This window comes from Phyllopteryx taeniolatus, chromosome 9, assembly GCF_024500385.1.
Source record: "Phyllopteryx taeniolatus isolate TA_2022b chromosome 9, UOR_Ptae_1.2, whole genome shotgun sequence".
Taxonomy (NCBI): domain Eukaryota; kingdom Metazoa; phylum Chordata; class Actinopteri; order Syngnathiformes; family Syngnathidae; genus Phyllopteryx; species Phyllopteryx taeniolatus.
In genome coordinates, this window is record NC_084510.1 from 27,100,749 (window position 1) to 27,172,837 (window position 72,089).

The window sequence follows — 72,089 nt, forward strand, 5'->3', positions numbered from 1 at the left end:
AGGCTTTCACGATGCGTAGCGTCTGACGTTCTCCGAGCCTCAGCCTACACCGCACGGAGCTTCAGTGAAGTCAACTCTCAGTCAACTGGGTGAGTGAAACAATAAAATAAGTCTATGCCAACATTGAGACAGCTAACAAGTTAAACGGTTGCTTGAACTTTTGCACGGATGGATTTTAGCTTTTATTTTAGTCTTCAAGCCACCGTAAGCAGCGATGACAAAAAAAAAAAAAAAAAAAAGCTTAATTTAACATTAGGCTAAAACTTCACCGTAGCAACTTTTGTTTTTGTATCACATCACGATGATGTGATGTCACCTCACTCAAGCAAAGAGCATAGCGTACAGTGTCCTGAATCGTTGGCTTGACATCGGGAGACTCATGGGTGAATGAGCCTTCGCTTCTCTAGTGTCCATTTGCAATAGTATAAACTATAGTCACTTAGATATCCGGTAAATTGGCACATCTGAGGCTTAACAGTAGCAGGCGGGGCGATTATATGATCGAGATCGTGATAAATTTCCCGTCGATCTCGATTCTCAGCTGTGTGCGTATTCCCTCAATCCAACATGGCGGGAATGTGCGCGACAACAGCCAATCAGAGTTGTCCTTTTCCTGCTCCACATCCGTTTGCCCGTTGGGGTTATGCCACGCTCGGGGTGGGCGATATGGGCAAAAAAAAAAAAAAGTTTTATTTTATTTTACAATTATGATGTTTTGATGATATGCTAAAAAAAGTGTTATATCTTGACTTACTTCCAAGTACATTTAATGATAAACAGCGTTTCAAAGCAACAGCTCTTATTTTGTAAAGTGCATTGTACATCAAATGCCAAACATTGCACAAGACTTGTATGGTAATTTTACCGTAATTTCTCGTATAATCGCACCCCCAAAGTTGACCTCAAAATTCTGGATAACCCTTCTACCCATGTTCAATGGATTTTTACAAAGCATGATTTTGCTTCGGCAAACAATTAACTTTATGTCCAGGCTGTGTACAGGAGAATATGCCAAATCAGGTCTGCGCAATAGTATTTTAGTTAACCTTTTGTAACAAAAAAAAAAAGATGACGTAAAAATGTAAACCTAACCTCATAAAATGTGAAACCAAATAGATTTTTTGTTTGTCACTGCAGCACACACTTTCATACAAATTTGAATAGAACACTGCAGAAAGAAATATAGTTGATGTCGTTCTTTATGTCTTGCCAACATTGACTTGCTTCGGCATATGGTACGTGTTTGCTTTCTGAGTGTGTTGTGCAGATTTATTTTCTTTAGCGGTAGTTGTGCTTGTGGAAGCGCAAAGTTTTCCAGTTTTGGGAGGGTTACTTTAGAGATGTATTCCGATACAGTTACTAGTTACCTATGACGATTGTAATGTCATGACCGGAATCTTTCTTTCTATTTATTTACGTTTTTGTATTCCCGGTGACAAGTTTAGCAGCTGTTTAAATCAGAAAAAGAGTGGGTGATCGGTGAGATACTTGCGGTGCAGCCGTAGGGTATATGCTAGCTAGCTCCTCCATTAGCCTCACTGGCCGTCGGGATGAATTTGACAATGCGGTTTTCTTTGTAAATGTTATTCAAAATGAATAAATTCTCAAGTGAATATATAATCAAAACGGCACCGTCCATTCTCCATACTCTGTTTCTCTTTTAAACTGGCTGCCTTTGGGAAGCCAGCACTTGCATCGAGTGGCATGTAATTTTCCTGTTGTGCTTCCAAAGGTGCTATTGACATGAAATTTCACCAGATGTTGGGGACAACCAAAGTAATCCATACATACAAAGAAAGTAGAACAAATAAGCTCAGAAATTAAGTTGTGTAATAATATGAAATGACACAGGGGAAACGTATTGAACACATGAAGAAAGGGAGGCGCAAAAAGGCATGGAAAGCCAAGACAACACCGAAAATCTATCAATAATCTAACGGCAATCCAGCCCCTTGTCAGTGCAAATGAATATCAGCTGGTTCGGTCCTAATTGATGGTCTACAAAAAAGTCTCCAAGGTGCCAAGGTGTGAGTCAAGACACATCACATGATGGGTAAGAGCAAAGAGCTGTCTCAAGACCATCGCAAACTAATTGTTGCAAAACATAACGATGGCATTGGTTCCGGGCGCATATCTAAGCTTCTGAACGTTCCAGTGAGCACGGTTGGGGCCATAATACATAACTGGAAAGACAATAATACCACTATAAATTTGCCCTAGAACAGGCGCTACTCGTGAGATTTGTGACAGAGGAGTGCAAAGAATAATCAGAAGAGTTGTCCAAGAGCCAAGGACCACCTGTGGAGAGCTTCAAAAAGACCTGGAATTAGCAGGTACTGTTGTCACAAGGAAACAGTGAGTAATGTACTCCGCCGCCATGGCCTGTATGCACGCTCACAACGCAAGACCCCATTGCTGGGAAAAAAAAGCATATCAAACAAAGCTCGTTTAAAGTTTGCTGAACAACATTTGGACAAGCCAGTTAAATACTGGGAGAATATAGTCTGGTCTGATAAGAGCAAAAGAGAACTGTTTGGATGCCATAATGCACACCACGTTTGGAGGAGAAATGGCACTGCACATCACCCTTAAAACACCATACCAACAGTGAAGTTCGGAAGTGGGAACATGATAGTGTGGGGCTGCTTTTTCAGCAAATGGAACTGGTAAACTTCACATTATTGAAGGAAGCATGAATGGCCAAATCTACCTAGACATTTTTGACAAAGATCTGCTGTCATGTACTAGGCTGATGAAAATGAAATGAGGGTGGACGTTTCATCAGGATAATGATCCAAAACATACTGCCAAGGAAACTCTCAATTGGGTTCAAAGAAAAAAAATAAAGCTGCTAGAATGGCCCAACCAATCACCTGACTTGAATCCAATCGAAAATCTATGGAAAGAACTGAAACTCAAGGTCCATAAAAGAAGCCCAAGGAACCTTGAAGATTTAAAGACTGCTTGTGTGGAGGAATGGGCCAAAATCACACCAGAGCAATTCATGCGACTAGTTTTTCCATATAGGAGGCGTCTTGAAGCTGTATTTGCAAACAGGCGTTTGTACAAAGTATTAAAAAAAATACCAGTTGGCGTGTTCAATACTTTTCCCCTGTGTCATTTACCATTATTATATATTTATTAGCTTATTTGTTCTACTTTCTTTGTATGGATTACTTGGGTTGTTCCCAAGATCTGGTGAGAAAAATGGTGACGTTTTAAATACTTATAGCTGCTGTGTCTGTGACCCGGAAATGCATCAGTCCTATTCTCTCTGTGTGGACATTTTGTTCAGTCCCAGTGGTCCGTTTTATCCGATATCAGTTATATCAGGGTCCCTTTTTATTGGGGTTCCACTGTGTATATGTACAGTGGGTACGGAAAGTATTCAGACCTCCTTAAATTTTTCCCCGTTTGTTATATTGCAGCCATTTGCTAAAATCATTTAAGTTCATTTTTTCCCTCAATGTACACACAGCACCCCATATCGACAGAAAAAAACAGAATTGTTGAAATTTTTGCAGATTTATTAAAGAAAAACTGAAATATCACACAGCCTTAAGTATTCAGACCCTTTGCTGTGACACTCGTATATTTAACTCGACTCGGGTGCTGTCCATTTCTTCTGATCATCCTTGAGATGGTTCTACACCTTCAGCTGTGTTTGATTATACTGATTGGACTTGATTAGGAAAGCCACACACACTTGTCTATATAAGACCTTACAGCTCACAGTGCATGTCTGAGCAAATGAGTCATTAGGTCAAAGGAACTGCCTGAAGAGCTCAGAGACAGAATTGTGGCAAGGCACAGATCTGGCCAAGGTTACAAAAAAAATTCTGCTGCACTTAAGGTTCCTAAGAGCACAGTGGCCTCCATAATCCTTAAATGGAAGACGTTTGGGACGACCAGAACTCGAGCCGTCTGGCCAAACTGAGCAATCGGGGAAGAAGAGCCTTGGTGAGAGAGGTAAAGAAGAAAATCACTGTGGCTGAGCTCCAGAAATGCAGTCGGTAGATGGGAGAAAGTTCTAGAAAGTCAACAATCACTGCAGCCCTCCACCAGTCGGGGCTTTATGGCAGAGTGGCCCGATGGAAGCCTCTCCTCAGTGCAAGACACATGAAAGCCCACATGGAGTTTGCTAAAAAACACCTGAAGGACTCCAAGATGGTGAGAAATATGATTCTATGGTCTGATGAGACCAAGATAGAAATTGTTGGCCTTAATTCTAAGCTGCAGGGCCGACTGGTTGCAATCGAAGGAAAGGTCAATGCGGCCAAATACAGCGATATCCTGGACGAAAGCCTTCTCCAGATTGCTCAAACAATGACCCTAAGCACACAGCTAAAATAACGGAGTGGCTTCATAACAACTCCGTGACAGTTCTTGAATGGCCCAGCCAGAGCCCAGACTTAAACCCAATTGAGCATCTCTGGAGAGACCTGAAAATGGCTGTCCACCAACGTTCACCGTCCCACCTGACAGAACTGTAGAGGATCTGCAAGGAGCAATGGCAGAGGATAGCCAAATCCAGGTGTGGAATAATCTGTTGCATCATTCCCAAAAAGTCTCATGGCTGGATTAGCTCAAAAGGGTGCTTCTACTAAATACTGAGCAAAGTGTCTGAATACGTATGGCTGTGTTATATTTCAGTTTTTGTTTTTAATAAATCTTCAAGAATTTCAACAATTCCTTTTTTTCTGTCAATATGGGGTGCTGTGTGTACATTAATGAACTTAATAAATATAAGAACCAAAATAAATTTGGAAATACCAAGAGTTGTTTGCATCCTTGGAAGAGGAGAGGCTGCCTACAGCAGCTTGCAGGGTGGTCTTCTGATTAACAGGATGGCTGTCAGGGCACTTAAACCTAAAATGAGGAGTCTCATGATCATAATGTTTGCAATGGCTGATAGGCTCCTTCACCAAGTCAAAACCAAAATACATAATCTGATCACATCATCTGCTCTGGTAAAATTTCATTGCAATAAAATCACTGTGCTTGAACAAATGCCCTTTGTGTGTTGCAGGTGAGAGAGTGCTGACGCCTCCAGAAGAGCCCTGTTACTTGTGGTTTGTCATGGAGTTCTGTGAAGGAGGTGACCTCAACCAGTTCATCCTGTCTCGGCGGCCTGACTCGCAAACCAACAACAGCTTTATGCTACAGCTTACCAGTGCTGTGGCTTTCTTGCACGAGAACAAGATTGTACACAGAGACCTGAAACCGGACAATATCCTCATCTCTGAGCGATCAGGGACTCCTGTCCTCAAGGTTGCAGATTTTGGCCTGAGCAAAGTTTGTGCAGGTTTTGGAAATGTTATCGAGGGCAAAGAAGGTGAGGACAAAAACAAAAACGTCAACGTCAACAAGTTTTGGTTGTCATCAGCATGTGGCTCAGACTTCTACATGGCTCCCGAAGTCTGGGAAGGTCATTATACAGCCAAGGCTGACATATTTGCCCTAGGCATCATCATTTGGGCCATGTTGGAGAGAATTACTTTTATTGATGCCGAGTCCAAGCGCGAGCTCCTTGGAACGTATGTGAGACAGGGAGCAGACATTGTACCAGTGGGTGAGGCGCTGCTAGAGAATCCAAAGATGGTACTGAACATCCCCCAGAAACGCAGGTCATGCATGTCCGATGGAGTGAGGAAGCTGCTGCTGGACATGCTTGCTGTCAACCCTCAGGACCGACCAGATGCTTTCGAGCTCCAGACAAGAATGGACAAGGTTATGTGTCCTGCATGACTCTCATTCTGATCATTTCTCAGGTGAAGAGTCCCATTACTTCTTTGTCCTTTTTTTTTTTTGCATAACTGGTCTGAATATAGTAGTACTACGAACGAATTGGTGGTAATTTGAGTTCATTCAGGAGTGGGGCAAAAAAAAAAACATACTATTATTACACGATGCTGACCCTTTACTTGTTTTACGGCCGGCATAAAGCTATGCAAGATTCATTCAACACATCGTGGCAGATGATTGACGAGAGCAAGCCAGCTTCCGCTAACTAGCAGCTAAGCTACCTAGCTGGCTTAGTAGACGCTAATGTTACCAGCCAGCGTGGATTTACACCCGCGCAAAACAGACCACGGCCTCCATGCAGCGAGGGATCCTGGTTAAAGTAAGCCATTTAAAACTAAAAAAGTCTTTTGGCATCCCCCTTTTCTGGAGGGAAAGCAGTTTTTGTTATCATAGTATATATTAAACTGGTCCTATAATGGAATACCTTTTTATTGGCAGTATACACAAATAGTGAGATTGAGATAAATGTACTTGCAATCTGCTCATATATTCAAATAATACACGTTCAAATATTCACGTTTTTTTACTTTTAAACAATATAAGAACGGGCTGTCGTTTATTTGATTTAAAGCAGTGATTCCCAACCAGTGTGCCGGGTTTATTGTCAGTATACACAAATACAGTGAGATTGAGATAAGATGCCATTTATAAATGTACCTGCAATCTGCTCATATAATCAAATAATACACATGTTCAAATATTCATGTTTTTAAACTTTTAAACGATATATGAACGGGCTGTCGTTAATTTGATTTAAAGCACTGATTCCCAACCAGTGTGCTGTGAGCGCTTTTCAGATGTGCCGTGGGAAATTGTCAAATTTGACCCCCAAAAAATGTATTTACAAGAAATAATGTATCTTTGTTCATCTATCTATATTCATGATATAATACGTTGTTTTAGTGATAATTTCGTATTTAGCGTCTTGTGCTGTATTGTTTAAGCCTCTTCAATAAATTATTAGGACAATTGCATTCATGGCATTGACCTCACTAAAATCAAGAATAAATCAATGACAAAATGTTAACATTTACTTAGCACTGACATTCCAACAGTGATTCCCCGATCACCTTAGGTCCCAGACCAAACCTCTACGTGGGGAAGAGATCCTCAGACAATTACAAATAATAATTCTACATTTCAGGTACTTCAATTTTCAATTAATCTTTGTTATGCCTCGTCTTTTGTTGTCATGACCACAAAACAAAACAAAAAAACAGAAGAACATAAACAACAGTGCCGAGACCCCCAAATGCAATGGTAATTCTGTCCATTTGGACTGGTTTTGGAGAGGGGGAGGACATCTTTCTCATTCAAAGGGATCTATCAATGATACTTCATAGTTGCATACATGAACTCCATAGGTGTGTAAATGAATGTCTGACGGTGACTGTAAATTAAATAACTAGCCTAAGCAAAGCAGCGTTATCAGTGCCAGGTGCGTCTTTCTCAGAAATGCCGGAAAAGACAAGGTTATTCCGCGTGCTTCTTTGACTGTAAGTCCAGCATTGCGTCTTTTGATTTTGTTGGTTTTCTGTCTTGAGAACTTCTCCCTGCGTTGTTATCGCTTCCATGGCGGACTGAAGTTCGGCATTGTCTTCTTTTAGCTGTCTCGACATGTTGGCGCGTGAACTCCAAGATGGTTTTGAGCTCCTTAATCTAATGGTGTAATAGATCGATCGAAAAGTGATAGCTTCTTGTCAATGGAGGAGAGGACTTGAATATGGGCTTCGGGTGAGCTGGGTAGTAGCGCTCCGGTGCTTGTGGACGAGTTAGCCTTCTGTCTTTTAAGCGGGTTGCTGCAGTCGTCACGGCGGTATCCGCGAGCTTGCATGACGAAGCGATCGAAAGATCAGTCGCTTCAATCTTCGAGTGGCTCCATGATCGTATCTTGGCGTCAGCAGGGATTGGAAAAAAGTAAATCAATAATAATCAGCCCCGCAATAAGAGGGGAAAAAGGTGAATGAGGAGGAAATTAAGTCTCGGGTTGCTAATCTGATTTTGCAGCTGCCAAAATTTCATCTGGGAAATCTCGCTGTCTCGCGAAGTGTGAATGAATGAATTTGTACGTTAAGCATAATTAGTATTAACGCTCATCCCCCGCACACAGTCGAAAGATGGCCCTTTGACGCATTTGCTGATTTATCTTGATAAATACTTGTGACGAATTCTCACGATTTCTCAATTGTTTTTTGTTGTCGATTTTAACACCCGCCTGCCCTTGATCTGCCTCGCTTTCAAGTGGACAAGACCCGCCCACCTCTTCAAGCAGTCTCGGCCCGCTTCTTTGTTTATGGGCATCAGAGTACAGACGTTGGCATCCACACTTGAACCCAACCAAATCTGAAAAGTGTGAATGTAGCCTTCTTAATCAACAGGACAATATGTCCCTATGCCAACATTTACAAAATGTAGAGCTATGATTAGGGGGTAACAATTAATTCATATGGTTGTGATTTGTTCCAACAAACATATTTTGCTCATGTGGAGAGAGAGTGAATACAATTTGGTTCAAGGACTATATTTTTGCACAGATTGTAATAAAACGCTGTGTGACTGTGAAATGAATACCGACGAGAGTCCAAGTAACGTCAGAGAAGAGGAAGGTTCAGGGAAACCGGGATCCGTTATTTAGGAGTCTAAACACCACGATGATTCATGGCACATACAATTCAGAACCAGCTGAATTTGTCAAAAGAAATTAAGTGCTACCGACTAATATAAAGTAGTGGCATCTACGTGATGTGACTTGATTGTTTGTTGTTGTACATACAGTATGTATTAGAGCTACGAACGAGTAGGTGGTCAGTCCAAACCTCAAATTCAATCCCAAAAAAATGAACACTGAATCAGAGTGGTCACATTTGAATCGCAACGAACCCCGCTTTATTTATTCTGACGAGCCGCAACTGTTGCCACGCCTGCGATTTGCACGCGTCCTGGCACATGCAAATTAGCCATGTGGCTCGCGGCGCCAGTCCCTTACTTCCGATGTCCATTAAATCGGGGTCCATTATAACAAGGTTCCACTGTACGCACATTGTACCACACACGCACACGCTTTTTACATTCAGCCGCAAGAGGCTCGACATTGCCATCTTGTGGTTAAAAGCTGAACAATACAAAGTTTTCTGGTAGAGAATTATTTTTCTACCGTATATTAACGTTTCGTAGTTTTTGTAATATATATATACGGATTTAAAACTGAATATCAAGTTTATTGATAGTTTTCAAATAAGCACATTCGATTTTTCCTTCATTGCACTATGACATCATACATGGCTTTATTATTATTATTTTTGAGTACAAGGCATCACAATTCAAATGTGATTCGCGAGTCATTAGTTCATGTCCTCACGAAGGGGGACCTGGGTCATAGCCCTTCTACTGTATGTACTGTATGTGCTTACCACTTGTCAATTTCTCATTACCTTTTAACATAGTATCCCGGATGGATGGTATGCCATGGCACCGGCACCCGTGACTAAATGATGGAATTGTCCCAAAAAGCACCAGATATTTTTTCATGGTGTTTCATGCGTAGACTACACAATGCCAAAACTAATCACTTCGGGCACGTCCTCAGTCATTGTCATTGTCATTGTCAAGAAGACATGTTATTGTCTGACATTGACAAACAATCATAATTGATTATATGCGGTTAAGTCCCGGTGGAGGTTTTTGGGGGTGTCGCAAGACTAGAAAAGGCACATTTTGGTTGCTGTGAGCAAACACTTTCCCTCTGGAAAATGATGCTGCCGAAACGCTTTTTTACTTTAAAATGCTCGCTTTAACCAGGATCCCTCGCTGCGTCGTGGCCGCGGTCTGTTTTAAGCTGCTCTCGGCGCGTTAAATAAATTTTTTGTCTTGCTTTTGCATACCTTGCATTTTCCTTCGTAAAGGTCAGCACATCACTCATTTGTAATTGTGTGCAAGTGTTACTGTTCTCCTGCAGATGTTTCACAGATCAAACAATGAAATGCCTATCACCATCCAATTCTTTTGAAACTTTTATTATCTTTTTTATGATGGTATATTTCTTTCGAGGTCTTGTGCTTGTTGTAATAAAAACAAATGTACTTGTGTGTGTCTGCAGACTTGCATCTTGACCTGGAGCTGCCACTTGACGCAAGTGTTCCTGTTGTATGTGATGACTGTGAAGATCGAGGAAAGCATTTGTACCTGCAGTTGAACGCTTACATTTGTTGACCTTAAGCTCCAAGAGCTAATCCTGATGGAGAATATTTGTATTGCCTTGATTGTTCTGAATAAAAGAAAAAACCTCACATCTCCTGCTTTTTGTGGGTACGTGTAAAAAAAAAAAAAAAAAAAAAAAAAAAAAAAAATGTATGGCCTCTCCGCTCTCAAAGATCTTCACATAAGTCATGGTCATGGCATAAGATGGCAAGCACATTGTTCCATGTCTGAATTTGGAATCTGCCATCTTCCCTGCCCTCTATTCTCTCTCTCTCTCTCTCTCCCTCCTCTCCTCTTTCTTGAACACTCTGGCACACTTAAAACGCAAACATACCTGCAAGTTCATGTTACTTGGTCCCAACCGTACCTCTCTGTCAATAATAACTCCAGATCGTTCTGTCTTAACAGATTGTCTTTGAGAATTGAATTGAGAAATTACGTACATTTTATCAATACAAATGAATATCCAGCAGTGTTACAGATGCATATTAAACAAAGCCAAATTGGGTCATTTCCTGTGTTTTCAGTCGTCTGGAGTGTAGGGCCAACAAGTTGAACTTCCGGCGACGTTCTTCACACCTATGGTGCCTTCTAAGCCTCGGGAAGTTAAGATTTAGCTTAATGCTCGCCAAACTGGGGGGCCTTTTTATTGAAGAAATCATTCAGGGAACATGAATGGTCTTAATTTAGCATTGAAAGTGTAAAAGTGGCATGAGATGCTGGCCCCACCCACTTTTTGCTGTTAATAGTATTTAATCATTGTATGTTCCAGGAGCAGTGATGTTGATGTATTTAATTCTTGTGAAAGTTGCTTACATTTATTTGGGAACTTAGTCAAGGATCAAAAGTATATATATATATTTTTTCTCTACCAAAGATTGTGCGACTGGTCAATCACTCCAAATGCACTACCTCGTGTTTCTGCACACCTTTTTTTTGCTGAGCCTTTTCATTCCCCCCCCCCCCCCCCCCCCCCAAACAAATGCATTCCGCAGCCGCAAGATGAAGCGATTTCCAACCAATCAGTGTTTGCTGGTTTTCACCCTTTGCAGGACCGTGTGCAATACAGGACAACCGTAACTGCAAGGGAGTTTGGAATAAGAAACACCTCTTTTGGAGTTTTCTTTTTTTTTTTTTTTTTTTTTTTTTACACACCCTTAGGTCCCGGTTGTACTGTATCCCCCCCCCCACGCCAATGTGAATGCCTCATTTTGTGATGTTCTTCCGCTCACAGGGTACAATTGATCATCTTAATCTGCTTTTTATTATTTCAAGGTTTTGGAAGGCAACCCATTGTCATGGCCTTTGTACTGCTAAAGATCTGTGCACAAACACATTTGGTTGACTACGCGAGGAATGTTTTTGGACGCAAATGAGTAATACTTGATGCAATTGTCACTTTGGCAGAAACTGTATGAGTCGGCTCAAACTGCTTGTGCTGATGGATGTATCGAGCCTTTTTTCAAATGTATTTTCAGTCCCTCAGACCTTCCAGTGCAGCTAATTGCTGACGTATTTTATACTGCTTCCTTTTTGTTTCAATAAAGGTTTGAAATATAGTACCACTCAGTTATTTTTTTTTTTTTTGAAACAGCATGCACGAGCGAGAACCTGCTGCAAAGTTTATATTCGGGCACGTAACAGGTAGTGCAACAGCTCTAATATTGGTGAACGGGCAACCGAGGAGACGACAAACATGAGCAAGGGTTTCATTTCGATCCATGTTACCATTATTGCCGTGTTTATTTGTTCTCTGAATTGTGTCCTTTGACAAAACACGTTTGCTGAAGCCTTTGGTGTTTCATACAGCACCGCGGAAAAAGTATCCCCTTCTTGATTTCTTCGTTATTTGCATACCGCCTTCGCAAAACCACGCATTTGCAAGAAGACAAAAGACGGCCGGGCAAGAATTCACCACAGAGGGCCGAGAATAGCCGAAAAACCAAATCACGGACAATGTTTGTAGGAAACGGTGAGATAAAGATCAAGCTTTACCGAAGGGATGGAATGGCTTGTTTGGATCTGCTTAAACATACAAGCTCATGTGTGAAACTCATGATGGAATGTCATTTATTGTGAGTTACAGAATTATGACTGGCACTTTTGCTTTTCCCTTTTGCCACCAAATCCAGAACTACCAGTCTCCGTTTCGTGCGAAACAGCTGCAAATGTGAAGAATCATGTTGTTACTCTGGCATGGCGTAATGGATGCTGTACAATACGGACAGATTGGAGTACAATTGAAATGTTTCAGAGCAAACAGCTGCCCAGGTTCAGGATAGATCATAGTATTTCTGCTTTGAAAGTGAACGTGCTAGGAATAAGATTAAGGACGGAGACCCTGCCTCAAGCCTGGTTGAATTCTTAGATCATTGAGACCAATACGGACGGGCACCATTGCGGATACCCGTGCGGCCGTCCTCTCTCATTTTGAGGAAGTTTCCCTTGACAGACTCCCAAAACTCACGAGTGCGGCAAAACAATGTGCTTGCTCGATCCTCCTCCTGGGAAACTCGTTAAAGAGCTCTTTTCGAACTTAGGACCTTCAATCTTAAATATTATACATTTATCACTCTTGTCCGCCTCAGCTTTCAAGACCTCTATTCTCTCTCTCTCTCTCTCCTCTTTCTTGAACACTCTGGCACACTTAAACGCAAACATACCTGCAAGTCCATGTTACTTGGTCCCAACCGTACCTCTCGGTCAATAATGACTCCCGAGCGTTCTGTCTTAACAGATTGTCTTTTGTGTACGTGGGTGCATGTGCCACTTGTGTGTGGCAGATGTGTCGTTAAAGAGCTGTTTTTGAACTTAGGACCAGTACAAAAGTGGTAGCAAAACGAGCAGCAAGACTTTTGATGAGGACGAGGAAGTTCAATCGTATTACTCCAATTCTTGCCAACTTGCCCGATTGCGAGGTTTAGATTAGAGGGTGTCGTCAGTCGTTGCCAACTGATTAAGGCCTACACAAAGAAATGACTTGAAATATATACAAGCCCCTTTCCCAAAAATTTGGAATATCCATAATTCCATCCAAAAAATTAAACTTTCATAGATTATAGATTCAAGGCCCACAATTTAATCAATTTCAAGTATTTATTTATTGACATAATTTGGATTTCCAACTCATAAAACCCACCAAATCAAGAATTCAAAAAACGTGAATACCTTGAAGAAATCAGACCAAAGTTTGCAGGCCGTAAATGTTTTAAACTGAGTGTCTCACATTAATCATCTACTAAACTCAAAGCACCTGCACAGGCTTGCCATCACAGTGCTTAACTGGCCAGCCAAAATTAAGAAGTAAATGGTGATTTCTTCACAGTATTTTTGAATTCCTGATTTTGTGGGTTTTATGAGCTGGAAGCCCAAATTATGCAAAAATAACTACTTGAAATTGTAGGCCCTGAATCTATAATATATGAAAGTTTAACTTTTTGAATGGAATTATGGAAATAAATCAACTTTCCCAGGATATTCAAAATTTTTGGAAAGGGTCTGCACATCCGTTTACATTCTGTACAGGACTAAAACGTTTCCAACACTGGCCCCATGTGGCGACCGACAGTATTACAGTGGAATGAGTGAAGGGTTCCAATTTAAAACGGTTCGTAGGAGTATAAAATAAATCAAAGGGCATTGACATGATTCTACTGAGGTCCTAAAGTTTCTCATTAGGATGAGAAAGTTTTCCGTTCTAAAATTTGGATTAAAAAAACAAAAACAAAGCATAACAGTAATGCACCAGTGTATGAATGGTACAGTATAACGTATAAAGTATAAAGATTACTTTGGAAACGTGTTGGTTACAAATACAGGTTACCCTGTTGAAAATGTTAGTAGTAGTAGTGTAACTATTTCAATGATTTTCTCAAAGTAATATATTTGATTACATTTCTTAGTTTTGGATCAATGCGTCAATAGGATCCTTGGATGTTTCCTATAAAAAAAAAAGTGGATTAAAACCATAGATCATTATTGAAATTAACCAAATTTGTTCTTTACACAAATACGAAAACTGATTTTTAAAAACAATGTAAATACATTTGGAAAATTATTGCATTATGGGTACGGCGGCGGCACGGTGAGTGACTGGTTAGCTCATCTGCCTCACAGTTCTGAGGATCCAGGTTCAAATCCGCCCTCGCCTGTGTGGGTTTTCGCCACGTACTCCGGTTTCCTCCCACATCCCAAAAACATGCACGGTAGCTTGATTGAAGACTCTAAATTGTCTGTCTGCCCTGCGATTGGCTGGCGACCAGTTCAGGGCATAGCCCGCCTCTTGCCCAGAGTCAGCTGGGATAGGGTCCAGCATGCCCGAGACCCTCGTGAGGATAAGGTACAGAAAATGGATGGATGGATGTGTACAGCGTCTGGAAAAATTATACAGGTAAGTGAAAGTTCCATAAAAAAGTTCCATAAAGTGAAAGTTCCATAAAAAAAGTCCGAAAATAAAGACGAAACTGTTCAAAAGTCAATGTTCTTTTCCAGTATGTGTTCAAAAGTGTAACTGAGTCTAACCGTTTATTCTCAGACATATTTGGGAAACATGTCATGTTTGAGACTACAGCAGACTGGCACATGACCAGAGAGAGCCAATCACAAGGAAGAAGTGATAGGAAAGAGATTTTGAAGCAATTTTTCAATTCTAACCAAAATTGCAATAATGCAACTATTCAAAATTAAATGTAATTTAACAACACATTTTCTACCAGTAATATAATTGATTACATTTTGTAATTACTCACCAACATTGAGGACAACTAATATTCATCTTACATGACAGAAGATTTTTTATTTTCATGACACCAGACAAACTGCATGGTGTTTGTTTTATTCATGTTCACACTTAACTCCAACTGCCAAAGCAAAGGCAAATACAATGTGCAGGGCAACAAAATGAAATAAGTGTTCCACATCCAAACAAACATGTGCTCAGTGGTTTTGTGCAACTATTTTCCTCCTGACAGAGTGGGGCAGAAAAAAATGTGGGAGACGTGATAACAAGACTGCTGAGAGATCTTTACATTTGAACATGTTTATACAATTCGACATAATTACCCATTTTAAAACGTTGCAGGTATTCATTCCTCAAGTTGAAGCAAAATACAAAAACATCGCAATTACCCCTTTTTCATTTTATTTATTTTTTTAAATTAACATGTCGCTGGCTTGTCGTTGGGTAAATCTCCAAATCTCACTTTTCAGGAAACAAACAAACAAAAAAACGTTTTTTTTTTTTTATTTTTTTTTACGTTGCATCGTCAAAGAGAGCAAGCCATCTTCAGCTCTCGTTCAGTCTGTTGAGACAGTGGCTCATTCTGATATGACAATAGGCAGTTAGGAATGTTTACAAGAAGAAGCAGCAGCAGCAGCTTACAAAAGCGATCAAATGTGGGCAAAGACAGTCCATACAACAGTTTAGAATCCTTGTACCAGTCAGAGATACTCTGTCCTTAATTCCTAAACCAGAAAATAATCAAGCTGCTCAAAGTCACAGCAGACACACGAGGGGAGAGTTTTCAGCTCCAAGATTTGTTAGGAATGTCCTTGATGATAAAGTCCAAGATCCGAGTAAAGAGACGAGATGGCCTTCTATGTGATGTCCTTCTGCCTGGGCGGCCGGTGAATGTTCCTGATCACACACTTCACCATCCACTCGATGCCTTCATTCACTCCATCCCTGCATCATAAATACACACAAGAAATGAGCTGTGAGATCATTTCAGAAGGAAGTAACATTGCTGAAGTTGCCAACTCACCCCGTGAGAGCAGTACACGGCTGGACTAAACAATCTCGTTTGCCAATCTTTGGTGCACAGTCACTGAAGGCTGTTTTAATATCTGGCACGGACAAACAGTTCTGATGAAGGAGCAAGACACGAGACATGTTGAGGCTGCAACCAAACTGTTACACAACTTAGGGATATTTCAGGCAACATCCACGCTATATCACAACTGATGCAGTTATTTATATAGAAAAGAATGAGTATGAATCAAAGAAAAAATAGGTTGTGCGTTTCACTGAACAGAAGAACTCGACCCTACCAATATGTCCTGTTTGTTGGCCAGCACCAGGAGCGGGACGCCTTCTAACACATCACTGCTGATCATTTTCTCTGGAATGAGGTGAGAAAGGACTATATTAGAAGAGGCAGACTTTCAAATTCAATTATACTCCTTTTTCAGAATTCAATTTTTTTCATAAAAAAAACCAAAACAAAACAAAAAAAACTGAACTATCACACAGTATGAAGTATTCAGACCCTCCCTTTGCTGTGACACCAATTTAACTTGGGTGCTGTCCATTTCTTCTGATCATCCTTGAGATGGTTCTACACCTTCAGTGGAGTCCAGCTGTGTTTGATTATACTGATTGGACTTGATTCGGAAAGCCACACACCTGTCGATATAAGACCTTACAGCTCACAGTGCATGTCAGAGCAAATGAGAATCATGAGGTCAAAGGAACTGCCGGAAGAGCTCAGAGACAGAATTGTGGCAAGGCACTGAACTGAACAAGGTTACAAAAACAAATTCTGCTGCACTTAAGGTTTCTCAGAACATAGTGGCCACCATCATTCTTAAATGGAAGACGTTTGGGACGACCAGAACCCTTCTTAGAGGTGGCCGTCCGGCCAAACTGAGCAATCGGGGGAGAAGAGCCTTGGTGAGAGAGGTAAAGAAGAACCCAAAGATCACTGTGGTTTAGCTCCAGAGATGCAGTCGGGAGATGGGAGAAAGTCCTAGAAAGTCAATCATCACTGCAGCCCTCCACCTGAAGGACTCCAAGATGGTGAGAAATAAGCTTCTCCGGTCTGATGAGACTTTTTGGCCTTAATTCTAAGCGGTATGTGTGGAGAAAACCAGGCATTGCTCATCACCTCTCCAATGCAGTCCCAACAGTGAAGCATGGTGGTTGCAGAATCATGCTGTGGGGGTGTTTTTCAGCTGCGGGGGCAGGAGGACTGGTAGCAATCGAAGGAAAGGTCAATGCGGCCAAGTACAGGGGTATCCTGGACGAAATCCTTCTCCAGAGTGCTCAGGAACTCAGACTGGGCAGAAGGTTCACCTTCTAACAAGAGAATGACCCTAAGCGCACAGTTAAAATAACGAAGGAGTGGCTTCAGGACAACTCCGTGACTGTTCTTGAATGGCCCAGCCAGAGCCCTGACTTAAACCCAATTGAGCATCTCTGGAGAGACCTGAAAATGGCTGTCCACCAACGTTCACTGTCCCACCTGACAGAACTGGAGAGGATCTGCAAGGAGGCCTGGCAGAGGACTCCCAAATCCAGGTGTGAAAAAATGAACTTAAATTCTTCTTTTCCTTTGGGGTCGCCACAGCGCGTCATTCTTTTCCACGTAAGCCTATCTCCTGCTTCCTTCTCTCGGACATCAACTGCCCTCATGTCTTCCCTCACAACATCCATCAACCTTCTCTTTGGTCTTCCTCTAGCTCTCTTGCCTGGCAGCTCCATCCTCATCATCCTTCAACCAATATACTCACTATTTCTTCTCTGGATGTGTCCAAACCATCTAAGTCTGCTCTTTCTAACTTTGTCTCCAAAACAGAGAACCTCGGCCGTCCCTCTCATGAGCTCATTTCTAATTTTATCCAACCTGGTCACTCAGAGAGCGAACCTCAACATCTTCATTTCCGCCACCTCCAGCTCTGCTTCCTGTTGTCTCTTCAGTGCCACCGTCTCTAATCCGTACATCAGGGCTGACCTCACCACTGTTTTGTAAACCTTGCCCTTCAGCCGAGCAGAGACTCTTCTGTCACATAACACACCTGACACCTTCCTCCACCCGTTCCAACCTGCTTGGACCCGTTTCTTCACTTCCTGACCACACTCACCATTGCTCTGGACGGTTGACCCAAAGTATTTAAAGTCCTCCACCCTTGCTATCTCTTCTCCCTCTAGCCTCACTCTTCCCCCACCACCCCTCTCATTCATGCCCGTCCGTATATTCTGTCTTACTTCGGCTAATCTTCATTCCTCTGCTTTCCAGTGCATGCCTCCATCTTTCTAACTGTTCCTCCACCTCCTCCCTGCTTTCACTGCAGACCACAATGTCATCTGCAAACATCATGGTCCACGGGGACTCCAGTCTAATCTCATCTGTCAGCCTATCCATCACCACCTGCAAACAGGAAGGGGCTCAGGGCTGATCCCTGATGCAATCACACCTCCACCTTAAATTCCTCTGTCAAACCTACAGCACACCTGCTGCCCTCGAACTTGTCCTGTATTATTCTAACATACTTCTCTGCCACTTCAGACCTCCGCATGCAGTACCACAGTTCCTCTCTGGGTACTCTGTCATAGGCTTTCTCTCGATCCACAAAGACACAATCTAGCTCCTTCTGACCTTAGCTGTAGTTTTCCATCAACATCCTCAAGGCAAATAATGCATCTGCTGTACTCTTTTTAGACATGAAACCATACTGTTGCTCGCAAATACTCACTTCTGTCCTGAGTCTAGCCTCCACTACTCTTTCCCATAACTTCATTGTGTGGCTAATCAATTTTTTTCCTCTATAGTTCCCACAGCTTTGCACATCACCCTTGTTTTTAAAAATGGGCACCAGCACACTTTTCTTCCATTCCTCAGGCATCATCTCACACGCTATAATTCTATTGAACAAGCTGGTCAAAAACTCCACAGCCACCACTCCTAGATGCTTCCATACCTCCACAGGAATGTCGTCAGGACCAACTGCCTTTCCATTTTTCATCCTCTTTAATGCATTTCTAACTTCCCCCTTACTAATCATTGCCACTTCCTGGTCCACCACACTTGCCTCTTCTACTCTCCCTTCTCTCTCATTTTCCTCATTCATCAACTCCTCAAAGTATTCTTTCCATCTAGCTAGCACACGGCTGGCACCAGTCAACATATTTCCATCTCTATCAATCACCCTAACCTGCTGCACATCCTTCCCATCTTTATCCCTCTGTCTGGCCAACCTGTATAGATCCTTTTCTCCTTCTTTAGTGCCCAACCTGCCATACATGTCATCATATGCCTCTTGTTTGGCCTTTGCCACCTCTACCTTTGCCCTGTGTCGCATCTCAATGTATTCCTTTCGCCTCTCCTCGGTCCTCTCAGTGTCCCACTTCTTCTTAGCTAACCTTTTTCCTTGTATGAGTTCCTGTACTGTGAGGTTCCACCACCAAGTCTCCTTCTCTCCTTTCCTGCCAGAAGATACACAAAGTACTCTCCTGCCTGCATCTCTGATCACCTTGGCTGCAGTGGACCAGTCTTCTGGAAGCTCCTCCTGTCCACCGAGAGCCTGTCTCACCGCTTTCTCTCACCTCTTCCCGAAAAGCTGGAAGCTGAAACAGGACGAGTGTTCGTCCTGTCTCAGCTTCCACCACATGGTTTTCTGCTCTGCCTTTGTCTTCCTAATCTTCTTCCCCACCACCAGTCATCTTGCACACCAACATCCTATGCTGTCTAGCCACACTCTCCCCTACCACTACCTTACAGTCGGTAACCTCCTTCAGATTACATTGTCTGCACAAGATGTAATCCAGCTGCGTGCTTCTACCTCCACTCTTGTAGGTCACCCTATGTTCCTGCCTCTTCCGGAAAAAAAGTGTTCACTACAGCCATTTGCATCCTTTTTGCAAAGTCTACCACCATCTGTCCCTCCAAGTTCCTTTCCTGGATGCCGTACTTACCCATCACTTCTTCATCACCCCTATTTTCTTCACCAACATGTTCATTACAATCTGCACCAATCACGACTCTCTCTGTCTGGGATGCTCAGAACTAATTCGTCTAGCTCTTTCCAGAATTTTTCACCTCTAGGTCACATCCTACCTGTGGGGCATAGCCACTAATGACATTACACATAACACCCTCAATTTCAAGTTTCAGCCTCATCACTCGATCTGATATTCTTTTCACCTCCAAGACATTCTTAGCCAACTCTTCTTTTAAAATACCCTGACTCCATTTCTCTTCCCGTCTACACCATGGTAAAATAATTTCAACCCTGCCCCTAGACTTCTAGCCTTACTGCCTTTCCACCTGGTCTCCTGGACACACAATACATCAACCTTTCTCCTAATCATCATGACAACCAACTCCCGAGATTTTCCTGTCATAGTCCCAACATTCAGAGTCCACACATTCAGTTCTAGGCTCTGTGCTTTCCTCTTTTCTTTCTGCCGAAGAACCCGCTTTCCACTTCTTCTTCTTCTTCGACTTTGACCTACAGTAGCTGAATTTCCACCGGCACCCTGCAGGTTGACGGCGCCGGTGGCGGACATTGTTAGCCCGGACCAGGACTGATCTGGTATGGAATTCTTTGGATGAGGGCGCATATTTGTTTGGCAAAGTTTTAAGCCGGCTGCCCTTCCTGACGCAAACCTCTGCATTTATCCAGGCTTGAGACCGGCCTACAGTTTGCACTGGCGTGTGCCCCCCATAGGGCTGCATTAAAAAAATAAATAAATAAAATAAAAAATAAACAAATGATTTTAGCAAATTGCTGCAATATAAAGAGTGAAGAATTTCAGGGGGTCTGAAAACTTTCCATACCCACTGTATCCTGTCGTGTTTGAAAATAGGTCAGTGAAATGCATTTTCTAAAACTGTTTACCAAATTGAAATAAAAGACTTCTATGACGAAAAATATAAGTGGATCGAGGCTTCCCTTGCCCGGACGCGGGTCACCGGGGCCCCCCTCTGGAGCCAGGCCTGGAGGTGGGGCTCTTAAGGCGAGCGCCTCGTGGCCGGGCCTGCATTCATTAGGCCCGGCCGGGCACAGCCCAAAAGGGTGACGTGGGTCCCCCTTCCCATAGGCTCACCACCTGTGGGAGGAGCCATAGGGTGGGGGGACAGATCCTGACTGTTGTTTGTGCCTATGCACCAAACAGCAGTTCAGAGTACCCACCCTTTTTGGAGTCCTTGGAGGGGGTGCTGGAGAGCGCTCCCGCTGGGGACTCCATCGTTCTGCTGGGGGACTTCAATGCTCACGTGGGCAATGACAGTGAGACCTGGAAGGGCGTGATTGGGAGGAACGGCCCCCCAAATCAGAACTCGAGCGGTGTTCTGTTATTGGACTTCTGTGCTCATCACGGATTGTCCATAACGAACACCATGTTCAAGCATAAGGGTGTCCACACGTGCACTTGGCACCAGGACACCCTAGGTCGCAGTTCGATGATCGATTTTGTGGTCGTGTCATCGGACTTGCGGCCGCATGTCTTGGACACTCGGGTGAAGAGAGGGGCGTAGCTGTCAACTGATCACCACCTGGTGGTGAGTTGGCTCCGATGGTGGGGGAAGACCTGGTAGGCCCAAACGTATTGTGAGGGTCTGGCAGAAGGAGTTTCAACTCAGACCTCCGACAGAACTTTGCTCATGTTCCGGGGGAGGCGGGGGACATAGAATCCGAGTGGACCATTTTACGCGCCTCCATTGCTGAGGCGGCTGACCAGAGCTGTGGCCGTAAGGTGGTTGGTGCCTGTCGTGGTGGCAATGCCTGAACCCGTTGGTGAGGGATGCCGTCAAGCTGAAGGAGGAGTCCTATCGGGCCTTTTTGGCCTGTGGGACTCCTGAGGCAGCTGATGGGTACCGGCTGGCCAAGCGGAATGCAGCTTTGGTGGTCGCTGAAGCAAAAACTTGGGTATGGGAAGAGTTCAGTGAGGCAATGGAGAAGGACTTCCGGACGGCTTCGAGGAAATTCTGGTCCACTATCCTGCGTCTCAGGAGAGGAAAGCAGTGCACCACCAACGCTGTGTATAGTGGGGATGGGGCGCTGCTGACCTCGACTCGGGACGTTTTAAGTCAGTGGGGAGAATACATCGAAGACCTCCTCAATTCCACCGAAAGCCTTGCCATGAGGAAGAAGAGTCTGTGTTCTCTGAGGCGGCCTCTCCTATCTGTGGGGTTGAAGTAAAAAAGCTCCTTGGTGGCAAGGCCCTGGGGGTGGATGAGATCCGCCCGGAGTTCCTAAAGGCTCTGGATGTTGTGGGGTTGTGCAGGTTGACACGCCTCTGCAACATCACATGGACATCGAGGACAGTGCCTCTGGATTGGCAGACTGGGGTGGTGATCCCCCTTTTAAGAAGGGGGACCGGAGGGTGTGTTCCAACTGCAGTGGGATCACACTCCTCCGCCTCTCTGGTAAGGGTCCGTCGGGAAGGCGAATCTCAGATTCAGGATGAGCAGTGTGGTTTTCGTCCTGGCCGTGGAACAGTGGACCAGCTCTACACACTCGGCAGGGTCCTCGAGGGTGCATGGGAGTTCGCACAATCAGTCTAAATATGTTTTGTGGACTTGAAGAACGCGTTTGACCGTGTCCCCCAGGGTCTCCTGTGGGGAGTGCTTAGGGGGTATGGGGTACCGAACCCACTGATACGGGCTGTTCGGTCCCTGTATGACCGGTGTCAGAGTTTGGTCCGCATATCCGGCAGTAAGTCGGACTTGTTTCCAGTGAGGGTTGGACTCCGCCAAGGCTGCCCTTTGTCACCGAATCTGTTCATAACTTTTATGGACAGAATTTCAAGGGTCAGCCAAGGCGTAGAGGGGGTCCGGTTTGGTGGCCTCTGTATTGCATCTCTGCTTTTTACAGATGATGTGGTTCTGTTGGCTTCATCAAGCCGTGATCTCAAAATATCACTGTAGCAGTTCGCAGCAGAGTGTGAAGCGGCCGGGATGAGAATCAGCACCTCCAAATCTGAGACCACGGTCCTCAGGCGGAAAAGGGTGGCGTGCCCTCTGCGGGTCGGGGATGAGATCCTCCCCGAAGTGTAGGAGTTCAAGTATCATGGGGTCTTGTTCACGAGTGAGGGAAGAATAGAACAGGAGATCGACAGGCGGATCGGCGCAGCGTATGCAGTGATGCGGACTTTGTATCGGTCCGTTGTGGTGAATAAGGAGCTCAGCCGAAAGGCGAAGCTCTCAATTTACCGGTCGATCTATGTTCCGACCCTCACCTAGGCTACATAACGTTTTTGTTGCCCTGCTGTGGGTCGTGACCGAAAGAACAAGATCCCGGATACATGCGGCTGAAATGAGTTTCCTCCCTGAGAGAGAGGGTGAGAAGCTCGGTCATCCACAGGAGGAGCTCAGAGTAGAGTCGCTGCTCCTCCACATCGAGAGGAGCCAGATGAGGTGGCTGGGGCATCTGATTCGGATGCCTCCCGGACGCCTCCCTGGTGAGGTGTTCCGGGCACGTCCCACCGGGAGGAGACCCCGGGGACGACCCAGGACACCCTGGAGAGACTACGTCTTTCGGCTGGCCTGGGAATGCCTCAGGATCCCCCCGGTAGAGCTGGATGAAGTGGCTGGGGAGAGGGAAGTCTGGACGTCCCTGTTAAAGCTACTGCCCCCATGACCCGACCTCGGCTCTGCGGTACAAAATGGATGGCTGGATGGATGGATGTTTACCAAATTTGAACTCTATGATTAACTGAAGATTTTGGAGCTAGATAGGAGAATTCAGTACCAGACTTCATGTTCAGACCCCGTGAGAATGGCTATGACAAAAGTAAAGTGTGCTGCTCTGTTTCCACCATGGTTAAATGAACAGCACACAAATACTGTATAAAAGCAGGCTGGAAACTCAGTACTGTATGTAGGGTGACTTACCGAAGGCTTCCTTTGATTCTGAAAGTCGTTCTTCATCAGTTGAGTCTATCACATAGATAACTCCATGGGACTCTGCGTAGTACTAAATGTAATACAAACATTGTTAATGGGTTTGTAGTGACTAAATGTTCTGAATGCTTGTTTCTAGACTTTACACCGATTTATTGGCTTTATCGGTATCGGCAGATAATTAGCATTTTATGCTGATCGGCTTTAATGTCATAATTCGCCGATCCGATCAATGACGTAATTGATCGGCTCCGCAAAAGACATTTACTCCGTGTCGCCAGCGTCCAACCTTTATGGAGTCAAGGAACATATTTTACAATTGAAAAATCTTACGGCACACCAACAAACACAAAGGTCACAAAAAGTGGATACATTACTGTATTTACTTCCTTCCATCAAATAGAAGACCATTCATTTGTTCTGTCTGTCACTATGCCTCACTGGCATAAATAGAAGAACAAAGATACATTTATTGTAAATCTAATTTTTTCTCGCTGATCGGTGATCGGCCCCAAAAATCCTGATCTTGTAAAGCCTACTTGTTCATCCAATCCAACGGTCACTGGAAACGAATCTGATTGACTGACTATACGGACCAAACCCTGGACACCAGTCGTACAGGGACCGAACAGCACGTATCAGGGGGTCGGGTACTCTATACTCCCGGAGCACCCCACACAGGACTTCCGAGGGACACTGTCGAACGCCTTCTCCAAGTCCACAAAACACATGTAGACTGGCTGGGCGAACTCCCATCCACCCTCGAGAGAACCCTGCTGAGGGTGTAGAGCTGGTCCACTGTTCCATGGCCAGGACAAAAACCACACTGATCCTCCTGATTCTAAGATTTGACTTCCTGACAGACCCTCCTCTCCAGAACCCTGCATACACCTTACCAGGGAGGCTGAGGATTGTTATAGTACAGTTGGAACTCGCCCTCCGGCCCATCACCACTACCCCAGTCTGCCAATCCAGAGGCACTGTCCCTGATGTCCACACAATGTTGCAGAGGCATGTCAACCAGGACAGCCCCACAATATCCAGAGCCTTAAGGAACTCTGGGCGGATCTCATCCACCCACTGGGCCCTGACACCGAAGAGCTTTTTAACCACCTTGGTGACCTCAACCCCAGAGATAGGAAAGCCCACCTCAGAGTACCAAGACTCTGCTTCCTCCTGGGAAAGCGTGTCAGTGGAATTGAGGAGGTCGTCGAAGTATTCGGCCCACCGACTTACAACGTCCCTGGTCGAGGTCAGCGGCGCCCCATCCGCACCACACACTGTGTTGATGGTGCACTGCTTCCTATTCCTGAGACCATCTGAAGCCGTCCGACAGTCATTCTCCGTGGCCTCGCCAAACTCTTCGCACGCCCGAGTTTTTCCTTTAGTGACCAACAAATTTACATTCCGCTTGGCAAGACGGTACCCGTCAGCTGCTTTGAGAGTCCCACAGGCCAAAAAAGCCCAATAGGACTACTCCTTCAGCTTCACGGAATCCCTTACCGCTGGTGTCCACCAACGGGTTCAGGGATTGCCGCAACGTCAGGCACCGAAGACCTCACGGCCACAGATCCAGTCAGCCGCCTTAACAATGGAAGCGCGGAACATGGTCCACTCTGACTCAATGTCCCCACGCCTCCCCAGGGAAGTTCTGCCGGGGGTGGGTGTTGAAGCTTGTTCTGATAGCGGAATCTGCCAGACATTCCCAGCAGATCCTCACAATATGTTTGGGTCTGGCAGGTCGGACCTTCATCTTCCCCACCATCGGAGCCAACTCACCACCAGGTGGTCATTAATTGACATCTCTGCTCTTCACCAGAGTGTCCAAGACATACGGCAGCAAGTCCGATGACATGACCATAAAAATCAATCATCGAACTGCGGCCTTGGGTGTCTTGGTACCAAGTGCACGTCGACCACCACCCATCCATTTTCTACATCGCTTTTCCTCACTAGGGTTGCGGGTATGCTGGAGCCTATCCCAGCTAACTGCGGGCGAGAAGCGGGGTACACCCTGAACTGGTTGCCCGCCAATCACATGGCAAATTAGGGCACTCTTTTAGACTCACATTCACACTTATGGGCAATTTAGAGTCTTCAAATTAACCTACCATGCATATTTTTGGGATGTGTGTGGTGAGCCCGAGTATATCTAGTCGGAACTTCTCAACCTCGCACACCAGCTCAGGCTCCTTCCCTGCCAGAGAGGTGAGATTTCAAGTCCCAAGGGCCAGCTTCTGTAGCCACGCCTCGGTAAAGCCACGGTAAATATTGAACACGTTCATTATTTAAGATTGTTGGCGCAACCTGTTTCGGACCCTAAAATCGGGACGAATCCACTCTTAACACACATCAGACCTAAGAATCTTTTAGGATAATCTTATAAGGCCTAAGATTGTCTGGCGTTTGAACGTGCTAGGTCAGGAAGGGGCAGAATTGGCACAAAAACAGGCCGATTGTCTTTGTGTGTGTGCCAGACCTAAATTGTCTTAAGGTAAATCAAGACTGTTTTGAAGAGGTATTTTTTTAATGTGAAATTTCTACATAACATTGCACCAAAATGTTTTGTGCATAGAAATAGAGGAAGATAAAACATCTTAAAGACAGATAGAACCTTAAGGATTTACAGAGTTGATATAAAATTATTTTTAACAGACAGCCAAGCAGTATTGGTGGTGGTTATTGCGAGAAGGTACTTACTTTGTCCCAAAGAGACTGAAGCTCCTCTTGGCCTCCCAGATCCCAGAACATTAGACGAGCCTTGCCCACATCAATAGTTCCAACTGAGAAGGATTAAAATGAGCAGGAATAATCTATCAGCAATTGAAAACTAGACTACAGTGATGCCTTGAGATAAGAGTATAATTAATTCCTTGACCATGCTCAAGGCACTCACACTATATTGCCAAACGTATTTGCTCACCTGCCTCGACTCACATATGAATTTAAGTGACATCCAATTCCTAATCCATAGGTTTCAATATGACGTTGGTACACCCTTTGTAGCTATAACTGCTTCAACTCTTCTGGGAAGGCTGTCCACAAGGTTTAGCAGTGCGTTTATGGGGTCACACACCAATGTTGGACGAGAAGGCCTGGCTCTCAGTCTCCGCAGTAATTCATCCCAAAGGTGTTCTATCGGGATGAGGTCAGGACTCTGTGCAGGCCAGTCAACTTCAGCCACACCGGACTCTGTCATCCATGTCTTTATGGACCTTGCTTTGTGCACTGCTGCACAGTTGGGAGCATGGAATTGTCCAAAATCTCTTGGTATGCTGAAGCATTCAGACTTCCTTTCACTGGAACTAAGGGGCCAAGCTCAGCTCCTGAAAAACAACCCCACACCATAGTTCCCCCTCCACCAAACTTTACACTTGCCACAATACAGTCAGACAAGTACTGTTCTCCTGGCGACCGCCAAACCCAGACTTGTCCATCAGATTGCAAGATGGAGAAGCGTGATTCGTCACTCCAGAGAACGCGTCTCCATTGCTCTAGAGTCCAGTGGCGGCATGCTTTACACTATCGCTTCAGACGCTCTGCATTACACTTAGTGATGTATAGCTTGGATGCAGCTGCTCGGCCATGGAAACCCATTCCATGAAGCTTTCTGTGCACTGTTCTTGAGCTAATCTGAAGGCCACATGAAGTTTGGAGGTCTGTAGCCATTGACTCGTCAGAAAATTGGCGACCTCTTCACACTATGCGCCTCAGCATCTGCTGACACCCTCGCCGTCAGTTTACGTGGCCGACCACTTTGTGGCCGAGTTGCTGTCGTTCCCAAATGCTTCCACCTTCTTATAATGCAGCTGACAGTCGACTGTGGAACATTTAGGAGTGAGGAAATTTTACGAATGGACTTGTTGCACAGGTGGCTTCAGCTCACATTAACATGCTGAAATTCACTGAGCTCCTGAGAGTGAAATGTTTGTAAAGACAGACTGCATGCCTTGGTGCTTGATTTTATACACCTGTGACCATGGAAATGATTGGAACACCTGATGCCGATTATTAAGATGGGTTAGTGAATACTTTTGGCAATATAGTGTAGCTCAAATCATCTTTCCCCATTGAAATGAAAGGCCATTAATCTGTTCCATCCTCCCCCGAATAAAGAAAACGTGTTTTTCAATAAGGAAAAATGGTAGTATATAGTAGTATACTTCATAAAACAGAGTAATAACATAATTAAATACAATGTTAAGAGTTAAACACTTGCATCATATTTAATGCAGCAATCCAATTCACTGTGCTGCTCCTTGTGGTTTGCCTGCCTTGGTCACCGAGAGGCAGTATATTACTGTAGTCATGCAGACACAAACGAAGAATAGACTTCTCGTAGTACTGACTCAGTAAGACTGTAATATTAGTCGTTTTTTTCCATAGATGACAAAGAATGAATGCATGTAGTGTATGTATGTATTGTTATTTTATCGATCTAAATGTGTTGCTTCAAAAACCACGACTATCGATGCTTGTTAACATGTCAATAATGTTTTGCATTGTTTGTTAGCATTAAGCTAAGTGGACTTTTTTATAAGACAAAGCTGTTTTAAATAAAAGATGTAAATTATCTTTGTTTTATGTTTAGTGTGGCAGTACAATTCAGCTCGAAGTGAGTGGCATTTAACAGCTTGAAGCCTCCGTTTTGACGAATTGATCAATATTTGCCAAACTGCTGCTGATTGTTAAGTAAGGTGACTTGATTTCACTGCCACAAGACAGCACTCATGTCTCAAGTTTGCGCTCGCAAGTCAAAACAAAAAATTGGGCAAACGACATCTCTCATCTCAAAAAACTGGCAAGTTGGGTCACTGGTATCTCAAGGCACCACTGTATAATATACAATCATACACACAAACACGCTAAAACCCACTTACTGTTCAGTCCAACTGTACTTGTGATCTTGGACAAATTCATTCCCTTATAGTTCTTGCTGAACTTTGTTTTGGTTTGTTCCAAAAAGGTCTATAGAGGGACAGTTATCACACATTTATGAGTTAAACAAAAACATTTATATTCCATGATTACCATGACATGACAGTCGCACAGTCCAATGGAAAATCATAAATCATTTTCTGGTCAGCTGTTCAAAATAGCATTTTGAATTTACAGTGAGCTTTCAGTACAAATACTGTACCTTTTTATTTGTGAAGCCATTTTGGGGGTAGAATCTCATGTGCCATTTAGTGAACAGTATCATTGGAATCAGAGTCATTTGTGTTAGCCAAATATGTTAAAACACAAGGAATTTGCTTTGTGAAATGGTCTTTAATCTCTATTGGCGTCATGACATCTAAATCATTGGCATTTGTATGGGAAATCATGCCCCCTTGTGCAGTCGTCATAAGGGATGTTCTAGGATTTTGCTATAGACGTTCAGGTGAAAGGTTATCGATGTAATGGAAATGTGATATTTTCGCTGTTCAAAGAGCTGCATTTCGGGGAGGAGCTAAGGTTAGCTCATTGCTCTAAGAACGTGAGTGTGTCCTTGCTGCATGTTTATGCTTTGCCGAGTGGTTAATTAAACACACAAGCTAACAAGTGACGATCGACGATTTGCAAGTTACGATGTTCTCTACTTTTTTCAGTTCAAAGGAATTGACATTACATAAAAGTAAGAGTTAGGATTATTAGAAACATGTCAGTGGTAGTTTTATTAAAAGGTCTGTTTCCATCAAAAATCATCAAAAGCAACGCGGCCGAACCCGATTCAGCTGTTGTGTAGTGTGCGTAGTATGGCAACTGTTTGCATGAACGGCCGTTCAGTCTGCCACTGGTTTTGCCTCACCCTCGCAGCTTACAGCCAATCAAAATGCACACAATATTTCCCCCACGCTGAAAATATATTTCCGGGTTTTAAGTGAGCCGCGCCACCGCAAACCATAAAGCTAGGATATAAGGCATCACGTATTGTTTTACATCAATACTTAACTATATTCATAATGTACAATGTGCCTGATGATGAAAAAGGTGAAAACAACCAACATGAATAACTTGAAAAACAACATTCTGGGAATTTTCAACCAAAATTTGTTTGAAAACCTGATAAAAGGTTATCAAAGAGTATAAAAAAAATTTCATTGATGGAAAGATTTTTTTTTTTTTTTAACAACAGAAGGGGACCTTAAACCAACAGTAAAGGTAATCAATGTTTATTGATACTCTTTCTGTAGTAACAGTTGAATCAATAATACATGTCAATTTACACGCTCAATTCATGCAGGTTTCATATCATAATTGTATTTGTATGGAACATCAGGACCACTCAAATATTTTGGGGCATTTCTTCTGCCACTGAAGGTGATGCACAGCCATCTACCCTCACAGCTCACATCTTACAACCCCAATTCCAATGAAGTTGGGACATTGTGTTAAACATAAATAAAAAGAGAATACAATGATTTGCAAATCATGTTCAACCTATATTTAATTGAATACGCTACAAAGACAAGATAGTTAATGTTCAAACTGATCAACTTTATTGTTTTTAGCAAATAATCATTAACTTAGTTTTATGGCTGCAACGTGTTCCAAAAAAGCTAGGACAGGTGGCCAAAAAGACTGAGAAAGTTGAGGAATGCTCATCAAACACCTGTTTGGAACATCCCACAGGTGAACAGGCTCATTGGGAACAGGTGGGTGCCATGATTGGGTAGAAAAGGCGCTTCCGTGAATTGCTTAGTCATTCACAAGCAAAGATGGGGCGAGGTTCACCTCTTTTTGAACAAGTGTGTGAGAAAATAGTCCAACAGTTTAAGGACAATGTTCCTCAATGTACAATTGCAAGGAATTTAGGGATTTCATCATCTACGGTCCATATCATCATCAAAAGGTTCCGAGAATCTGGAGAAATCACTGCATGTAAGCGGCAAGGCCGAAAACCAACACTGAATGACCGTGACACCTTCGAGCCCTCAGGCGGCACTGCATCAAAAACCGACATCAACGTGTAAAGGATATCACCACATGGGGTCAGGAACACTTCAGAAAACCAATGTCAGTAAATACAGTTTGCGCTACATCCGTGAGTGCAACTTGAAACTCTACTATGCAAAGCAAAAGCCATTTATCAACAACACCCAGAAACGCCGCCGGCTTCTCTGGGTCCGAACTCATCTAAGATGGACTGATGCAAAGTGGAGAAGTGTTCTGTGGTCCGACGAGTCCACATTTCAAATTGTCACGTCGTGTCCTCCAGGCCAAAGAGGAAAAGAACAATCCGGACTGTTATGGACGCAAAGTTCAAAAGTCAGCATCTGTGATGGTATGGGGCTGTGTTAGTGCCAATAGCATGGGTAACTTACACATCTGTGAAGGAACCATTAATGCTGATAGGTATATACAGGTTTTGGAGAAACATATGCTGCCATCCAAGCATTGTCTTTTTCATGGACGCCCCTGCTTATTTCAGCAAGACGATGCCAAACCACGTTCTGCATGTGTTACAACAGCGTAGTGTCTTTGTAGTGTATTCAATTAAATATAGGTTGAACATGATTTGCAAATCATTGTATTCCGTTTTTATTTATGTTTAACGCAACGTGCCAATTTCATTGGAATTGGGGTTGTATGATTGCAATTATGTTCCGTTAAGATTAGGTTTTTCTGTTTGTGCAACACAAGATGCATATCATTAATTCCATTTGTTTTCATAATTCTAACTAGTCTTTTAACTGTTTCTAATTAAATATTTAAAAAATACAAGTATATACAAATATAATTTTTTCATCTGTGTGTGTGTATTTGAGGTGGGGGAATCGAAGGGGGAGTCTAGTGGCCCCACTAATGCCCCTTTTCCATTGTACCAGTTTTACCCCCAACCAGCCTTGCTCCGCCCCGTGTGATCGCTTCTCCAATACACATTTTCGAGGCTGAGCAATGACAATGGCTCCGGTTTTCAGAACCTCCTCCGACTTGGTTCTACAACGCAGACCGAGGAGGGCCGTGACGTAACTGTCATCTGACAGATGTAGGCATTTCTTTAAGCGCGATGACTTGTCACTTTCACAATCGTGTCATCTAAAGGCTGCCGCACACAGAGTGCCGCCACCGAATTGAACTATCGCGGTAATGTGCTTGATTAGGCAACCGTTTTCATGAGTAGCCGATCCGTCTGCCACTGGTTTTGCCGCGATTCAAAATTGGAATCACCTTAATGTCACCGCAGATAAGCTTTCCCTCATGGGGATAACACATTTCAGGGTGCAGCAAGCCATGCCGCATCAAACCATTAATAGTGTATAAAACATCAAATACGGTGTTTTACATCAATCCTTAACTCTATTCATAATGTATGAAGTACCTGTGGATGAAAAAGCAAAGCTTGTGACCTGAATGTACGCGAACGTACGTACACGCTGGGTATCTTCAAATGAATGGAGCCAGCGAGCCTGCTTTTGAATATCCTCACTTTTGTATTTAATTCTCACCAACACCCTCTGTCTTTAGCAACCTACTTCTTCTTTTACTGTTAATCTATCTTTTTATGGTTTAAGGAACGTGATAAAGTACAAGGTACTGAATACAAAGCATCAAACTCACTATACAGGCTCACTGGGCATCCGCTTGTGAATCGCTCATGTGTGGGGGTGCGTCGGCAACTCTACACGATGGTCTAGTCCAGTCGGGTTTGACCACATCGCACAGGGTGTGTCAGACTTAAAGCAGCTTTTGTTCTGTGGTCGACTGAGGAGGTGAGGCCATTTTTGTCCATATGGGCAGGAGATGAAATTCAGCCAGATGGAAGACACGACAAGAAATGAGTGCATCCCCTTCTTCTTGATCCTGCTCCAATCCCTCCCACTTTTGATTAGTGCCTGTTCCTAGAGGAAAAGCAACAGAGGCCAGGCCAAGCGAGACTAGGGCAGAGCAGGGACAGGCCGTTCTGGAACTTCCAATGGAAAACCGGCGTTAGTGGGCCCCACTTCTACCTGATGTAAGTGGAGCCTAAACTGTCTTAAAGCCAAAGTAAATTCCTGGATCCTAACCTTGGTCCGCTGGACACCCCAATATTGTTATATAATTTCTGTATAATACCATGACTCACTCACAAATTGGAATAAAAATATAACCTCTAGCCATAACTAGCTCTTGGTGGAGGTAATAAAATGCAACCATCTCCACATGTGATGTGAAATAGTAGTGGAGGAGGAGCCTCCAATGTTTAGCAATCATAAATGATATCTTAAACCAGGGTTTCCCAACCAGGATTATCGCGAACCCCTGGGGGTACACGAGCTCATTGCAGGGGTACGTGGAAACAGGCTTGGACAGGTGTCACGGAATACATGTACCGTCTTATTTGAATTTTAAAAAAAAATGTAACTGTAATTTGGTACACTTACTGAAAAAAAGATGCAATCAGATTACAGGTACATTTATTAAAATGTTGGATTATTTGAAAGGATTACATTTTTAATATGGAAAGAGAGAGGCTGGTTGTTGATTTTTAGCAGATGTGTTGTAGATTTGACTGTGCACACACACACACACACACACACACACACACACGACATCAGAATTTGCACATTCACATTTTATTTTGGATTTTTTTGTTTTTAATTTATGTTCATGCTGTGGTTAAAAGTCCTAAATTACTCAGTATTTACTCAGTAATTAATTATTTCACTGTGTACTTTTTACTCAAGTAATTTTTTGGAGGACTTTTTTTTACTTTTACTTGAGTCACATTATTGTCAAGTAACAGTACTCTTACTTGAGTACAATGTTTGGCTACTCTACCCACCTCTGGAGCGGACATCCTCGATTGCTACTCTTACGTTTACGCAACATTTTTGCTCATCAGATCTGCCAGTGTCGTATTTGTTGCACTGCTCTTTTGTATTGAGGTGCTGCAGGTCGTGGCCCTGGTTGTGGTCTCAGTGGAACCGTTATGATCACGTAACAGTGATAAGAGCTCGTCCGCTAGTGCATCTTGTATGAATTAGGAAACGCGCCTACAATTATCTAATTAGTTTACGGATGTTAATGTTAAATGTATTAAGCGACGGAGCGATGTTAGGGGTTATGTCACAACACAGAATTAATTTACTTCAAATTCAGAAATGGACAATGAAAACGGAAAATATTTTCCTGGAGGATGCATTTGGGATTAGCCTTTGAAGTTGGTAATAGTGAAAAATGAAGTGAAACAGACAATGATTTGAGTCAATTCTTTTCCAGAATGAGAGTGCTTAAGGAGGAGAATGCTATTCATGTGGCACAGCTTCAAGCAGGCATCAGGTACAGGTAGAGATGGGCCTAGCTCAACTTGGGGGCCAGAACAAAAGAAAGCGAAGAAATTAGGCAAATTTAATTTTAATCTTAAATTTGTACATCAACATATACTTGAGTGGTGTAAATAAGTTTCTGCGTGAAGTTATTTTTTTGCCTGATTGTATTCTTCAGAGTCTTCCAGATTTCTTAATTTGTTAAAATAAAATTTTAAAAAATTCTCTGCGGGGGGCCGCGGGATAACCCCAACAATGTTTTGCTTTGTCACTTTTTTCATGCCTTTGGTGTTTGCATGTCTGTAGACCTGTCACCGGACGTTTTTTCGCAGTGATGTCAGGCATTATCATCATCATCATGTATCATAATTACAAGTGTGTGTGTGTGCGCATGTGTAGACCTTAATGAATGAATGACGAAAGTATCCATCTGTGTACAGTGCCTTGAAAAAGTATTGGTCCCCTTCTTGAATTCTTATACTTTTGCATAGTTTCCCCATTTGAATGTTTAAGATTATCAAACAAATGCAAATAGACAAATATAACCAAAGTGAACGTAAAGGGCTATTTTCAAATGGTGATTTCATTTATTCAGGAAAAAAAACTATTCAAAGTTACCTGGCCCTGTGTGAAAAGGTAGTGGCCCCCTAAAACTAATAACTGGTTTGGGCCATCCTCAGCAGCAACAACTGAAATCCTATTTTCACATCTCTGTGGAGATACATTTGCCCACTAGTCCTTGCAGAATTGTTTGAATTCAGAAAAAAATAAGAGGGTTTTCAAGCATAAACAGCCTTTTTCAGGTCATGCCACTGCCTTTCAATCAGATTCAAGTCTGGACTTTGACTAGGCCACGCCAAAACCTTCATTTTGTTTTTTTAAGCCATTCAGAAGCTGACTTGCTGGTGTGTTTTGGATCACTATCCTGCTGCAGAACCCAAGTGCTCTTCAGCTTGAGGTGACAAACTGATGAGTGAACATTCTCCTTCAGGATTTTCTGTTAAAGAGCAGAATTCATGGTTCCATCGATCACAGCAAGTTGTCCAGGTCCTGAAGGAGCTACGCAGCCCAAGACCATCACCACCATGTATGACTGTTGGTATGATGTTCTTTTTCTTAAATGCTGTGCTACACTTACACCGGCTGTAGCGGGACACATACCTTCCAAAAAGCTCAACTTTCATCTAGTCAGTTCATATAATATTCTCCCAAAAGTCTTGGGAATCATTCAGATGTTTTTTTGAAAAAGTAAGACAAGCCTTTGTATTTATTTTGGTCAGCAGTGATTTTCGACATGCAACTCTGCCATGGATGCCATTTTGGCCCAGTCCCTTCCTTATTGTTGTGTCATTAACACTGACCTTAACCGAGGCAAGGGAGACCTCCAGTTCTTTAGAAGTTGTCCTGAGTTCCCCTGTGGCCTGCTGGATGAGTCATTGCTGTTCTCTTGGTGTAATCTTTGTAGGCTGGTCACTCCTGGGAAGGTTCACCACTGTGCCATGTTTTTCTCCATGTGAGGATAACTGCTCTCCCTATGGTTCGCTGGAATCCTAAAGCTTTACAAATGGCATTTGTCACCTTTTCCAGACTGATAGATGTCAATTACTTTATTTTTCAACTATTCTGTAATTTCTTTGTATCATGTATCATTACGTAGTGGCTTTCTTAGATCTTTTGTCCGACTTGATGTCTGGACTGATTCTGTTGAAGTTATTTCTTGATTGAACAGGTCTGGCAGTAATCAGGCTTGGGTGTGATCAGTGAAAATTCACCAAAAATTTGTATTAGCCACAATTCATTCATGATTTAACAAGGGGTGGAATTACGTTTTCACACAGGGCCAGGTAACTGAATAGTTGTTGTTTTTTCCCTTAATAAATGAAATCACCATTTAAAAACAGCATATTAAGCTTAATTGGGTTATATTTCTCGGATATTTACATTTGTTTTATTATTTTAAAGTGGGGAAGCTATGCAAAAAGATCAGAAATTGAGAAGGGGGTCAATACTTTCTCACGCCACTGTAAGTAAGGAGTTGCTTTCTGGGACAGTTTAAAAACAGCTTTCCTCGTGCAACTAAGCAATTGTTTTAAATGTTCCTAAATCTATCCATCATTCCAGTCATACTGTATCTGCAACACGGTGAACAAGCGGTTAGCACATCTTCCTCACAGTTCTGAGGTTTTGGATTTGTAATCGGGGTGCTCTGGCTTCCTCTCACATTCTAAAACCATGCATATCAAACATTCATCAGACCGAAAAGACCAGATAAAAATATAGGGTATTGATATTTAATTCCTTTTGTCCTTTTTTTGTTTTTAATTTTTTTTAGCACATTTGGTAATGGAGTAATTAAAAAGTATCAGGTTACATTAATATTATAGTCCTTGGATCACATTACTAACAGGTAATAACTATCAAAATACATTTTTTACTAACTACATTTTTTTAAACAGGTAATAATTTTTTTTGTCTTAAAATACTATATTGATTTGGATTACGTACAGTTGTGTGAAAAAGTGTTTGCCCCCTTCCTGATTTCTCTCTCCCCCCCCCCTCCCATGTTTGTCACACTTAAATGCTTACTATCGTCAAACAAATTTACATATTGGTCAAAGACAACACAAGTGATGAAGAAGTGACTGCTAAGTTTGACATCCAGGAAAGGAACTTGGAGGGACAGATGGTGGTAGATTTTGCAAAAAGGATGGAAATGGCTGTCGTGAACACTTTCTTCCAGAAGAGGCAGGAACATAGGGTGACCTAAAAGAGCGTAGATAGAAGCACGCAGGTGGATTACATCTTGTGCCGACGATGTAATCTGAAGGAGGTTACTGACTGTAAGGTAGTGGTTGGGGAGAGTGTGGCTAGACAGTATAGAATAGTGGTGTGTGAGATAACTCTGGTGGTGGGGAGGAAGATTAGGAAGACAAAGGCAGAGCAGAGAACTATGTGGTGGAAGCTGTGAAAGGAGTTTTGTGCAGCTTTTCGAGAAGAGGTGAGAGAGGCTCTCGGTGGACAAGAGGAGCTTCCAGAAGACAGAACCACTACAGCCAAGGTGATCAGAGAGACAGGCAGAAGAGTACAACATTTTTTACTGTGTACGTCATTCAGCGGCCCAAAAAGAAAACACTGGCCTTGGTGATGCAGTTGTTCCCAAACAATCAGAGGAACAGGAGATAAGGTGACATGAGGCGCAGACAGATTCATCTGGGTCTTCTAAACAATCTGAGGAGCGAATGACAAATGAGATGAGCCAGCACGCTGAATCTCCCATGCCCCCCCTGCCCCAATGGCGCAAAGCCCAACGCAAAACTCACTCTCTACTAGCCTAAATTCTCTGCTAGGTGTGACGGACAGGATGAAGACGATTGTCAATATTGGAATCCAACGCACACCATGCCAAGATCTTCCTCCCATCCCCCTCGCCTGAAACCACCGTCCACTAAGATGCAAAGGGCCCCCTCCTCCTCCCACGAAGAACCTTATCTGTGAATCTGACTGATATCTGCGGGGTCTTTTCCAGAATAAGTCAGACCCCTACGGAGATGAGGCATTTTTGATCCCTGTAATTACAAAGGACAGAAAGTTGGTCAAAAAAAATATGGCACAAAAAATGTAGAACTACAAACTTAGTGAGGATAAAATGTGAATCTATCAAACCATTGTCTCCAGTTATCTCTGCGAGACGAGCTCTTCTCAATATCAGGTCACTGGGTAACAAATCAATGTTGATTCATGACAACATATGATCTGGACTTTTTGTTACTAAATGAGACGTGGTTAACAGAAAGTAGCTCTAATACCATTTTAAATGAGGCAAAACCAGCAAGTTTTAATTTTATGAACAACTGTCGAAGAGGGGGAAAAGGCGGTGGTATTGCTGTTATTTTTAAGTCATTATTTCAGTGAAAAGAAATGATACTGGGTTATTTTAGCTCTTTTGAATATCTGTTTTTTTTTTTTGTTAAAAGTGACCCAAAGGTTGTTGTTTCAATCATTTATAGACCTCCAAGACAGAATAGAAAAATTTATGGAGAGCATTTTTCAGAAATGCTGTCACTTATTTGTACTGACTACAACTATTTTGTCATAACGGGAGACTTTAACATTCATGTTAACAATAACATGTAAAAAAAAAAATCTAAAGAGCTCTCTGCAGTACAAGACACATTTGACCTCTCTCAACATATTAAGAGTCCAACCCACACTCCAGGTCACATCTTGGACCTGGTCATCTCTCAGGATGTTGAAATTCTACCAGGTGACATGAAGGATATGGCTATTTATGACCATTTGTGTGTATTCTTGGAATTACAGATTCTTCCAAAAGTTCAGACAACCTCTATGTCTATTAAGAAAAGGTACATAAATGAGAGTACCGCCACTAAGTTTATGGAGACCATTGCTGTGCCACAAACTGTGAATGCTGAGACAGTTGATGAAATTTTGGATAATTTCACCTGTAAAATCTCAAATGTCATGAATGCTGTCGCTCCTATTAAAACTAAGACAATCTTGAGGCGACCTAGAACACCGTGGAGGAGCACAATGATGGTAAAGACCTCTAAATCAAAGTGTAGGAAAGCAGAACATAAGTGGAGAAAAACTAAACTCCAAATTGACTACGACCTCTACAGACAAAGTCTTTGTAATTTTAACCAAGTGTTAGTCAGGGCTCGACAGGAACACTTTTCTGAAATCATCAGTAAGAACTTCAACAATATTTGCACTCTGTTTGCTGTGGTTGACAAGCTCACAAGACCCCCCGAATCAGATAGCTCCAGAACTCCGAACAGCAGATAAATGCAATTAATTTGCTTGTTATTTTAGTGAAAAAATACAAACCATCAGGTTAAATATTACTGATATAATACTGATACACAAATCATCAAAATGATAAAATAATAAAATTCGCACATCCTTGTGGTGCTGGTTGACCTGGATGGGGGTGACGGTTGCGGGTCATTATTGCCCTGTGACCGTCTCGCCTGACCCCCACCAGTTTCTCCAATTTTAATGCACTACACCCCACCACACACCCGTGCCCGTGTTTCTCTTTTGTTTCACTTTTTGAAACAAATTATTGCAGTAAATGGACATTTCCTTGATATTGTAATTTTTTGGCACATACCTGTACTTTTTGTTTCTATATTTGTTCCTGAATTTCTTTAGATCTCGCACAATGTCTAGCTTTGGATGTTCTTTTGGTCTACTTCACTTTGTCAGGCAGGTCCCTTTTAAGTGATTTCTTGATCGAGAACAAGTGTGACAGTATCAGGCCTGCGTGTGGCTAGGGAAATTGAACCCCAGTTATGTTTTAACAAGGGGGGGGGGCAATCACTTTTTCATACAGGGCCATCTAGGTTTGGACTTTTTTCTCCCTTAATAATAAAAAAACATTTAAAACCTGCATTTTGTGTTTACTTGTGTTGTTTTTGACTAATATTTAAATTTGTTTGATGATGGGAAACATTTAAGTGTGACAAACATGCAAAAAAAACAAGCAAACAAACAAAACAAAAAAAAACGATAAATCAGGAAAAAACGATAAATCTTTTTCACAGCACTGTATGTAGGTCAGAAAGCGGAACAGGTTCGCCTGGTGTACATCTTTTAGAAACATTATAACGTTGAGTTGTAAACCTCAATTTTACCAAAGTAAACACGACGATCAAATTAACATTACAAGGGGATGTAAACAACAGAATGGCAATCGTCACATTAACAGCGAGTCAGATGAGATTCAGCATACCGTTTTTCCAGCGTTATCCAATCCAAGGATTAAAATGCAGTATTCGTCCTTTTGAAACATGTATTTATATAACCCAGATAATAAAGTATACATTGCGATGAAGAATGGGACTGTCCAAGTCTAACCTCAATAGTTGCAACTATTCTGGTCAACGTTTGGCTTCTAACCTAGTTCAGCCTTCCCAAGCTGATCATTTTGGTTCATGCCAATGTGGTTCCATTTTTGACTAAAATAATTATTAAGTGACACGAATCACAAATTCATAAAAACTGAAAATGTCGACGTCTATTCCGAGAGCGGACGTGGAGTGGACTACGACATGTGTGTGCGTGCGCTAAATAGGATGTAGAGTATCATGAATTGTGGGAAATGTAGTCAACGCTATTGCGGTAAACGTTCTACTTGTTTTGACAACCCACAATTAAACTACATTTCCCAGTCCAAAAAGTAATTTCTTACGTTTCAGGAGAAAACTATGGCGGACCAAAAGTTCCGACATAGGGGACGTTCGAAAATTCAATCTGACGCTCTGATAAAAACAAATAAATACAACATTAAATAATTAATTGAATGTATGATTAATAAATTACAGACAGATGCATTGATATGTAATTAAATTTGTCGTTCATATCATAAAATACAATTTCTATTTTTTTGAAAAGGGGTTTTGACACGCTTTTCCGATTCCGAACGACAAGAACCGGAAGTACTTCGAGGATAGGTCGTTCTATTCTACAAAATGCTGAGGAAAGGTGCCTTGATGCCGCTTTTAAAACAAACGCTCGTGAGCACAGGTATCTATTGGTAGACAAGACACGCCATTTTGAGCTCTGTGCCGACTGTGACGCTAAGCTAGGGTTGTCAACATCGTCAGCGCATTGTCATATGTGTGTGCACATTTGCAATTTGCAGCTAAAGTCTCTTGAGGTTTGCAAAAATATTTACCTGATACACGCATGGATACAGACATACTGTATTAGGTTTTTCTTCTTCTTTGTCATCTATGGGCATTTGCAATTGATATGCAATATTTCACAGAAACACATAGTGATAAAGTAAGCTACATTACTCATACTCGAGATTCACATTAAAATGATTGTACACACAGAGAATGCTTGATAATCGCAGTTGTTTAATAGATGTTTGTGTCAGTTGTTATTTGCATTTTTTTCCCACTAATTGCTCATGGCCAGATGCAGCACTTGCAGCTATCATCAAAGACAGATCCAGATCCACACCGGTTCAAATGGGTGATGCCACCTGCACACATGTAGAAGCTGGCTCTGTCATCTGGGTTGGGATACAGGCCATCAGGTTTGCCGTTACAGAAGCCGGATCCTGGGGCATGGGTTGTGACTGTGGTGGCTGTGGTCGGACGGGGGGTGGTGCTCGCACCAGGTTTGGGGGTGGTGGTAGGAGGGAGTGGTGGCAGCTCTGAATGGTACAGCAAGAAATAAGATACGTTAGTGATTTAATTAAACGAATTATGGATTTGCATGTGTTTTTTGGCACTCTTAACAATTCAATTTACCAATATTGAGAAGTTTGTGTAGATGAGACAGAAGGGGGTGGTTGCCCGCTCCACAAAATCGTCCAGCAAAGTCATCCAAATCGAGAGCCCAAACAAAAGCACCGCCAAATTTCTGCTCCTGCAGGTAGCGCACCTAGTGGGACCCAAATGAAAATTTCAATCAGGTCGGGATTTACTTAGGTCAGATAAAAAATGTACTGTTAATGGCAACCTACTTTATTCTCATAGCTTTCCCTGGTGTCAAATCCCACCCACTCATTGTTTTTAGTGGCATAGGGAACCTTCTGGTCCTCGATCCACTGGAGGGTAGTGCCCTTCAGAAAGCCACAGATCTGAACCACAGACAATTAAGTTAGGTTTGTTCACATAATGTATGCTGTTGTTGAATACCAATTTAACCTACACCTGTAGTGTTCTGTATCATGCTACACATTTCCAATGCTTTACTTTCTATAGTACCTCATAGTAGGACCAGAATCCAGCTTCACGTGTGAATGGACCAGCTGATGCAGGTCCACTAGCTGGCGCGCCAACTCCGGTGTCTGCTGATGTAAGACGGAAAGTACGACCATAGGCAGCAAAACCCATCCTCAGTTTCTCCACTGGGGTGCCATTGTCTCGCCAATACTTCATAGCATAGTCCTAAAAAGGGGTTGCAAATGTTCAAGATTTTGTTTTTGAAAATGGTACTACACCTCCCAAGTAATTTGTTGTTGCTTACGGTGTTAAAGTAGATCAGGTCGCCAAAGTCCTTGGAGCCACGGAACAGAGGGCTATTGTGACCAGTGAACCGCTCCCAAGTTCCATGGAAGTCATAGGTCATCACATTAATGAAGTCCAATTCCCTGAGTTGCGTGCAAAACACAATGACGCTCATTTGGAGATTCATGCAACCTTCCTATTAAGAAGAAATCAACGAATGCACTTACTTGGCAATCTCTGCAATTTCATATCCTCCATCAATTGTCCCCTTTCCAGCAGACACAGCAGCAGTCAACATTAGCTGAGTATTACCAGTGGCCTTGGCTTCAGCAGCATAGGCTTGAACAAGTTCCTGTAAAAAAAAAATACACCAAAAAGTAACGTAAGAGGTGCAACATTATGTATATTATCTACACAGTAAGCTTTAAATGCAGCTGAACATGTAAACAAGAGCTATACATACAGTGCATAGTAAGTACCTACCCTGCAAAGGGAAGTGAACCTCTGCTTGTCTTCTGGAGGGCTTCCACGAGCTCCTGGGTACTCCCAGTCCAGATCCAGACCATCAAATCCATGAGTCCTCAGGAATTTTATCGAAGACTGAATAAATTTCTGACGGTTAGTTGGATTGGATACCATGATGGAAAACCTGTGGAAAAGGTTATTGAGGTCTCAGGTACAGTATACATAAAAATAATATATAGTATATCTTAAAATGTAATTTTGCATTAAAATAGTTGAACATTTCTCATTGGTCTATTAGATGTCACAATCTATTAATAATGTAATTTATAAGGAATCAATCACCCTTGTTCCCAGTGCACAGTGAAGCTGTGACAACATACAATTTCCAATAACTCCTATTTTGGTCTCAGCTGACAATTGACACACAACACATAGCACAACAGGTATTGATAAGCTATTACCATCATACAACGTATCAGTCAGAACAATAGATGCATGGCCACGGTTACAATGTAACTCACTGTGCCGAACCAAAGTTCCATCCACCGACAGCCAGGAGTGTCTTCAGATGAGGGTTCCTGCAAATAGCCACTTAGTGTATCATCACAAGCACACACTGCAACCTCAGTCATTGTCGCCACAAATGTACGACAGTAGCTCGCACTAAAATCCCAGTTTAAAAAACTGCCCACTTACTTGGTCTTCAGGTTGTTGAAAGATTTGTACAGAACATCATCATTCCACTCATATGTAACCAGTTCATTGTTGTGGTTGATGATAGAGAAGGCATAGATCAGTGTGGTACACAGGAAGGGGTCCACATCTTGTGGCATGTATTTCCCCTCACCAGGTCTATATTGGGACCAGTTTGTGAAGTAGCACACCATTTTGGTGGCAGATCCTAAGTGGAAAAAGAGAAAGATTAATGGTGGAATGAATTTTAATGAATTTTATATGGTAGAAGAGAAAGTGTGTTGGTTGACAACTTACCCAGCTGGCATATCACCAGACACAAGCCTAATGAATGGAGAAAAAAAAACATTTATAATTTTATACGTGAACATGCGCAAAAATATCAAATGTAATCGTATATACTCTATACAAGGTGCACATGTGGTGCGCACTGAAAATGTTAAAAGCGCACCAGATTCGATTGTAGCAGTGGCCATTTGCGTACCGCCAAAGCCAAGTCATTTCTTGTTCTTTTTCTTTTTCTTTTTTGGAGGGTGTGGGGGGGGGGGCAGCGGTCATTAAACAAAAACGTTTTCTTCCTTTATAAGTTATCTTCCTTTATTGGTACAGAAGATAAGTAACGCATAGGATATATGTCTACAAACGGTGTTCATCCAGTGAGGTCGGTATGTCATGAAAAAAATGAAGCACCCTTGCATATATATATATATATATATATATATATATATATATATATATATATGTCACTCGGGTCGCGGGCCTACTGGAGCCTATCCCAGCTATCTTCTGGCGAGAGGCAGGGTACACCATGAACTGGTCGCCAACCCATCGCAAGGCACATTTTGACAAACAACCATTCACACTCACATTCACACCTACGGGCAATTTCGAGTTGTCAATGAACCTACCATGCATCTTTTTTGGGATGTGGGAGGAAACCGGAGTGCCCGGAGAAAACCCACGCAGGCACGGGGAGAACATACAAACGCCACACAGGCGAGGCCAGGATTTGAACCCCAGTCCTCAGAACTGTGAGGCAGATGTGATAACCAGTCATCCACTGTTCCGCCGTTTTTTATTTACGGTATATATATATATGTATGCGCAAAAACACAGAAAACTAATTCTTGTCATACCTGCAAGTATTGTAAGCCTCGTCATCTTGATTTTTTATCTTTTTATCACACACAACTTTACTGTATTACTGTAAAAGAAACACATAGAAAAGACAAAGAACTGTTATTCAAGACAATCACACAGTAAATAAAAGTAACACGAAGGTTATTTTCCTTCATAAACTCACCTTGGGACCAGATAAGAGACCCAAAGAACAGCAGCAAAGCTGGGTCTTTTATACACTCCATAGAAGGGAGAGGAGCCATTTATAACTTTGGTTGTAAAATTCATTATTGTGAAGACATGTTTTGATAAGAACATGCAAGTTTGAAGTACATGTTGACAATAATTTACTAGATAACACCTAACGCTGCACTTCACAGATAATTTAGGTCAGTGACCATACCGTATTGTTTATATAATGTACTTGTCAGATTGGCATCCATTGTCTGTAAACCAATAAACTTTGTGTTTAAATTTACAAAACATTTCAAACTATATTATTGGGTAGCCATAATTCGGCTAAAACGGCTTCGTAAACATTGTATTATTCATTTGATTTTCCGTGAGAGCCAGTCATCCAGTGACCAAAGGGTCGATGGTTCATATCCAAGCTCCGATCGTCCGCTGTCGAAATCCTTGGGCAAGACACTGAACCCCAAATTGCTCCCAGCGGGCCTGGCAGCGCCTTGCATGGCAGCGACCGCCCAGAGGTGTGTGAACGTGTGAGCATCTGTAAAGGGCTTTGGGTACTGTTATGGTGTAAAACTGCGACATACTGAAAGTGCAAACAATTGACCACATTCAGTGTTGGCAAGATGACTTTGGAAATGTAGTTAGTTACAATTAAAAGTCACCCTGTAGAAAATGTAATACGAGTATCACTATTTCAATTACTTTGTCAAAGTAATATAGCTACTGACCTTTTATCACATTTTGATTACTTTATTAATTTTGAATGAACTTATCAACAGGACACTTGGATGTTTCCTCTAAAAAAAAGAGTATTAAAACAATAGATCATTATTTTTGGAATTAACCACATATTTGTTCTTTACACAAATAATTAACTCATAACAAAACATGATGAAATGTAAATACATAGTAAAAAATATGTTTGTTACATATATTCATATACATATGTGTACAGCATGTGGAAAACATAACACCATGTTGACCTAATGACAAATGTGCACAATTTCGACAATATTGCAAACCATGACAAACCAGACAAGTGAATGTTAAAAAAAATAAATAAAATACAATCCAAAAGTCATGTTCTTTTATGTGTTCAAAAGTGTAGTGATAAGTCTAAAATCTCAGGCAAACTAATAGATTGCACCACAACGTGGCGCTTCAAAGTCATATTTGGAAAAAACGTCATGTTTGAGACTACAGCAGAACGGCACATGACCAGAAAGAGCCGATCACAAGCGTCGTTTTTTTAAGGTGCAAGTGATATGAAAATTTTTGGGGAGCTTTTGCAGCTATTTTTCAAATGTAACTAAAATTGTAATCATGGAAATTTCTAAAAGCAACTGTAATTTGAGTAAACATTTTCTTCCAGTAATGTAATGTAGAAATACATCAATCCATCCATTTTCTTTACCGCTTATCCTCACTAGGGTCACGGGCTGCTGGAGCCTATCCCAGCTATCTTCGGGCGGGAGACGTGGTACACCCTGAACCGGTCGCCAGCCAATCGCAGGGCACAAACAACCATTCGCACTCACATTCACACCGACGGGCAATTTAGAGTCTTTAATCAACCTACCACGCATGTTTTTGGGATGTGGGAGGAAACCGGAGTGCCTGGAGAAAACCGGGGACAACATGCAAACTCCACACAGGCGGGGCCGGGATTTGAACCCCGCTCCTTAGAACTGTGAGGCAGATGTGCTAACCAGTCGGTCACCGTGCCGGCTTTACAATTACAATTTTGTATTATATATTATATATTATATTGTCATATGTTATTACTCTACAACACTGTTTATATTGTAAGTAGCAAAGCTAAAGTAAGAAGGAAAGCTGAAGGGTTCTATGCTGTGTGGATGCCTCTTTTTTTTTTTTTTTTAATCTATTTTTATTTTTTTAAATTTATGAATGACAGCAAATTTGTGAATTAAGAATACAATGAAATTTATGGCTCACATATCCCCTTTAAGGCTGCACGGAGGCCGACTGGTTAGGACATCTGCCTTGCATTTCTGAGCATTGGGGTTGAAATCTCGGCCCCGCCTGTGTGGAGTTTGCATGTTCTCCTCGTGCCTACGTGATTCTTCTCCCGGTACTCCGGTTTCCTCCCACATCCCAAAAACATGCGTGGTAGGTTGATTGAAGACTCAAAATTGCCCAAAGGTGTGAATGTGAGTGTGAATGGTTGTTTATGTGCCCTGCGATTGGCTGGCGACCGGTTCAGGGTCTACCCCGCCTCTCGCCCGAAGATACTGTAGCTGGGATCGGCTCCAGCATGCCCGCGACCCGAGTGAGGATAAGCGTACAGAAAATCTCTCTCTCTCTCTCTCTCTCGCCAGGAACAGGCAGGTTTATATGTAGGTTTGTGTGTCCCAATGATCGTAGGAGCTAAGTTGTCTGGGCCTTTATGCCCCTGGCAGGGTCACCCATGGCAAACAGATCCTCGGTGAGGGACCAGACAAAGCACGGCTAAAAGACCCCTATGATGAAAAATATGAATGGATCTAGATTTCCCTTGCCCGGACGTGGGTCACCTGGCTCCAGAGTGGGGCCCTCTGGAGCCAGGCCTGGAGGTGTGGCTCGAGGTCGAGTGCCTGGTGGGCAGGCCTGCACCCACGGGGCCCGGCCGGGCACAGCCTGAAAGGGTAACGTGGGTCCCCCTTCCCATGGGCTCACCACCTGTGGGAGGGGCCATAGAGGTTGGGTGCAGTGCGAGCTGGGGGGTGGCCGAAGGCAAGGACCTTGGCAATCCGATTCCCGGCTACGAAAGCTGGCTCTTGGGACGTAGAATGTCACCTCTCTGGCAGGGAAGGAGCCTGCGCTGGTGTGTGAGGTCGAGAAGTTCCGACAAGATATAGTCAGACTCGCCTCCAGACACAGCTTGGGCTCTGGTACCAGTCCTCTCGAGAGGGGTTGGACTGTCTTCCACTCTGGAGTTGCCCATGGTGAGAGGCGCCGAGCAAGTGTGGGTATACTTATTGCCCCCCGGCTCGGCATCTGTACGTTGGGGTTCACCCCGGTGGACGAGAGGGTAGCCTCCCTCCGCCGTCGAGTGGGGGGACGGGCCCTGACTCTTGCTTGTGCTTATGCACCAAACAGCAGTTCAGATTACCCCCCCTTCTTGGACTCCTTGGAGGGGGTGCTGGAGAGCGCTCCCGCTGGGGACTCCATCGTTCTGCTGGGGGACTTCAATGCTCACGTGGGCAATGACAGTGAGACCTGGAAGGGCGTGTTTGGGAGGAACGGCCCCCCCGATCAGAACCCGAGCGGTGTTATGTTATTGGACTTCTGTGCTCATCACGGATTGTCCATAACGAACACCATGTTCAAGCATAAGGGTGTCCACACGTGCACTTGGCACCAGGACACTCTAGGTTGCAGTTTGATGATCGACTTTGTGGTCGTGTCGTCGGACTTGCGGCCACATGTCTTGGACACTCGGGTGAAGAGACGGGCAGAGCTGTCAACTGATCACCACCTGGTGGTGAGTTGGCTCCGATGGTGGGGGAAGATGCCGGTCCGACGTGGCAGGCCCAAACGTATTGTGAGGGTCTGCTGGGAATGTCTGGCAGAATCCCCTGTCAGAAGCAATTTCAATTCCCACCTCTGACAGAACTTTGCTCATGTTCCGGGGGATGCGGGGGACATCGAGTCCGAGTGGACCATGTTCCGTGCCTCCATTGCTGAGGCGGCCGACCGGAGCTGTGGCCGTAAGGTGGTCGGTGGCTGTTGTGGCGGCAATGCCCGCACCCGTTGCTGGACACCAACGGTGAGACATGCCGTCAAGCTGAAGGAGACCTATCGGGCCTTTTTGGCCTGTGGGACTCCTGAGGCAGCTGATGGGTACCGGTTGGCCAAATGCAGCGACCACCAAATGCAGCTTTGGTGGTCGCTGAAGCAAAAACCCGGGCACGGGAAGAGTTCGGTGAGGCCATGGAAAGACTTCCGGACGGCTTCGAGGAAATTCTGGTCCACCATCCGGCGTCTCAGGAGGGGGAAGCAGTGCACCATCAACACTCTGTATAGTGGGGATGGGGCATTGCTGACCTCGACTCGGGACGTTCTGACTCGGTGGGGAGAATACTTCGAAGACCTCCTCAATTCCACCGACACGCCTTCCCATGAGGAAGCAGAGTCTGGGTTCTCTGAGGTGGGCTCTCCTATCTCTGGGGTTGAGGTCACCGAGGTGGTTAAAAAGCTCCTCGGTGGCAAGGCCCTGGGGGTGGATGAGATTCGCCCGGAGTTCCTAAAGGCTCTGGATGTTGTGGGGCTGTCTTGTTTGACACGCCTCTGCAACATCGCGTGGACATCGGGGACAGTGCCTCTGGATTGGCAGACTGGGGTGGTGGTCCCCCTTTTTAAGAAGGGTGACCGTCTTTTTAAGAAGGGGGACCGAGAGTGTTTTCCAACTACAGGGGGATGACACTCCTCAGCCTCCCTGGTAAGGTCTATTCAGAGGTGCTGCAGAGGAGGATCCCTCGGGAAGTTGAATCTCAGATTTAGGAGGTGTAGTGTGGTTTTCGTCCTGGCCGTGGAACAGTGGACCAGTTCTGCACCCTCGGCAGGGTCCTTGAGGGTGCATGGGAGTTCGCCCAACCCGTCTACATGTGTTTTGTGGACTTGGAGAAGGTGCTTTGGGAGTATGGGGTACCGAACCCCCTGATACGGGCTGTTCGATCCCTGTACGACCGGAGTCAGAGTTTGGTCCGCATATCCGACAGTAAGTCGGACTGGTTTACGGTGAGGGTTGGACTCCACCAAGGCTGCCCTTTGTCACCGATTCTGTTCATAACTTTTATAGACAGAATTTCAAGGCGCAGCCGAGGCGTAGAGGGGGTCCGGTTTGGTGGCCTCAGTATTGCATCTTTGCTTTTTGCAGATGATGTGGTTATGTTGGCTTCATCAGGCCGTGATTTCCAACTCTCACTGGAGCAGTTCACAGCTGAGTGTGAAGCGGCTGGAATGAGAATCAGCACCTCCAAATCTGAGACCATGGTCCTCAGGCGGAAAAGGGTGGCGTGCCCTCTCCAGGTCGGGGATGAGATCCTGCCCCAAGTGGAGGAGTTCAAGTATCTTGGGGTCTTGTTCATGAGTGAGGGAAGAATGGAACGGGAGATCGACAGGCGGATCTGTGCAGCGTCTGCAGTGATGCGGACTTTGTATCTGTCCGTTGTGGTGAAAAAGGAGCTAAGCCGAAACGCGATTTACCGGTCGATCTACGTTCCTAGCCTCAACTATGGTCACGAGCTGTGGGTCGTGACCGAAAGAACAAGATCCCGGATGCAAGCGGCCAAAATAAGTTTCCTCCACAGGGTGTCCGGGCTCTCCCTTAGAGATAGGGTGAGAAGCTCAGTCATCTGGGAGAATCTCAGAGTAGAGCCGCTGCTCCTCCACAGATGAGGTGGCTGGGGCATCTGATTCGGATGCCTCCCGGACACCTCGCTGGTGAGGTGTTCTGGGCACATCCCACCGGGAGGAGACCCCAGGGACGACCCAGGACACACTGGAGAGAATTTAGTCTTTTGGCTGGCCTGTGAACGCCTTGGGATCCCGCCGGAAGAGCTGGATGAAGTGGCTGGGGAGAGGGAAGTCTGGGCGTCCCTGCTAAAGCTACTGCCCCTACGACCTGACCTCGGATAAGCGGTAGAAAATGGATGGATGTATAGATGGATGCTTCAGCATTTTTAATGTATGATTTTTCATTATTCAATTTATTTGCAGCCGGCACGGTGGTCAACTAGTTAGGACATCTGCCTCACAGTTCTGGGGACTGAGGTTTAAATCCCGGCCCTACCTGTGTGGAGTTTGCATGTTCGCCCCGTGCCTGGGTGGGTTTTCTCCGGGCACTCCGGTTTCCTCCCACATCCCAAAAACATGCGTGGTAGGTTGAATGAAAACTCTAAATTGCCCGTAGGTGTGAATGTGAGTGTGAATCGTTGTTTGTTTCTACAACCCAAATTCCAATGAAGTTGGGACGTTGTGTCAAACATAAATATAAATAGAATACAATGATATGAAATGTTTACCACTGTGTTACATCACCTTTTCTTGTTGCAACATTCAATAAACGTTTGGGAACTGAGGGCACTAATTGTTAAAGCTTTGTAGGTGGAATTCTTTCCCACTCTTGCTTGATGTACAGCTTCTCTTGCTTGATGTACAGATTCTCCATTGTCATACTTTACGTAATGGGCCACACATTTTCAATGGGAGACAGGTCTGGACTGCAGGCAGGCCAGTCTAGTACCCGTACTCTTTTACTACGAAGCCACGCTGTTGTAACACATGCAGAATGTGGTTTGGCATTGTCTTGCTGAAATAAGCAGGGGCGTCCATGAAAAAGATGTTGCTTGGATGGCAGCATATGTTTTTCCAAAACCTGTATGTACCTTTCAGCATTAATGGTGCCTTCACAGATGTGTAAGTTACCCATGCCATTGGCACTAACATAGCCCCATACCATCACAGATGCTGTCTTTTGAACTTTGTGTCCATAACAGTCCGGATGGTTCTTTTCTTCTTTGGCCCGGAGGACACGACGTCCACAATTTCAAAAACAATTTGAAATGTGGACTCGTCGGACCACAGAAAACTTTTCCACTTTTCATCAATCCATCTTAGATGAGCTCGGGCCCAGAGAAGGCGGCGGCGTTTCTGGGTGTTGTTGATAAATGGCTTTTGCTTTGCATAGTAGAGTTTCAAGTTGCACTTACGGATGTAGCGCCAAACTGGATTTACTGACATTGGTTTTCTGAAGTGTTCCTGAGCCCATGTGGGGATATCCTTTACACATTGATGCCGGTTTTTGATACAGTGCTGACTGAGGGACCGAAGGACACGGGCATTCAATGTTGGTTTTCAGCCTTGGCACTTACATGCAGTGATTTCTCCAGATTCTCTGAAACTTTTGATGATATTATGGACCGTAGAGGATGAAATCCCTAAATTCCTTGCAATTGTACGTTGAGGAACATTGTCCTTAAACTGTTCGACTATTTTCCCACTTGTTCACAAAGAGGTGAACCTTGCCCCATCTTTGCTTGTGAATGAGTGAGCAATTCAGGGAAGCTCCTTTTCTAATCTGTTCACCTGTGGGATGTTCCAAACAGGTGTTTGATGAGCATTCCTCAACTTTTTTTTTCAAAGTCTTTTTTGTCACCTGTCTCATCTTTTTTGGAACGTGTTAAAGCCATAAAATTCCAAGTTAATGATTGTTTGCTAAAAACAATAAAGTTTATCAGTTTGAACATTCAATAGGTTGTCTTTGTAGTGTATTCAATTAAATATAGGTTGAATATGATTTGCAAATCACTGTATTCTGTTTTTATTTATGTTTAACACAATGTCCCAACTTCATTGGAATTTGGGTTGTATGTGCCCTGCGATTGGCGACTGGCCGAAGATAGCTGGGATAGGCTCCAGCAGCCCGTGACCCTAGTGAGGATAAGCGGTAAAGAAAATGGACAATTTATTTGTGAAAAACAGTAATAAGCATATGTTACAAAGACAATAGGCTACATTTACAACACTGACCCTTCTTTACGACTTTTGCAATTCATCCAGCTATACCAAGTTTTAAAATAAGATTTGTCATTGTTGATAATAGCAATTAGAAACAACATGCCATCACAGACATGAAAACTGAAGCAGGAAAGTAACCAAAGCACAATACTTATATACACCCTGCCAGAACATTTGGCCACAAAATAAAATAAATAAAATATCCTGCAAAACATATAGTTATCATCATCCTATAACCGATAATTTATTTCTGTCATTGAAGACTTAAAAGACCAAAAATATCATATATAAATATATATATGAATATATATATAAATATAATAAAACTTAAATAGAGGCATTCCAAATTCAAATTGTTCATACTTTCCAAGTAGACATAGTATTTGAAATCTACTGTAGATGTATGAATACAGTTTCTTCAGCAGATAACAAAATGTTTGAAGAGACCGAAATAGCATGAGATAACAAGTAACCATGTAATCACACTACAATAGCACATAAACGGGCAAACATGACAAAACAAGATTAGACAGTGTACAAATATTAACAGCTTGATTACATTATCTTGGTCTGCTATTGATCAGATGACCATTGACCATCATAATGTTAGGTTACTATGCACTTTTCCATTGAACACTCAGTTGACTTGGAGATAAGTTTAAAGCTATCTATCTTTTGTGTGCACTCCTGAGTAATGTGCTTCTAAATACAGTAAGAAAGATAAAAATAAACAAACCCCAAAAATAAATTGATTTATATCATAAATCAGTTTGATGGATCTTTATTAATATACAGTTGGAATTAGCACAGCCTCATTATTCCCTGGTTATGCAAGCTTTTCACACCAGAAGGATAAAACAAAGTTTTATCAATACGTGATTTTTATCAGGACTTTTAAAATACACATGAATATTGATAGCAATGTTTACTTTTGTTGGGGATATTGTATAAGTTAGTCAAGCAATATTAAAATTCCATTCCACATAACAATGAATTTGATTAAAGTTGACCATCTTTTTAATGTCCAAATTAGTGGTGGGACTTTTACGCGTTAATCACGATTAATTAATTACAAAATAAATGAGAAAACATTGACACATTTTAATGGCAGTTTTCTTTCCAAACAAACACGGAACCTTTGTCTGTCAGTGCACGATTTCCTGGTGCACCAATTACATTGACGCACGTCAGAGCTTGGCTAACCATAGTTTCATGTGGCTAACACAATGGAGGAATCGGGTGAAGAACTGTTGGAAGGCAAACTGAATAAAAAAACACTACCAGATCGAAGCCGCGCTAAAAGCATAGTTTTGTACAGATTATGCAAAAAGTAGTTTGTGTACCATCGGAGTACTTCAACCCTCCGGTACCATATAAATGCAAAGCATGTCGGCGCAAGCACAGAAACAGTCGGAGACACCTCCCATTCCAACACATGCCTTGTATTGATCATATCTTGCAACAGTCATCACTGTTAGCCTTGCTGATAGTGGTTTTAGTGATGCGTTAGCAAAATGTCGCAAGATAGTGGATCACTTTAAACACATCCCTGCTAATGCAGAAGAACTACACTAGGAGCAGTCAAGAAAATTGGGGCTAATGCAGGATGTAGCCACAAGGTGGAATTCAATGCTGTAAATTATCTCTAAATGTTCAAAATGTTATGGTCTTCTTTACAAAATGACGTTTGGTACGGATACTTGGAGTTTTCGGCCTTTCGAATGACCATTTCAATTTCTTGTTTTACCAGTAAAACACAGATGTGTTGATTTATTTATTTATTTTAACCATTTAAAGATAATACGTTTCTGAACAATCTGTCCTGAAATGACACTATATGTTTAGATCTACTGAATTTTGACCAGTTAATATTTTGTTTTATTTTATTTATTTTTGTACTGTTTTTGTACTGTTTTGTATTGAATTACAATTAAATGCATTTTTTCCAGAGTTAACAGTATTCATTCCATCCATCCGTCCATACATTGTCAACACCGCTTATCCGAGTTAGGGTCACGGGATGCTGGAGCCTTTCCCACCTGACTTCGGGCGAAAGGCGGGCTACACCCTGAACTGGACGCCAGTTTATCGCAGGGCACAGATAGACACAAACAACCATTCGCACTCACATTCACACTGTCACTGAGTGGGAACTGAACCTACGCTGCCAGCACCAACGTCAGGCGAGTGTACCACTACATCGTCAGTGACTTAACAGTATTCATGTCGGTGTCTATTATTTGATTCAGTCATGCACTACTGGTTAGAGCGTCTGCCTCACAGTTCTGAGAACCGGGGTTCAATCCCCGGCCCCGCCTGTGTGGAGTTTGCATGTTCTCCCCGTGCCTACGTGGGTTTTCTCTGGGCAATCCGGTTTCCTCCCACATCCCAAAAACATGCATCGTAGGTTAATTGAAGACTGTAAATTGCCCGATGGTGTGAATGTGAGTGTGAATGGTTGTTTGTTTATCTGTGCACTGCGATTGGCCGGCAACCAGTTCAGGGTGTACCCCGCCTCCTGCCCGATGGTAGCTGGGATAGGCTCCAGCACTCCTGCGACCCTTGTGAGGATAAGCGGCTCAGAAAAAGGCTGGATGGATGGATTAAAATCCAAATGTCTTTGTGAGATCCATCCATCCATCCATCCATTTTCAGTACCACTTTATCCTCACTAGGGTCGCGGGCGTGCTGAAGCCTATCCCAGCTACCTTCGGGCGAGAGGCGGGGGATACACCCTGAACTGGTCGCCAGCCAATAATATATGAGATTTTTTTATTAATTAAATTTTTTAAATAAAGTTCCGCCAAAGTCCAAATCCTAGGAAACCTTAGTATTATGACGATAACGAATGTAATGACACTGCAAGGGAACATCTATTTTACTTAACAAATTACTGTAATTAGCTTGTAGTTTACAAACACTGTCAGTCTTTCAATTTTGCAATCCAAAGCAGCTTCCCGAAGGAAGATGATCTATTTGCTGTAAAAATGCTGAACTGCATGGGCGGCAGCTATCTCAAATAGTAATGAGTAATAATGCGGAATCTCCATCCATCCATCCATCCAGCCATTTTCTGAGCCATTTATCCTCACAAGGGTTGCGGGAGTGCTGGAGCCTATCCCAGCTATCTTCGAATGTATTAAAAAAATAACCTTATTAGATACAGGTTTCTGTTGCCAAATAAACTTGTAATCCAACTTTATTATGGACTGTGAGCCATTGTGCGTGTAGCGGCCGTATGCTGTACTATAAAGGAACCTGTGTTTTAAAATCACCTATTAACTCTCGAGGTTCCATGCGTGTTCGTTTTCGTGAAAGAACTACAATTATAACAACGTGTTAAAAGCCAACCAATTTATTCCTGACAGAGGAGTCTATACATTTTTTAGAGCTCTGGGTCAGCAGCTACGCTTATCTTAGCCTCAGTAGAGATAATGTAGACTGAACAAAGCTATCTGTTCCTGCCCCAGACTTGTACAATGTTTCAAAGAGGAAGTATGGAATAGTCTTCTTCTGATTGGTCCAGGGTCCATTGGCATCACCGTTGCTATGCAGAATGATGGCCGTTTTGACACCTTCTCTCCTCCATCCAACTTCCTGTGATGAACCTGCTTAAACCAGAAAACTCTAATAAAATTATAGTGTTGAATCAAAGTTCGAAATTGGAATACTAACCTCCCTTGGGGATACATTATGAATCAATGTGTCCACTTTACCCGGGGCACGCTTTGTCGACAGCTGTCCCTGGTCCACCCGACAGTAGATGCTACTGGTGGGAGTCAGTACAGCAAAGTTCCTAAAGGCTACTAGCACAGCAAATACACAACAACAGGAATACAAAACACCATTCACATTTAAACAGGTCGTCTTCCCCGTCGCAGAGGCCCAGCTGGCAAGTCCTGCAAACAAGCCCTTTAATAAATTAATCACACCTCTGCAAAAGATGCTCCTGCCAAGGGGGTGCACTACATAATTCCTGTATACATACTCCAGAGAAAGGAAAAGTCTGCAATTGTCACCAAATATTGATATTATTTCCCAAATCATTGTTAACATGTTTCACAAAAGTGTCAATGTCAATAGACCAAGAATCACATAAAAATCACCGTTAGGTCAGCACTCCATCAACCTGCAATACAACAACACTGTCAAGCTGCATCCTCCTGGGTGTCCTGAAAAATAATGTTATTTCAACAAATCAGAGTCTTGCCCTCTTCACTATGTACACAGTCGCAAAGTCAGTCATTCAACAGTCTGTGCAGACCGTACTCTCTTGTCAGTCACACTGTCCTCGGTAACTAAAGGTTCAAAGTCCTAATAAAGTGTCATGGCACAAGAGTACTTAATTTGAACTCAGGCTCCCAACATTTAATATGGGTGAGACTTACTCTTGCACGTGATCACATCCCCCCACAAACGCTTCTGTTAGCCGGCTCCATTGGTGCTCCATTTCTGCTTTTAATTAACACGACACAAACAGTAAACACGAAACGTAAACATTTAACACAAAACATAAACATTTAACACGACATGACAAGCGAGACTTCTCAGACAATAACATTGACCTGGACCCAGGAGTGGATGTCCATTCCCACTTACACACCACACAGACAAAACTGAACACAGAATACTTATTGGTTGAACCGTAACTCCCAACCATCCCATTTTGAAGCATTTGCGTTCTTACCCAGTTAACAGATCTACATCCTTAATTTGAGAGTTATGAAACTTGTACAGCCACCTGAGGCTTCTTTAACGCAATTAATATCCAACTTCCCTCGTTCCTGTTTGGGCAAACAGTTGACTCATCTCCTGCAACAATGTAGCTTGTATTTGAAGGTTGATGGGTTTGAAATAAACTTTACAATCACTACGCCAGGTCTTCCTCCTCAGTAAAGCGATATTCCTGCTAGAGTGATGATTTAAAAATAGCTCTGGCTAATAATGACTCATTTGTATCCCTATCCAAGTGTAAAAGAAGCGGCTTGCTTAAATGTCGCTCAACTAACCACACGTTACTGCGCATAATTTCCCCCAGGTACCTCTACAACGCTACAGGTGTCATCCATAGCTTTTGCTGATAAGCCGTAACTAAATGTTTGCTTAAATCCCCTAATTCCCAATATTACATCTGGCAAAATCAAGTCATCCTCTACCACTACAGACCTGGGGCCTCATGTACAAGGACTTGCGTGGATTTCATCCTAAAACATGGTGTACGCTCAAATCCAGAAAACGTCGTACGCACAAAAATATTCAGATGTATGAAACTCTGCGTACTCATGAATCCAATCACATTTCCTTCGCACATTCCAATCAACGTGCAAATGAGCGCACATGTCTGAGTAGCCGACTCCTCCCTGTCCACGCCCACATTTGAAAATGCAAATCATATTTAAAGGAACCTGGCACCCAAGATGCCAATCTCTGCATGGTCAGAAAAAAAGGAAAATGAGCAAGGTAATGAAGAAAAATATTTTTCTGAATGTGAAGTTGCTCAAAGAAGTGGAGGCACGCAAGAAAATCCTCTTTGTCACGCTTTCCTACGGCGTTAACAACACGCGAAAGAGGAGTGAATGGGACAGCGCGTGTGCGGTTGTCAATGCTGTGGAGACAGAATAGACTGAACTAAAAAAGAAGTGGTCAGACATTAAAGTGGATGTGAAGCGGAGGACTTCTGGCCACCGCCAAAGTGTGGCCAAAAAAAGGCGGAAGAATCGGCGCGGAGGGCCTCACCCGTTCGAGGAGAGAATCGCTACGATCATGGGTGACGCTGCTCTCTCAGGGGTGATGGGATCACATGTGGCTGACTATGATCACCCCACAAGGTTAATACCATGTATTTTTAGAACTCATAACAAATGTGTTCATACAGTAACCTACACTCAGCCCCGTGAGATGAAGGTTCATGCGGAAATGTTGGATGTGTGGTATTTGTAATTCAAATAGAAGCACATCAGCATATCAAAGAGGATATCAAAAACTGTGACTCCTTTTTGATGACTCAATTTATTATTTTAGCACTCAGGAGAGGACACGCACACTGACAAAAAAAATCCTGGGGTTTTTTTTGGAGAAGAGGGGTAAATTATGTCAAACACATTTTAATCATGTGCAACCGATGCACATGTTCAAATGAAGTCAATTCAAAGGACTCTTTTTTCAGTGCATGTGCTGGAGTCACGAAGCGATTGTGAGGGCATTTCCATGCTCATGCCACGTTTTTGTGCGTACGCACCTTTTGTACATGAGGCCCCAGGCCTCTATCCATTGTTAATAATTAATCAATTCTGTTGTAAATCCCCCTGGCCTTCGCAATACTACCCCCTTGTATCTCCCTTTCCCAGTCAAGAGGCTAGACCCCAAAAAGGCCCACACCTCTACTTAAATCGACAACTTTTGTATTTTAGTTCTCCTAGTCAACCAGCAATAGAGGTACAGTAGGAGTTCTTGGTCCATCTATATTTACATGTGCGACGTAGGATGCTTAGTGAGGCATCTTCTAACAAGACTACTCGCAGACTCTTTAACAAATGGTAGGTGAAATCAAGTAGGAGGTTTGCTCCTTTTTGACTTCTCTCTGCAAACCCCTACTAAAGCTTAATACAAACTTTGAAGTAGACGCCCGTCTGAGGACTGCACGACCCCATACTTCCATAATGGTAAAAATATTTCTTGCCATAATTTCTCCCACAATCTTTTCGAGTGACTCTACCCCGCTGACAAGGGAAACGTCTGACTCTAAGTAAAACTTAACCATCCTTACACTGACAACTCCTAAATATATGTACTTTGTAGCATTTAACCTTTATTTCTGTCCAAGGGCAGGTGACCTGCTTAATATCAATTACCAAATTACCGACATTTTCCGACGAGCCACTGATCACTGAGCGACTCCGACCTCAGCCAAACAGCATCCTTGGTGGCTTCTTGTCGTGTCCACTTTGTCCCCCCACTGAAACAGACTTTCATCTTCACAAATTTTCATGTAGCATAATCAAACAGATTAATCCTCATATCAAATTAGTCATTCTCAAAGACATGTAGTCCACATAATTTCCCTTGTACATCATGCAAATTAGGCACTGTCTCATGGCGTATGTCGCTGGTCATTATAAACACCCTAACTCCCTCTATTCTCCTCTATCGTATTTTTCCCTTCCTACCTAACTGACAAGTCACTATGCTAAGTAGCAAATCAGCTTAACATCTCTGGCACGTCCTCCCTCTTCTGTGAATGGAAAGGATTGCATTCACTCTACTGTCTTACTATTCACTATACTGTATTAACTTAATATTGTAAGGATGTCAATAGTCGATTCAGGTCCCTTGAGTAATTTTCTTTATCCGGTTTGCCACAAACAGGAACTTCTATATATATCTTCTTATGATAATTACAGACACTCTTTATATTCCCAAATTTTTGTGTAGCATAGACTGGTTAACAGCCTAATGTAATCACGAAGGTGCGTTTATATTACAAATATGCTCTTCCCTCATTACTTCACTTTATTATCCTTAATTACAGTCTTCAAGCCGCTTACTTGTGTGCCACTCCGTAAAAACGAAAAATGACTCCCTCTGACACACAAGTTAACACATCTTTCATTACTTTGCAACCTATGTCAAAGCTCATCTTCTAGGCACAAACATGACTAGAGCCACCGTATGCGTTAATGTGCTTCTCACAATCCTCTATCATTTCAAGTGCTCTCTAACAATACATTTCAAATCCCTGATCCAACATACATTAACAAATCATTTCTCAAGTTCTCCCCACTGACTGAGCTCACCACAAAGCCCTTTACCCACTTTCTAACGTCATTGTCATCACACGTGTCGAATATTGAACTTCCTTGCTTTTTATTGTCAATCCCTTCGGTACTACACTAAAGTCATACTGTAACCCTGACTATTGTCTTTCGCAGTCCCCCTTTCTGACTTTCAAAACTCCTTTACTCCGCTTTTAGCCACATCCAGTTCATCCATCGAAAACATTTTGCCAGCTAGCTGCGACTGCCGTCTCTCCACGCACACTCATGTCATCCGCACGTATACAACTCGCGATTCACTCGTAACACACTAAAATAAACTCGTCCACTTATTATTTTCCACATCCTGCACATACCATACACTCCATCTCAGACAGCAACTTGCACGCCATTCATTCAAACTCCGCGTGCAGCCCGAAGCAGACCGGGAAACGCCGAGACTTACAGCGGCCCTCTCCGATCGAGTCGGAAAGGCGCCACAACACATCCGCGGCTCCACAAATTCAACAGCCTCCTTTATTCATACACCGAAGCGTTGTCCTCAATTTTTCATTCTCTTCTATTTTCTTATTCAAATCTCTTTTCTCCATCTACCCTGCAGTGTCCAACTTTTCCTTTTTCCACTTTGCCCACACACTTCTAAATTCTGCTTGTTTCTTTCAATGCCAGCTAACAACTGACCTTCTATTTCAATCCACAAATCCTCCAATGACTTCTGGTAATCACTCTGATACATATCGCATTCATTATCGCTACACTCGATTGTCCAATTCACACCCCAGGGTTTTGGTGGCACACTCATCTTATTCTAAATCGGTTTTTGGGGGTCCCCAAATCCCCAACGTCTACCGAAACGTTACAATTTGAAACCGCGTCCGATTTCAAGTCAGTCTACGACGGGACGAGTAGGGACCTCGTTAGCCTACTTTTCCCAGGTCATCGGTTACCCTGACCAGTCAGGTCCTTTGTTACCCTGACTTCCGATTAACACAACAATAACAACACAACTTCCTCGGAACTATTGACAATGAAACAATTGTACCACAAATCTCCCAAATTTCACAATTTCCAATGTGCAGAATTTGTGATATAATGAAACAGGTTTCTGCTCACCTCTTTCTGTCGGTGCACCGGGGAGATTGCAGTCCAACTGAATCCCTGTCCACTCCTCTGTCCTTTTATCTAATGTCCTTCCAGGATCACGTTGGGGTTGCCAATCACCTATTAGCTCTCAAGGTTCCATGCGTGATCGTTTTTGTCAGAAGATCTGACACCTGGGAGCTGTGAGGATGAATCAACGGTGCAGAGGACTGGTCTGGTCAGGAATCGACAATGATGTTCTGTCAGGGGGGGGCATTCATCCCAATCACACCCCTCCAGGTCTCACTGTCATTGCCCACACGAGCATTGAAGTTCTCACTGGGAGTCCTATCCAGCCCCCCTTCAAGGACTTCAAAAAGGGTGGGTACTCTGAGGTGCCGTTCAGTGCATAGGCACAAACAACAGTCAGGACCCATTCCCCCACTCAAAGGCAGAGGGAGCTACACTCTCATTCACTGGGGTAAACCCCAACGTACGGGCACCGTGTCGGGGGGCAATAAGTATGCCCACACCTGATCAGTGCCTCTCACCATGGGCAACTCCAGAGTTGAAGAGAGTCCAACCCCTCTCATGAGGACTGGTACCAGAGTCCAACCTGTGTGTCGAGGTGAGCCCGACTATATCTAGTCAGAACCTTTTTTTTTTTCTTTTTTGAGCGCCACAGCAGAACAATAGTGAGACAGTCTATATATTTAAACACAAGTATCATTACAACAGTCAAATCGTGTTATTATTTGTGGAGGGGGGGGGGGGGACACCCAGTGAGGACATGCAATCACTAACCAAGAGAACAAGATAAGAGAGGACAGAAAAGGGGAGGACAGAATGTGGGAAAATTGAGCAAGGCAGTGCTACTGACGAGTGGGGCGGTGGGATTCTTTTTAGGTGTCTCGACACCTGTAAGAACCTGAGAGTTGATATGTTAGTTTAACCTGTGTTGTTATTAGTGGTCCCAGCACACGCAATTAAAGCCTATAGTGTGTCCATCAAACTTATTAGTGAATGAACACTATGCATGTTAGTCAACTGGTGTACGGAGTTGCTGAGCCGGCACATTGAGGAAGGGTGGCCCGGGCCCCACCACCCACAAGGGGGGGCTGACCCAGCAAGCCCATCTAGCAGGGACCCAATCAGGGGGACGCCACTGACCCCCCAGGACCCAGGGAGGTCCCGAGTCCAATCGAAGCGCAGTGCCAAAAGGAGGGGCACAGGCACCGGACAACTGCGCCATTGTGATCAAGGATGGGCGAGGGCACCAAAAGAGGGGAGAGGAAGGTGGGGCCCAAGGAGGGGGGGCGGGGGTTGAGGCGCGGACCCCATCTCTCCGGCCCTGCGGAGTATGTTCAGTGTGAGTACTAAAAATGTGCAGAGTGTGTGCAGTAAGAGGCTAGACTCCTGCGGGTCCGGCCCAACCCGACCAGCCGGCAGACCATAGAGAAAAGGGGGAAAGCCCCTCCCGACTCTACAGCTTATTCCGAACCCCCCCCAAACCGACCATAGCCCAGTGACCAGAACAGGGCCAGAAGGCGGGCCTGACTGAGGCAGTAGGCGCTGACACCCTACCATGAGTTCCAAGTCAGCTGGGGACCCCATACAGCCCGAGGGAGAGAACGGCGACAACCACGGCGGAGCGTCCTGGGAAGAGGAGGACAAAGGCTCGGGACACAGCAGCAAAACTTCTCAAATTTGCACACCAGCTCAGGCTCATTCCCTGTAAGGGAGGTGACATGTAACTGTAGCTGGGGATCAGACCGCCAAGGTCCCCAACTTCTGCTGCCACCCAGCTCACTATGCACCTGACCCCCTTGGCCCCTTCAAGGGGTGGTGAGCGTCTTTGGACTGTTCCCGGCCTGGGTGCACCATGTTCACCATGGACGCAGGCCTGGCCACAAGGCACTTGCCATCGAGCCCCACCTCCAGGCCTTGCTCCAGAGGGGGGCCGGGCAAGGAAAAACGTTGTGCAATCATATTATTCATTGTAGAGGGTCATTTGAGACGTACTTTGTCTGGTCCCTCACCGAGGACCTGTAAAGAATGGGTGACCTTGCCTAGGGGCATAAAGCCTCAGACAATTTAGCTCCGAAGAACATTGGCAGGGCCGGGTCGCCCATAGAGCAAGATTAGCAAATGCTAATGCCATGGTCTCTAGGGGGCGTCAAAAAATCGGATAAAAATTCACATTCAATATATAGTAACTATATTTGAACTCTTAATTTCAAGTAAAAAAATACTTCAATTTCAAAGGAAGGAAAATAGATAAATTGAAATGAATATAAACAATTACTTGAATAAGCCTAGAGGATCCATGTGAAATAGTTTGAAATGAGCGTTTTTGCCCAAAGGATTAAAGCGACGCTCCCAGCCACTGATGATAGCAACTTGGATGTAAACAAATGCCGCTAACAAGTACAGAATGGGGCAAAGAGGAAACATTGTCCAGGACTGAATCATCCACACGAGCCCAAACTGTAAGGTAAGGCTCCGTTTTTAGATCAAGAGACTCATTAAGCTAGGTTTGCTGTGCTGGCTTTCAGCACACAACGTGCATCATGTGCATTGACTTAACTCTCGACTGTCCGGATAGGGTCACTGACGGTGTAGTGGTGCACTCGCCTGACTTTGGTGTGGGCAGCGTGGGTTCAGTTCCCACTCAGTGACAGTGTGAATGTGAGTGCGAATGGTTGTCCGTGTCTATATGTGCCCTGCGACTGACTGCCGACCTGTTCAGGGTGTCGTCCGCCTTTCGCCCGAAGTCAGCTGGGATTGGCTCCAGCGCCCCGCGACCCTAACCAGGATAAGCGGTGTTGAAAATGGATGGATGGATAGCTTGCAGTTGATTTCTAAATGTATGATGTCAGTTGCACTTAAAATAGTATAAAATGAAGATAAGACTGAAATAATTCCATGATTGAAAAATGTATCTGAATGAATTCAATTTTCTGTAGTGTTTTGGCAAATTATTTGCTGACAGAATCAGTAAGGAAGAAATCTTGTCTTTGTGGATTTTTTTATTACAAAAAAGAAAGAAAAGTCTTTGCAAAGAGAGGAAAAGGTACAAGTCTTACGAGTTGTCACCCATTACTGAAGTCTAAGCTAAACAATCACCTCCATTATACAGAAGTGAGAGAGACAGAGAAACAAAGGAAAGCAAAACAATTATCATTGTCCAGCTGCACTCAACTTACCTTTATCGAAAAACAGCCAGCAGTCACAACGTGGAACAATAAAGCATGTGAAGGTTGTATAAAACTAATAGATGTAATATTTGGTATATATAAAACATAAATTTTCCAACTCATGTGCATTATGTTTCTGTTACTACCAACAGTTATTTGTAATGGCATATTTTCTGAAAACGTTAATCCTGAATCCAGGGCCGCACAATTAATTGAATTTTAATCGTGATCGCCATTTTGGCTCCCACGAAAAATGAGCCTGATCCTCGGTAATTTTTGACATTTAAAATGCGGGCACTGCTGCATATGAAAGTGCTTGATTTGCAGCAGTGTCCGCAACCCGGTCAGCCAGCCACTAGGAGGCAAACGCATGGTTAGGCTTCATTAAAGGCCGGCTCCCTGCTCCTCGGCCAACTTCAAAATAAAAGCCTTAAATGGCATGGATGTCCTCACCTGACCGGACTTAAAAAAATACAATAAATAAAAATAAAAAACGGCAAGAGTAAATAGAGAGGGAACTCACAGCCGTCAAATTATTTGCAGTTTGTGACTTTCCACGACTGACCAATCAAGTAAAACAACGGAGGTGTACCGTCCTTGACAATTCATTACATTCAATCCACTATATTGATGACGGGGATTTTCTAATGAAAAGTTGGTCCACTACATTTATTTTTTATTATCTATCATTTATTATTATTTAAAGATTCATTTTGCACTGAAAACTGTTACGTATTGTTTGTTGAAAAGTAGTGCAATAAAAATAAATATTTTTTCCCTGACATGAAGAATAATTGTGATTACAATATTGATCAAAGTAATTGTGACTATTAGTTTGCCCATCATCTTGCAGCCCTACCTGAATCTAATTCAAATGCTAATGTCAGTGCATTTAAAGCACCTTGGCCAGTGACAAACTGATGAAGGAAAGTAACTGTTTGACGAACTTTAAAACTAACTACTGAATGCCAAAATGAAAGATAAAAGTTGCTTGTTAGGTTGTGTGCGTTTCCGGCACCTCGTGGTGAGAGGCGGGGCTCCCTGGCTGTGCGCCAGTTTCTTTGGCAGGTTGGAAAAAACGAGCATCAGAACAAAGGGGCTGCGGCCTTTTCTGCACAAGAGAGAGGCGGTGGCCCAAGGACCAAAAGGAAGACAGACCGCGCCTCTTAATATTTATTTTCATCCTAGGCTTATTTGTGGTTTTGAAACCAGTGGAAATAGGAAATTCATTATTGGATCTAAGATAAAGAAATGGGTTCCCAGCTTTGCATTGTCATGCACACACAGACTGCCACTTGTCATTGCGATTGCGATAATTTTGGGCAAGGACTTTTCGGCCAGTGTCAAATGTTCTTAGTTTTAATTGTAGTTGTCGTGTTGGTGAACAATGTTTGTCTTGGACATTTGTGGATGTCAGGTTTCAGCAGATCGAGACGTGGCCTTAGATTTCCTCCCATGAACAACATTGCAGGTGGCTGACCTGTAGTAGCATGTGCTGTGTTTCTGTAGGCCAGTAGAAAGTTTGTAATTATATGTTGCAGAGGCACTTCCTCATTCCTACTTGCGGAAGGAGTGTTTAAAAGTTTGGACAAAACTCTCAGCCAGTCAATTGGTACCTGAAGAGTGAGAAGCAGACATTTTGTGCCTTATGCCGTTGCTTTTAAGGAAACTTTGAAAGTTCTCACTTGTAAACTGGGTACCGTCTTATAAACTTTGCCCTTCATCCTAGCAGAGACTCTTCTGTCACATAACACACCTGACACTTTCCTCCACATTTTCCAACCTGCTTGGACTCGTTTCGTTACTTCCTTACCATTGCTCTGGACTGTTGACCCCAAGTATTTAAAGTCGTCCACCCTTAATCAATGACTTAGAATAAGTGACGATTGTGGGTGAGGCTCACCTATCCTATCTATTCTGGGGTTAAGAGTACAATTTAAATCCATCCATCCATCCATCCATTCTCTACCGCTTATCCGGGTCGGGTCGCGGGGGCAGTAGCTTCAGCAGGGACGCCCAGACTACCCTCTCCCCAGCCACTTCATCCAGCTCTTCCGGGGGGATCCCGAGGCGTTCCCAGGCCAGCCGAAGGATGTAGTCTCTCCAGCGCGTCCTGGGTCGTCCCCGGGGTCTCCTCCCGGTGGGACATGCCCGGAACACCTCACCAGGGAGGCGTCCGGGAGGCATCCGAATCAGATGCCCCAGCCACCTCATCTGGCTCCTCTCAATGCGGAGGAGTAGCGGCTCTACTCTGAGATCCTCCCGGATGACCGAGCTTCTCACCCTATCTCTAAGGGAGAGCCCGGACACCCTGCGGAGGAAACTCATTTCGGCCGCTTGTATCCGGGATCTTGTTCTTTCGGTCACGACCCACAGCTCATGACCATAGGTGAGGGTAGGAACGAAGATCGACCGGTAAATTGAGAGCTTCGCCTTTCGGCTTAGCTCTTTCTTTACCACAACGGACCGATACAAAGTCCGCATCACTGCAGACGCTGCACCGATCCGCCTGTCGATCTCCCGTTCCATTCTTCCCTCACTCGTGAACAAGACCCCAAGATACTTGAATTCCTCCACTTGGGGCAGGATCTCATCCCCGACCTGGAGATGGCATGCCACCCTTTCCCGACTGAGGACCATGGTCTCAGATTTGGAGGTGCTGATTCTCATCCCAGCCGCTTCACACTCGGCTGCGAACTGCTCCAATGAGAGTTGGAGGTCACGGCTTGATGAAGCCAACAGAACCACATCATCTGCAAAAAGCAGAGATGCAATACTGAGGCCACCAAACCGGACCCCCTCTACGCCTCGGCTGCGCCTAGAAATTCTGTCCATAAAAGTTATGAACAGAATCGGCGACAAAGGGCAGCCTTGGCGGAGTCCAACCCTCACCGGGAACGAGTCCGACTTACTGCCGGATATGCGGACCAAACTCTGACTCCGGTCGTACAGGGACCGAACAGCCCGTATCAGGGGGTTCGGTACCCCATACTCCCGAAGCACTCTCCACAGGACTCCCCGAGGGACACGGTCGAATGCCTTCTCCAAGTCCACAAAACACATGTAGACTGGTTGGGCGAACTCCCATGCACCCTCGAGGACCCTGCCGAGGGTGTAGAGCTGGTCCACTGTTCCACGGCCAGGACGAAAACCACACTGCTCCTCCTGAATCTGAGATTTGACTTCCTGACGGACCCTCCTCTCCAGCACCCCTGAATAGACCTTACCAGGGAGGCTGAGCAGTGTGATCCCCCTGTAGTTGGAACACACCCTCCGGTCCCCCTTCTTAAAAAGGGGGACCACCACCCCAGTCTGCCAATCCAGAGGCACTGTCCCCGATGTCCACGCGATGTTGCAGAGGCGTGTCAACCAGGACAGCCCCACAACATCCAGAGCCTTTAGGAACTCCGGGCGAATCTCATCCACCCCCGGGGCCCTGCCACCAAGGAGCTTTTTAACTACCTCGGTGACCTCAAACCCAGAGATAGGAGAGCCCGCCTCAGAGAACCCACACTCTGCTTCCCCATGGGAAGGCGTGTCGGTGGAATTGAGGAGGTCTTCGAAGTATTCTCCCCACCGACTCAGAACGTCCCGAGTCGAGGTCAGCAGCGCCCCATCCCCACTATACACAGTGTTGGTGGTGCACTGCTTTCCTCTCCTGAGACGTCGGATGGTGGACCAGAATTTCCTCGAAGCCGTCCGGAAGTCTTTCTCCATGGCCTCACCGAACTCCTCCCATGCCCGGGTTTTTGCTTCAGCGACCACCAGAGCTGCATTCCGCTTGGCCAGCCGGTACCCATCAGCTGCCTCAGGAGTCCCACAGGCCAAAAAGGCCCGATAGGACTCCTTCTTCAGCTTGACGGCATCCCTCACCGTTGGTGTCCACCAACGTGTTCGGGGATTGCCGCCACGACAGGCACCGACCACCTTACGGCCACAGCTCCGGTCGGCCGCCTCAGCAATGGAGGCGCGGAACATGGTCCACTCGGACTCGATGTCCCCCGCCTCCCCCGGAACATGAGCAAAGTTCTGTCGGAGGTGGGAGTTGAAACTCCTTCTGACAGGGGATTCTGCCAGACGTTCCCAGCAGACCCTCACAATACGTTTGGGCCTGCCACGTCGGACCGGCATCTTCCCCCACCATCGGAGCCAACTCACCACCAGGTGGTGATCAGTTGACAGCTCCGCCCCTCTCTTCACCCGAGTGTCCAAGACATGCGGCCGCAAGTCCGATGACACGACCAGTCGATCATCGAACTGCAGCCTAGGGTGTCCTGGTGCCAAGAGCACATGTGGACACCCTTATGTCTGAACATGGTGTCCGCTATGGACAATCCATGACGACCAAAGAACTCCAATAGCATAACACCACTCGGGTTCTGGTCGGGGGGCGCCGTTCCTCCCAATTACGCCCCTCCAGGTCTCACTGTCACTGCCCACGTGAGTGTTGAAGTCTCCCAGCAGAACAAGGGAGTCCCCCTCCAAGGACTCCAAAAAGGGTGGGTACTCTGAACTGCTGTTTGGTGCATAGGCACAAACAACAGTCAGGACCCGTCCCCCCACCCGAAGGCGGAGGGAGGCTACCCTCTCGTCCACCGGGGTGAACCCCAACGTACCGGCGCCGAGCCGGGGGGCAATAAGTATACCCACACCTGCTCGGCGCCTCTCACCATGGGCAACTCCAGCGTGGAAGAGAGTCCAACCCCTCTCGAGAGGACTGGTACCAGAGCCCCAGGTGTGTGTGGAGGCGAGTCCGACTATATCGAGTCGGAACTTCTCGACCTCACACACCAGCTCGGGCTCCTTCCCTGCCAGAGAGGTGACATTCCACGTCCCTAGAGCCAGCTTCTGTAGCCGGGGATCGGATCGCCAAGGTCCCCGCCTTCGGCCACCGACCAGCTCACACTGCACCCGACCCCTATGGCCCCTCCCACAGGTGGTGAGCCCGTGGGAAGGGGGACCCACGTTACCCTTTCGGGCTGTGCCCGGCCGGGCCCCATGGGTGCAGGCTCGGCCACCAGGCGCTCGCCTTCGAGCCCCACCACCAGGCCTGGCTCCAGTGGGGGGCCCCGGTGGCCCGCGTCCGGGCAAGGGAAAACGAAGTCCATTGTTTGTCGTCATCATTAGGGGTCTTTGAGCCGTGCTTTGTCTGGTCCCTCACCTAGGACCTGTTTGTCATGGGTGACCCTGCCAGGGGCATAAAGCCCCAGACAACTTAGCTCCTAGGATCACTGGGACACACAAACCCCTCCACCACGACAAGGTGACGGCTCAAGGAGGGGACAATTTAAATCACTACCAATAATTAATTGATCCTGTTGACAGTGCTGAAAATGATTAGCTAACCTATAGTGAAGATGGCTAGCCTTTCTATTCCTTTATTGGGGGCATAAATATTAATAAAGCAGAGGAGGGCTCCTACAACCCCAATTCCAATGAAGTTGGGACGTTGTGTTAAACATAAATAAAAACAGAATACAATGATTTGCAAATCATGTTCAACCTATATTGAATTTAATACACTACAAAGACAAGATATTTAATGTTCAAACTGAAAAACTTTATTGTTTTTAGCAAATAATTATTAACATAGAATTTTATGGCTGCAACACGCTCCAAAAAAGCTGGGACAGTTGAGGAATGCTCATCAAACACCTGTTTGGACCATCTCACAGGTGAACAGGGTAATTGCGAACATGTGGGTGCCATGATTGGGTATAAAAGGAGCTACCCTGAATTGCTCAGTCATTCACAAGCAAAGATGGGATGAGGTTCACCTCTTTGTGAACAAGTGTGTGAGAAAATAGTTGAACAGCTTAAGGACAATGTTCCTCAATGTACAATTGCAAAGAATTTAGGGATTTCATCATCTACGGTCCATAATATCATCAAAAGGTTCAGAGAATCTGGAGAATTCACTCAGCGATTATGTATTTATTGTGGACAGCCAGGTCACTTCATAGCCAATAAAACCAAAAGACCGGGCTCACCACGACCCGTGAGCACCGTGGTGAGCCGAACCAACACCTCTCCAAGCTCTCCCTCCCGTATTACTGTTCCCTCGTGTATTCTTGGTCCCGTTCGCAACACTCCTGTCAGAGCCCTCACTGACTCCGGCGCAGATGACAATTTTATTCATGAGGGCTTGGCGTGTCAGCTCCCTCCCGTTCCCTGGACGGGCGACTCATCTCCCATGTCACCCACCAAACTGCACAGTTCAACCTGCTCATTTCAGGTGAATCACCGTGAATCCCTCCAGCTGTTTGTCAATCCTTCCCCGGAAACTGCGTTAGTCCTTGGTATCCCCTGGCTCAAGAAACACAACCCCGCCATAGATTGGACCCACCTGTCAATTACTGGTTGGAGTCACTTCTGTCACTCCCACTGTCTTCTTTCGGCCATCCCGACCTCCAGCAAACCTCAGCCACCAGTTACTCCAATCGATCTCTCCTGGCTCACAGTAAAATATAACGACCTCTCCCCTGTTTTCAGTAAGGATTTTGCTCCCGCCGCCCTCCCCCCGCCCGCCCCTATGACTGCGCCAATGATCTCCTCCCGGGAGTCCCTCTCCCCTCCAGCCGCGTCTTAAACCTTTCCCATCATGAAAAAGAGGCAATCGAAATTATATCCGCGACTCCCTTGCCTCCGGACTCATCCGGCCCTCTTCTTCACCCCTGGGGGCTGGGTTCTTTTGTGTTGAAAAGAAAGATACCACTCGTAACCCCTACATTGACTTCCGTGGTCTGAACGATATTACAGTGAAGGATAAAGCCCCGCTGCCCCTCATTGACCCCTCCTTCGAGCCCCTCTGTGGCGCTCAAATATTCACCAAGTTTGACCTGCGCAACACGTATCATCTCATCCGCATGAGAGAGGGGGACGAATGGAAAACTGCCTTCAACACTGAAGAGAGACCACTTTGAATACCTGGTCATGCCTTTTGGATTAAACGCCCCAGCAGTGTTTCAAACCTTCAACCAGTTCGTCTTTGTGTATTTATACGACATCCTCATCTTCTCCCGTTCCACCGAAGAACATCGCCAGCATGTCCGCCAAGTCCTTTCAGTGCCTATTCGAAAACCGGCTTTTTGTGAAACCAGAGAAGTCCATCGATCCATCCATTTTCTGCCGCTTATCCGAGGTCGCCCAACCAACTCTGAGATCCTCCTGGATGACCGAGCTTCTCACCCCATCTCTAAGGGAGAGGCCGGACACTCTGCAGAGGAAACTCATTTCGGCCGCTTATATCCGGGATCTTGTTCTGTCGGTCACGACCCACAAATTGTGACCATAGGTGAGGGTGGGAACATTGATCGACCGGTAAATTGATAGCTTTTGGCTTAGCTCCTTCTTTACCAGAGAAGTGTGAATTCCATCTCTCCTCCGTACACTTCTTAGGATACATTATTGCCAAGGGACAGTTCCAACCAGACCCGGCTAAGATCCAAGCAGTCGTCAACTGGCCCATTCCCTCCATCTGAAAAGAGATGCAACGTTTCCTAGGCTTCGCCAGTTCCTACCGTCGATCCATCCGTGACTACAGCAAAGTTGCCATTCCCCTCACCAGTCACACCTCCACCAGCGCCCCATTCCACTGGACTCCAGCCGCATCGCAAGCATTCGTACACCTTAAGGAACTATTCACCAGTGCCCCCATCCCATCCTGAGACACCCCGACTCTGCCCTCCAATTCGTTGTGGAAGTTGACGCCTCTGACACTGGGGCTGGAGCTGTCCTCTCCTAGCGGGACCCTGTATCCCAAAAACTACATCCCTGTGCCTTTTTCTCTCGTTCCCTTTCTATATCTGAGCGGAATTATGACGGGGGGAATCGTGAGCTACTAGCCATCGTCTGGGCCCTGGAGAAGGGGAGGCACTGGCCGGAGGGGCCCGTCTCTCCCTTTAATATATGGACTGAGCACAAGAATCTCACTTATCTCCGTTCCACCTGATCCCCGGCAAGCGCGTTGGGTGATGTTTCTCAGTCGGTTCAATTTTAGCCTCTCCTTCCGCCCTGGTTCCCTTATTCACCCCCCTTCAGAAACTGGAGCCCATCCTTCCTGCTTCCTGCATGGATTGAGGTCACTGAGGTGGTTAAAAAGCTCCTTGGTGGCAAGGCCTCGGGGGTGGATGAGATTCGCCCGAAGTTCCTAAAGGGTCTGGATGTTGTGGGATGTCCTGGTTGATAGGCCTCTGCAACATCG

General features: G+C 44.3%; 3 protein-coding genes across 5 annotated transcripts in view; 1 reads left to right on the plus strand and 2 right to left on the minus strand.

Moving 5' to 3' along the window:
- Window positions 1-10,091, plus strand: part of LOC133483638 (serine/threonine-protein kinase 35-like) — a 16,431-nt gene extending 6,340 nt beyond the window's left edge. The window contains exons 2-3 of the mRNA XM_061785118.1: window positions 5,030-5,771; window positions 9,902-10,091. Of these exons, the coding sequence (XP_061641102.1) occupies window positions 5,030-5,748 (719 nt within the window). The 3' untranslated portion in view covers window positions 5,749-5,771; window positions 9,902-10,091. The remainder of the gene's footprint in view (window positions 1-5,029; window positions 5,772-9,901) is intronic.
- A 4,680-nt stretch (window positions 10,092-14,771) lies between these two features.
- Window positions 14,772-39,946, minus strand: arfrp1 (ADP-ribosylation factor related protein 1). 3 transcript variants are annotated; one of them, XM_061784887.1, is made up of 9 exons: window positions 39,612-39,946; window positions 37,177-37,422; window positions 36,994-37,084; window positions 28,505-28,592; window positions 26,325-26,407; window positions 23,616-23,697; window positions 16,051-16,121; window positions 15,765-15,865; window positions 14,772-15,685 (listed from the first exon to the last, which is right to left on the minus strand). In XM_061784887.1, exons 4-9 carry the CDS (start codon window positions 28,542-28,544, stop codon window positions 15,598-15,600), a joined length of 465 nt encoding a protein of 154 aa, XP_061640871.1. In that variant the 5' UTR covers window positions 28,545-28,592; window positions 36,994-37,084; window positions 37,177-37,422; window positions 39,612-39,946; the 3' UTR covers window positions 14,772-15,597. The 3 variants fall into 3 exon arrangements, with proteins under 3 accessions (XP_061640871.1, XP_061640870.1, XP_061640869.1); XM_061784886.1 differs by lacking the exons at window positions 36,994-37,084; window positions 37,177-37,422 and adding an exon at window positions 35,218-35,412; XM_061784885.1 differs by lacking the exons at window positions 36,994-37,084; window positions 37,177-37,422.
- Window positions 39,947-40,726: 780 nt separating this feature from the next.
- LOC133484054 (acidic mammalian chitinase-like) lies at window positions 40,727-44,364 on the minus strand. Its single transcript, XM_061786126.1, has 12 exons — window positions 44,306-44,364; window positions 44,139-44,206; window positions 43,300-43,326; window positions 43,006-43,210; window positions 42,831-42,887; window positions 42,328-42,493; window positions 42,072-42,196; window positions 41,864-41,987; window positions 41,602-41,784; window positions 41,358-41,474; window positions 41,143-41,275; window positions 40,727-41,045 (listed from the first exon to the last, which is right to left on the minus strand). Exons 2-12 carry the CDS (start codon window positions 44,161-44,163, stop codon window positions 40,795-40,797), a joined length of 1,413 nt encoding a protein of 470 aa, XP_061642110.1. The 5' UTR covers window positions 44,164-44,206; window positions 44,306-44,364; the 3' UTR covers window positions 40,727-40,794.
- Window positions 44,365-72,089: the final 27,725 nt, after the last annotated feature.

Coding starts and splice junctions, on each gene's coding strand:
- arfrp1 (XM_061784885.1), bottom strand. CDS start 39,704: ATGTATACTTTATTATCTGGGTTATATAAATACATGTTTCAAAAGGAC. Junction 23,698..26,324: donor TTCAGTCTCTTTGGGACAAA/GTAAGTACCTTC, acceptor TATTACATTTAG/TACTACGCAGAGTCCCATGG. Junction 15,866..16,050: donor CCAACAAACAGGACATATTG/GTAGGGTCGAGT, acceptor CTCCTTCATCAG/AACTGTTTGTCCGTGCCAGA.
- LOC133484054 (XM_061786126.1), bottom strand. CDS start 44,163: ATGACGAGGCTTACAATACTTGCAG. Junction 43,211..43,299: donor TCTGGTGATATGCCAGCTGG/GTAAGTTGTCAA, acceptor TTTTCCACTTAG/GATCTGCCACCAAAATGGTG. Junction 41,276..41,357: donor GGGAAAGCTATGAGAATAAA/GTAGGTTGCCAT, acceptor GGGTCCCACTAG/GTGCGCTACCTGCAGGAGCA.